The sequence below is a fragment of the Eubalaena glacialis genome, chromosome 4, assembly GCF_028564815.1.
Source record: "Eubalaena glacialis isolate mEubGla1 chromosome 4, mEubGla1.1.hap2.+ XY, whole genome shotgun sequence".
NCBI lineage: Eukaryota > Metazoa > Chordata > Mammalia > Artiodactyla > Balaenidae > Eubalaena > Eubalaena glacialis.
The window spans coordinates 5,362,269-5,431,894 of NC_083719.1; the positions used below are offsets into that span (position 1 = coordinate 5,362,269).

At 53.1% G+C, this 69,626-nt stretch overlaps 1 protein-coding gene across 2 annotated transcripts; it reads left to right on the forward strand.

Annotated features, from left to right (window-relative positions):
• The first annotated feature begins 10,398 nt into the window (after positions 1 to 10,398).
• On the forward strand, positions 10,399 to 54,348 carry TENT4A (terminal nucleotidyltransferase 4A). Of its 2 annotated transcripts, none has more exons than XM_061189115.1 (13): positions 10,399 to 11,151; positions 36,032 to 36,155; positions 36,968 to 37,014; positions 37,906 to 38,026; positions 40,237 to 40,344; positions 41,377 to 41,505; positions 44,193 to 44,406; positions 46,288 to 46,414; positions 47,083 to 47,183; positions 47,764 to 47,936; positions 48,358 to 48,516; positions 50,460 to 50,624; positions 52,109 to 54,348. In XM_061189115.1, exons 1-13 carry the CDS (start codon positions 10,439 to 10,441, stop codon positions 52,301 to 52,303), a joined length of 2,376 nt encoding a protein of 791 aa, XP_061045098.1. In that variant the 5' UTR covers positions 10,399 to 10,438; the 3' UTR covers positions 52,304 to 54,348. The 2 variants fall into 2 exon arrangements, with proteins under 2 accessions (XP_061045098.1, XP_061045099.1); XM_061189116.1 differs by having other exon boundaries at positions 52,112 to 54,348.
• The last annotated feature ends 15,278 nt before the right edge of the window (positions 54,349 to 69,626 follow it).

Below are 69,626 nucleotides of genomic sequence, written 5' to 3' on the forward strand. Positions count from 1 at the left end.
TCCGGCTCCTCCCCCTTCCCTTCCTCCAGGTGGAATCAATTACAGGGCCGAGGGTTTTACCTCCGAAACATATTCTATGGCAGAGTCAGTGCCCTGTGTTTACCAGACCCGTTTCCTTTCTGTTTGGGGTTCTCGGCTCCACTACACTTTCTAGACTCCCTCCGATTAGGTGGGTCCATGAGCCTGAGTTCTGGCCACCGGGATGTGGGCCGAAGATGTGTCGGCCACCCCAGGCCTGGCCCCAAACCTCCTGCAGGACCCGCCATCCTGCTCCTTCCCTCTCCTGCCGGCCCTCTGCCAAGAACCAGCGGAGCCTGCCAGGCGCCAGGGAACCGCTGGACTCCTGAATTAGAGAGCCTGCATCCTTGAGGGACCCCGTGAAGTCCCTTTCCTCCCGACACCCAGGCCCCATCGGGCCCAGCTGGATGGGGATGTGAATGAGAGAGAAGCTCACTACGTCCTGCCGCTGCGATCTGAGGGTGTTTCTTACACCATCTACAGCTACTGACCCGAACTAGTTTACCTTCTCCTAAATATTCCTTTGCAAACCTAATACTGTGCCCATTACTGACTTTCTAGTTCTCTCCCCAGGCCATGTTCTCCTCACCTCTGTCCCTCGTGCATCACAATTCCATCTCCTAAGGCAGAGTGAGCCTCTTAAAACAGCTCAGACCCTGTCACTCCTCAGTGCAAATCTTTTCATGGGGACTCCGATAGCCTCCAAAGTGCTGCAGCGTGGAATATGGTCTTCCCAGGCCTGGCCTTGGTCTACAGCGCCAGCCTCGTGTTAGATTTCTGTGGCCATCCCCTGGGCCCGGATGCAGGGAGGGCAGGCGTTTCTGTCCTCAGGGCTGTTTCTCTCCCCAGGCCTGGACCATCCTTCATCTGCCCGCCTCTACCTCCCTCTGCTGGCTTACTTCTCTGCATCCCGCAGGATCATCTAGCAACACCCACTCCAGGCTCCCTTTTTCTGTACCCCTCTCAAAAACCAGCACGCCATGCACATCACTGTGTTTTCTCCACCCAGAGCGTGTGGTTCAGAGACTGTGTTGGTCATCTTTGTGCCTGACACACAGCAGAGGCTCAGCAGCTACCCCTGAGACCTGACAATCACAAGTGTCTGCAGACGTTGCCAGATGTCTCCTGGGAGGCAAAATCCACCCCACTTGAGAAGCCCTGCCTTTGAGTCAGGCGGGAGAAGGGACCATCTGCTGATCCTGACAAGAAACCAGAGGGCACGTTATCTCGGTGGGGTCACCCTGGTCAATGTTGACCTGAACCTGGATTTTATCAAAACAAGCTCTCAAGGGACCAAATTCAGAAGAGACTGGCATGGCAGACACTGGGCTTACACAGTACCCACTGCCTGCTTCTTCTGAGCTAACAGACCCCGGTCTTTGTCAACATGGCCATACGCCCAGCACCAGCAATGTCTCACGATTCGTCTAGGCCTTTCTTGATCATTCTGTGTCTCAATATAATTTCCCAGCCTTTCTTGCAGTTAGGGGTGGCCTTATAACTGGTTCTAGTCAACGAGATATAAGGCGAAATCTAGGTTCTTTTTAGAAATTTCTGCTTTTCTGATAAAAAAAGGGCCGCAAGCAGGAGACACCTCCCTGCCTCACCTCCCTCCATCCTTGACCGTGGACATGACGAGTGGGCCTGGGGCAGCCCTGGAGCAAAGGCCAGGGGAGCCACGGGCGGGTCAGCTCGGACATCCTCGGATGGTGGACCAACCTGCCGGGGGTGCTTTTTCTCCTGACTCTTAGTTATGGGAGAAAAGAACTCTTTGCTTTTGTGTAAGCCCCTGCAGTGGGTTGAATAGTATCTTTCCCCCGACCTCCAAATTAATGTCCACCTAGATTCTCAGAATATGACCTCATTTGGAAATAGGGTCTTTGCAGATATAATTAGTTAAGGATCTTGAGATGAAATGATGCTGAATTTAGGGTGGGCCCTAAATCCAGTGACTGGTGTCCTTATAAGAAGAGGAGAGAGCACAGGGAGACTCACAGGAAGAGGGCTACATGGAAAGACAGAGGCAGAGAAGGAACCAATGCATCCACAAGCCACGGGACACCAGGAGCCACAGGAGCTAGAGGAAGCAGGGAGCGCGGCCCTGCCAACACCTTGATTTTGGGCCTCTGGCCTCCTCAACTATGAGGGAGTGGATTACACTTGTTTTAAACCTCCATGTTTGTGGTGATTTGTTACAGGAAGACCCAGGAAACAAATACAGCCACTGTTAGTGAAGTTTTCTGCTGCTTTAAATGAAACTATTCTTTAAAAATTTTTTTTTAATTTTATTTTATTGAAGTATAGTTGATGTACAATGTTGTGTTAATTTCTGCTGTACAGCAAAGTGACTCAGTTTTATATATATATACATACACACACATTCTTTTTCATATTTTTTTCCATTATGGTTTATCACAGGATATTGAATATAGTTCCCTGTGCTATACAGTAACACCTTGTTGTCCATCCATTCTATACATAATAGTTTGCATCTGCTGACCCCAAACTCCCACTCCATCCCTCCCCACACCATTGGCAACCACAAGTCTGTTCCCTATGCCTGTGAGTTTGTTTCTGTTTCATAGATAAGTTCATTTGTGTCATATTTTAGTTTCCACATATAAGTGATATCCCATGATATTTGTCTTTCTTTGTCTGGCTTATTTCACTTAGTATGATAATCTCTAGGTCCATCCATGTTGCTGCAAATGGCATTATTTTGTTCTTTTTTTATGGCTAAGTAGTATTCCATTGTCTATATGTACCACATTGTCTTTATCCATTTAGATGAAACTATTCTCAATGAATACACTAAGACATGGATGGAGGAACCAACTTAAAAATCACATTGGGAGATTTTATTTCCAGGGCCCTTGTTTGAAGACAAGGGAAGGAGAGGAGCAGGTCAGCTATTGTTCTAGGGAAAATGAAGCTGGTTTCTTTCATGTCTAGGTGGAGCCTTTAAAAAAAATTGGCTCCAAATATTTACCACTGATCTATTTTCTATTATTTATCATAGAGACATTAAATGGTGGAGAACAACATTCATGGAATACACTTCATTTATCTTACATTGTGAGGAAGTTAGATTTTCCACATAAAATGATTTTGCAGAAAACTGAGGCTTACCATTTTTTATGCTCACACACTTCTAATATTGTCAATTATACATTTATTTAGTGTTAATTTTGAAGCATTTTGAAGCATATATTTTCTGTTTTCTCAAAACCAAAATTTTTTCAATATGCTTGAACGTACGTATAAAGTTTAAAAAATTCAACCTCATTTCTTTCTTTATTTTACTTTTAAGGAAAAATTGTGCATATTTAAGGTGTACAGCGTGGTGACTGGATACACCTGTACATAGTAAAATAATTGCTACAGCCAAGCTGACATATCCATCTCGTCACATGGTTACCTTAGGTTTTTTAGGTGGAGCCTTTTGAAAATCTCCCTGCCCCCCTCAAAGCTCATGGTGAAGGACCATGTGTGTCCACCAGGGTCAGGGTGTCCATCCTGGGACAAGAGAGAGTCAAAGCATGATTATGGGGCTCCCTGTTTATAGATTCCCTACAGACCATTTCCCAAATTCTGTTACATATGCCTTCCACAGGAATACTCCTTCCGTATTCCATTATGTCATATTTGCGTGACATATTGAAGTTAATTCTTATGGGGTCTAACTGACGGGACTTGCTTAGCTGAGCCCCCCACTCCAGTCGACCCGACTGGGCCAGAATATTAGAAGTCTGGGTTTCAGGAAAGCCTCAGAGTCCTCATCCGGGGTTGTGAGGAGTTAGACCGGATGATCTGCACGGCATCTTCTGCGTCTCAGGTGGGAAGGGGCGTCTTGGGACGGCTGTGCTGTTGAAATGTGGTGACCCCGCCCTGGTGGAATAATGGACAGAGGGTCTTAGGCGATGCTCATCAAAGGCGCTTGAGGGACACAGATCCACCTCCGCCGTTGTCACACTTGCCAAAAAAGACCGAAGCCGAATGTGATCAAGACTCTAGATCCAACAGACCAATTTACAGAAAAGAGAGATGACAGGGAACACGTTAGATGTTACCACAGGGAGATATAACTGCAAGATCCAGATCGTGGGACAAAGGAACCAAATTCTTCAACAACAGACTGTAACCCCCTCAACCCTTGCAGGAGAAAGAGAAAAAGATGAGGGAGAAATCATAAATTAAAAACCTGGGAAGATACAAATCAACCATTGCAATATATAGAACTTTGGGGAAAAAACAACCTATTACAATTTTTGTAAGATAATCAAAGATATTCATTATATTATGGATCAGACGTTTGATGATATCAAGACATTATTATTACTACCTTGATGGGATAATATCATAGTTTTGTTCTAAAGCAAGTGTGCTTATAACTTAGAAATACCTACTGAAATATTATGGATGAAATGATATATTAGCTGGGATTTGCTTCAACGTATTTGGAAGGGAAGAAAGTGGGTGAGGATATGAATGAACACAGTTGACCACAAGTTGATAATTACTGGATCTGGGTAATGGGTATACAGGGGTTCATTATACAGATTCTCTCCTACTGTTGTATAAATTTGAAAATTTCCATAATTGATGATAAGAGGAAGGTCATTCATTATACCAAAATACTCACTTCCAGATTTCCTTTTTTAGAAAAAAATTATTGAAGTATAGTTGACTTCCAATGTTGTGTTTGTTAGTTTCTGCTGTACAGCAAAGTGATTCCATTATACATATATATATTCTAGATTTCCTTCAAGGAGTGGCCCCAGTGCTTGCAACTTTCAAAAAGTCCAGCACCCACCTTTGCAGGAATATAGCTCTTTATAGGGAAACCTCTGCTCATGAACACAGAATCGCTAGGGCACAGCACAGGTGGATCGCTCTCTCGCTTTTTCTCATCTCTTTTTTCTCCATCATATTATATGCCTCCCAGGGACCAGAGATTACCCATAAGCTACATGTAACCCACTGACTATTCTAGTCTGGCTCTCACTGTATGGTAGCATTTTCTGAATTAAATTGCTGTATCAAGGTGATTTCTGCAGCAAAGTGTGACCCGTCCAGAAAATGCCTCTACTAGTGAGGGTGGTCGTCACCTCAGATGCCAAGGGGTCTGCAGAGGGAGGCTGTGCTGTGGCTGATTCTGTTGCTCAGTGAGGCAACCAAGGGCATCTTCTTTCCATCATTCTGCTCGGCCCCCAGAGCGTTGGTCCCCTCTCTTTTCTGGCCTCAGCGAGGCTGCAGCAGTGCCAGGCATCCTATATAACTGTGTCCAGCGGTGAAGAGGGGAGTTTCCTCTTGGATGTCTCTTTTATGTTCACCTTGAAGACTTTCCCAGGAGTGTCCGGCAGCCTTTCCTGCAGGTCCTGTCCTCTACGACAGAGTCGTGTGCCGTGCTTATATTGGTGCTGGCAGGGAGAATGAGACCCCCAGGAGGGATGTAGACGCGGCATGATTCAGCCTCTGATCCAAGGAAGGTGGGCCCTTCCTGTGTACCTGGCCATGCTGACACCTGGGCAGAAAGGGGGCTCTGCCTGCTACAACAGAGGGCGGCAGCAGGGCCAAACGACTTGAGTGGGCAACCAGCAGCACCTGCCTACAGGTTGACATTTCAAAACAGGACATTTCAGGCTCATTTCTGCATTTCCAGTTTCCTGTGAGAAAGGCCATCTCTGGTACCTTGGGTGAGTCCTGCATTCCTGCCAGCTGGAGAGCAGCATCTGTGGTCCTTTACGGCAGGCAGGTGCTCTCCAGGGTCCCTCGTTCCCACCATTCCTCATTCATGTCACACTGTGGCCCTAATTATTCCCTTCATAGCATCCCATGACCCCTGAAATGTGACTTCAGCTCTTCTATCAAGGGGTGAAGGCTACTTCCCCACTCCTTAAATCTTGCCAAGGCCTGGTCACCTGCTTGGGCTCATAGATTGGGAGGAAGTGGAGGCATGCCAGTCTGGCCTCATGCATGCCTGCTTGCTTTCTTGAAATCCTATTCAGCCACCCTGAGAATGAGCTGGGGTCAACCTGAGGGGTAATGAGAGACACATGGGCTAGTCAACCCTGGTGTGCCAGTTGCTAGCCAGCCAACTGCCAGCCCTGTGAGTGTGGCTACTCTAGATCAGCCAGCCTTCGGTGTACCCTCTAGCTGACTGAAGCATCTAAGTAAACTTAAGCCAGTTTCAGCTGTGTCTGACCCAGATCAGCAGAACCACTCAGTTGATCCACAGACTTGTGAGCAATACCAAACACTTATTTTAAGATACTGAGTTTGGGGGTGGTTTGTTACTCAGCAGTAGCTGACTAATACACACACGCACACGTGCGTGTGCACACACACACTGATTTTTTGTCAATTACTTATATTACCTAGTCAGTTCCTGTGAGCAATTGAGTTTGGAAATCTTCGATTAGGCAGAGGTTTTCAAACTTTACTGTGCTTAAGAATTGTCCAGGGAATTTACTTAAAATACTGATTCCTGGGTCTCACTTCTAGAAAGTTTCAGTAGATTGGATGAGCCTCAGATCCCTGCATTTTAACCAGCATGTCTGATTCTGGTACAGAAAGCCCATGAAACACACTTTGGAAACCATTTGTTCGTGAGAACACTAAAACCATAATGTAATCTCAAATATCACCTCTCCTTTAATATCAGGAGAGAGAGAGAAGAGTGGGTTTTGGTCAAAAAGGGTAAATGTTGGGCTTACTGTGAAAATTGATAAGCAAAGAGAAAGACCTCCCCTGCCCAGAGTCTGAGAGACTGCATTTTGCCCTCAGTGTTGTTTCTTGATTTACATAAAGAAATATACTGCTTCTAATTTACATAAAAGATTTCTGATCAAATGCATAAATATCAAAATCTGGATATAATTACAAGAAGTTGACTGGTGGCTGATGAATCAAACTAAGGGGGATTAGCTAGAGGCAAACGGCAAAGACAGAGTGGGAGGTCATGGGGGGAGCTTGAAATGTTGAAAACAAGAAAACAACGACAACCCGTGTAATAGATCCTGGAAGCTCGGCAAGGCAACTTCCTGCTTTCATTCCCATTGGGTCGGTTAGGCGACCATTGGTCACCCCACCAGTGTTCACTGAGGACCTGTCATGTGCCAGACACCGTCCTTGAGTTGGCACCCAGCAGGGAAAAGAACAGATAAAAATTCTTCTCCTTGTGGAGCTTATATTCCAACGGGGTGAGGGGACACAGATGACAAACAAGGTAAACAATGTTTATATTAGATGGTATAGTGGGTTGAATTGTGTCCGCCCCCCCCCCCAAAAAAGAGATACGTTCAAGCTCTAACCCTGGGTACCAGTAGAATGTAATCATATTTGGAAATAGGGTCTTTGCAGATGTAGTCAAGTTACGATGAGGTCAACAGCATGAGTCCCAACCCAATGTAAATGGTATCTTTATAAGAAGAGAAGAGACACACACACAGGGAAAACTCCATGCACCAATGGAGGCAGAGATTGGAGTGATGTACCTACAAGCCGAGGAACACCAAGAATTGCTGGCAACACCAGAAGTTAAGAGTAAGGTTCTCCCACAGAGCCCTCAGAGAAAGCACGGCCCTGGCAACACCTTGATTTCAGACTTTTAGGTTCCAGGATTGTGAGAGAATAAATTTCTGTTGTTTTAAGCCATCTGGTTTGTGGTATTTTGTTATGTGGCCCTAGGAAACTAACGGAGATAAATGCTAAGAAAAATAAAGCAGGGTAGGGTCGTAGGGAGTGTTGAAGGCTAGCTTTGTAGTTTAAACAGAGCCACTTGGAAGCCCTCACTAAGACCTGAGAGTGGGGAGGGACGTCTCGGGGAAGAGCATCCCAGGCAGATGTAACAGCAAGTGCAAAGGCCCTGAGGTAGGAGTGTGCCCACTGGCTTGTGACTTGATCAGGCTAGTATAGGGCACCAGACAATGCAGGGACTGGTAGATCATAGTAAGGTTGAGTGAGAAAGAAAGCCACCAGAGGGTTTTGAGCAGAAAAGTGGCATGATCTTTTTTTTTTTTTTTTTAAGTCCACATTCTTTTTTAAAAGGATCACTCAAGTGGCTGTAGGGAGACAATGCCAAAGGGGTAAGAATGGAATGGGGGAAACCAGCTAGAAGGCACTGTTTAAAATAGGCTAAAAATATTGGTGGCTTGAAGGGGGTGTAGGTAGTGGGTAGGGTGGACTGAGGGTAGCTGTAGGGCTTTGGCTGTTTCCGAAGGTGAAGCCAAGAGGGTGTATTGGTTATGGAGAGAGAGGAGGCTGGGATGACTCCAATGATTTTGGCCTGAGTCACTGGAAGCAAGGAGTTCCAGAATAGTGACTGACTTGCTTGTGTACGATTTTCTGTAGTTTATTTAACTGGACATGTTCTAATCCTTGATCATAATTTCCACATGTACAATACACAGGTACTGGAAAAGTCTGAACCGAAATAGCCACTTTTATCAAGTAACATCATCTGGCAAAAAACCTTAGTATGCAATACACGGACTTTTCATGTCGGTACAAGGTTTGAGGCGTCAAGCACTTAGTAACGTCTACTCATCTCTTGACACAGACGAGGAACAGACCATTTGAAATACGCCTTGTTCCCACACATTTAACAGGAATGGCGCCCAGGCGCTGTGGGAGTGAGGCACACAGCCTCAGGGTCCTGGCTCGGTGCCGTGAAGTCGCCTGGCCCGGGAACGCATTCCCCGGACTCAGGCCAGGACGCGGGGACCGGGCGGGGGGGGGGGGCCGCGGGGTCCGGCAGGCAGTCCGGGCTCCCATGGCACCGGCAGGCTTGCTTTGGATCTCACAGACTGCGTGGTTAGCTTTGCATTCCAAACAATACTATTGTCAGACCCGGCTCAGAGCATCCTCTGGACACGGGGAACTCAAAAGAGCAGACAGCTGGGCAATTCTCCAATGCATCCTGCGAACCCTGTGCCAGCTCGAACAGCCAAGGCCACGCGCCCGACACCCACGTACACGGGCTGTTTCTCTGATGGGCAGCACTGCCAAGCTTGCCTCGGGAAATCGCTCCAGTGAGCTAAGCTGAACGTTTTAACACCCGTTTCTGCATAGAAGATCATTTTTAAAACAAACTAAAATAGCCTGTGAGGAAACCGGCAGATTAGGGTTCTGCCAGGGCGCCCCTGGGCCCCGCTCCTGGCAGCCGCTCAGGGGCCGCTGCCGGCCGGGCCGCAGGGTGTGAGACCTGCTCCTCCGGGAGGACGCCGGCGAGCACTTGTGAGGGCGCCGACACAGGGACCGCAGCGTGACCGGCGGCACGCAGGACCCTGATGGACGGGAGTGGGCTTGGGGCATCTTTGTCCTTTCCCTGGAGCAGCGACGGGACCGCAGTGGAACCTGTCAGTTCCCTACGCAGGTCTGGAGGGTCGGCCGGCTGAGGGAGAGCACCCCACACAGGGTCGCGGAGACGTCCACCGGCAGCACCGGCCTTGCGTCCCTGCGCACGCGCGGCGCGGCTAGGCGGCTGCCGGTACTCCAGGGCCAGCGCGCATGTCTCCACGCCTCAGCCTGCGCGCGGCGGAGGGAAGTGGGGCTGTCGGCCGCGCCGAGGGCGGCGCGCCGCCTCGCGGCTTCTCCGTGCCCCACCGCAGCCCAGTTTGGTCTAGAAAGGCCCACGAAACCGCCGCCGTCGCCGCCCCCCTCCAGCCCCTCCCTGTCGCGTATCCTTCCGACGCGGTGCCCCCCTGCCCCCCCCCCCCCCCCAGGGCCTCGCCGAGGAGAACCCCAGTACGCAGGCGCGGTAACCAAGGCGGCGGTGTCTAGTGAGGATTTGAAATCGGTCGCGCGTGCGCACTGGCGTCCCGGCCCCGGCAAGGGAGGCCGCGCTTCCTCCCCACCAGCCCCCGCCCGGCTCCCTCCCCGCCCCTCATTGGAGCGGAGGCGGCGGCGCCCCCTCCTTCCCCCGCGCTCTGTCGCCGCCGAGAGTGTCTTTTCGCCGCCGCCGCCGCCGCTGCAGGAGCGCGGAGCGAGCGGCGCGAGCGTGACCGAGGGCCCGGCGCACGGCGGCGGCCCTCCCGCGGGTCCCGGGCTGCGCGGCGCCTGGGCCCGCCCCCTCGGCCCTGCCGCTCGCCCCCTCCGATGGCCTCTCCCGCCGGCCTGAGTGGAACGCCGCCGCCGCCGCGGCCCCCGCGCCCGCCCCGCGCCGCGTGAAGGGAGCCCGACAGGCCTGAGCAGCCCGCCGCGGCCTGCCCGGGCCCCGCCAGGCGGCCGCAAGCCGGGACCCCGACGGGAGCCGCCGCCGCGAGCCGGCCTGAGCCGCGGCGCAGGCCCGCCCGCCCGTCCGTCCGCCCGGCCGCGCGCGGCCCGTCCGTCCGTCCGTGCGCGGCGCGGCCGGGGCTCGGGGCGCGGCGGGGGCGGGGCCGGGGCGGACGGGCGCGCGGGCCCGCGGGGCGGCGCGTGGATGGATCCGCGCGTGGCCTGGATCCAGCCCGAGCAGAAGGGGCCGGCCAATGCCCTGTGGATGCAGATCTGGGAGACCTCGCAGGGCGTGGGCCGCGGCGGCTCGGGCTTCGCGTCCTACTTCTGCCTCAACTCGCCCGCACTGGACACGGCAGCCGCGGCGGGGACGGCCGGGCTGGGCGGCGGCGGCCTGGCGGGGCCTGCGTTGCCAGCCGCGTCGCCCCCGCCGCCCGCGCCCGGCCCCGCCGCGCTGCCCCCCGCGCTGCTGACGGCGCTCGGGCCCGCGGCTGAGGGCGCCCGGCGCCTGCACAAGTCGCCGTCTCTGTCGTCGTCGTCGTCGTCCTCGTCCAACGCCGAGTCGGGCACGGAGAGCCCCGGCTGCTCCTCGTCGTCCTCCAGCAGCGCCTCGCTCGGCCGGGCGGGAGGAGGCCGCGGCGGCGCCTTCTTCCACTTCGCCGACGGTCCTTCGAGCGGCCCCGGCGCGGCCAACGGGCACCCCGGGCCGCGCGGCCCCGCGCCCGCCGGCTCCCCGCTGCAGCACCAGTTCCACCCGGGCCGCCGGAAACGCGAGAACAAGGCCAGCACGTACGGCCTCAACTACCTGCTGTCCGGCAGCCGCGCGGCCGCGCTGAGCGGAGGGGGCGGCCCCGGGCCCCAGGCGCCGCGGCCCGGCACGCCGTGGAAGAGCCGCGCGTACAGCCCGGGTATCCAAGGGTGAGTGCGCATGGCGCGGCGCGGGGACCGGGGAGGGGGGCGGGGGGCGGGGGAGTGGCGCCCTACCGTGGGGATCCCGGCCTGGCCGGGCGCGCCACCCCGCCGCGGGGCTCCCCGGGCAGCGTCGCGGGAGCTCGGAGGTCCCCATCCAGGCTCCCGTCTTATTTGGAGGGTGGATGTTGGAGGCCATCGTCCGACTCCCTGGGAGGTGGTTGTTATTTCCATTTTAAACTCCTTTTAACAAACGAGTGAAATGTCCGGATTCTTGCACTAACAGTGCAGGAGAGGGACCGTTGAGTCCGATTTGTGCGGATGTTTTCAGTCTCCCTGGCGAAACTGGAGAGGAGGTCGCCTAACTTTCTCTCCATCTCCTCCCACCCCACCCCGACAGGTTAGGGACCTTTTGTCAAAGTCGGGTGCAGATAGGTGTGGAGTTTTATGTTACCTTGCAGAGGATTATAGTATTGCCAGGAATTTGAATTAAGTGGCAGGTAAATATTGGTTAAATGTAACTTTGTTCCTCAGCGGAAATCCATTTGAAAGAGGATTAGATTTTTGGTAGCGATACAATTTAACCAACAGCGAATTTAGAAATGACATTTTCGGGAGGGGGTTTCAATGTTACGGTTTAATTTTGTGCCGAAAGTGACAAATAGCATTATCTGCAGTTTTGTGTTTTTTTTTTAAACAAGTTAGTTGCATTCAAAGAAAGTAACGTTTGTAGCAAATACTTATTCTCTGGAAAGCGTCACTTCTGTTTTATATATTTCCACACCAGCCTAGGGGATTAGAAGTTCCTTTTAGGGCTAGTGCAATTACAGATGCAAAGACTGGTAAAAAAAGGTGGGTGTGTGTTGTGTTGGAGCAGTCCCAGGTGACGCTGCTCAGGTGTGAGTGCTACTTACCCAGCCCTCGTACCTTCCTGTGCTTTTCTGAGCACCTGGAAACAAGATATCTGTATGTAGGTTTTATGTTGGTATTTCAGGATTTAAATCATAAACTCTCCTTGTACAATCTCATGCTGACTTACAGGGCACCTAATGATTTTCCTGGGTGTTAGGGTTGGAAAACATTAGAAGCTTAGAAATCCCTCAATTGCTAGGTATTGAAATTATCTCTTCAAGTAAGTTTTTCTCTTCATAGGTCTATTTATTCTGGTTTGAAGTGTGTTGTAAAACACTTAAGTTGATACTACTTTCGAGAGTGTATGATACACAGTAACAGCTGCGTTTTGCAACTCGTTTCACCTGGTGTGGGTTGGAAGCATTACTTTCTTAAGTTCCTTGAAGCCTTGAGCATGCACTCAGCCCCAAGGAGGAGCCCAGACTCCTCTTCCCTCTCTTTCTCCAGTTCTTACTTGTAAAACTTTCTAAGAAGAGGTGGTGGGGACAGTTTCTTCCTTTCTTCCTTTCATTTATTTATTTTTTGGGCTGCGTTGGGTCTTCGTTGCTGCACACAGGCTTTCTCTAGTTGCGGCGAGCGGGGGCTACCCTTCATTGCGGTGCACGGGCTTCTCATTGCCGTGGCTTCTCTTGTTGCGGAGCATGGGCTCTAGACGCATGGGCTTCAGTAGTTGCAGTGTGCGGGCGCAGTAGTTGTGACTCGCGGGCTCTAGAGCGCAGGCTCAGTAGTTGGCGCACGGGCTTAGTTGCTCCGCGGCATGTGGGATCTTCCTGGACCAGGGCTTGAACCCATGTCCTCTGCATTGGCAGGTGGATTCTTAACCACTGCGCCACCAGGGAAGTCCCGGACACAGTTTCTTGATGTATGGCGTTAAACGTAAAAGTTCTTCGGGGGACCTGTAGGTTTCCAGCCTGTCTTGTAACTGGAATTGACGCTGTGTTTTAGCACTTGGAAAACAGAAGGCACGTGGTCTTTGCTTGTAGAGCATTTTTGGGCCCAGACTGTCTGGAGTCCCGCTTCTTCCTCTCGTGAGGTGGTAGCAGTGCCAGTCTGATGCCCTTGTTCAAACTGCTCAGCCTCTGGAAGCTGTTTCCTCATCCATAGTTTCTAGTAAGCCTCAGTACATAGGTTGCTATCGCTTTCCTTAATAAGTGAGCCTACCACCTGCCAGGTGCTGCCCTGGGATCTGGGGGAGGGGTCGGCATGGGGGAGACAGACTCAGGATCCTGACTTGGAAACCTGAGTCCGGGGTGCCCGCACCTAGGGCCCATGAGCCCTGCCTGTTCAGTCTCTCTCTGCCTGTCCTCCTCACCGTCACGTGGCCGGTTGTCGTCTCTAGTGAGGTTGCTCACGAACCCCGAGGTGGTCATCACGCATTCTTGCCCCCCTTGGACTGTTCCCGGCGTGGCCAGTGAGCTGCTCTCCTCTGGCAGCAGCTTGGGTCAGGTCCCACCCCCGGGCACCTCCCTCGCTCCTGTTAGGTTAGAGGCAAAGCCTGATACCCGGCCTGCTTCCCGGGTGCTGTCCCTCTGGGCCCTGCCTGGGGTCTCCACTCCCTCTCTGTCAGGGTCCCCCGCTTCCACCCCTACCAGCCTGTTAGAAGTCGGTTCCAAGTCGTGTAGGGCTGAAGAGTGGGCTCCGAAGCGGCCAGAAGTTCTGTGTTTCGGCCCCCCTAAATAGGCAGGCTTTGTTGGCCGCCCTTCCTTGCCCGCCTCTATGGGTGGCCCTGGGCCTGTCCACTCCCTGCCGTCCCTGCCTCGAGGAGCAGCCTGCCGGGACTGCCTGTCACGTGCCTGGAAGGGTGAGTACCCTGCCCTTGGTCCGCTGCTCTGAATCCTAGCGGACTGCCCACCTAGAAGGGCGGAGCGGAGGAAGAGTGCACCGGAGGGGCGGCCTGAGGTGGGAGGAGGGAGGCGTCCTTCGTGAGCAGACATTTCCACGGGGCCCGCTGGGCTGCTCCAACTAACTTTTTGGTATCGAGAAATAGCTGTGTCTGGAACTTGCTCCAGGCTACCAGCTTACCCAGAGTGATGAGGAAGGCCACCAGAAGGTCTCTCACTTGTGGCTTAGAAAGGGAAAGAACTGAAATAAGCGATCCTAGGCCAGCCAGCAGAAAAGAATCTTGTTGATGAGAAGTTGCTCAGCCCATCTAGGCTCAGGACAGCATTTCTGGAAAGACAGTGTCTGCAGTCCTCAAGAAAGGGTAAGCGGTTGCTGGCGGGTGGGAGTGTGAGTAGCGTCAGCTGAGCCCCATTGGGCCTTTGCCTGGTAGCCCATGTGGCAGCTGGCACCATCCCTTCTTTCTTGGGGAGGTTTCTGCCCTTGGGAACTTTGCCTGGCGGCCGCCTTGTAAGGTGACCAACCTGTTTTCATCCTTGAGTAAGACAAAGAGAAGGCAGGTGACAGTGGGCAGGAGTTAGTGCGAGAACCTTCGGAGCGGAGAAGGCCAGATTCTTGTTGTGGAGCTGCCGCTGGTTCTGGTTCTTAGCCTGTTTCCTTGGTTGAGCTCTCAGTCTCGAGGCTGACCCTGAGCATGTGTCCTGGCCTCTGGCTGCCGCCACTTTCTCCGGCCCTTGTCTCCTGACCCAGCAGTACTTTGTGACTTTGCCTGGGTCAGTCTCAACAGCTTCAGAAACCTTCCCAGTTCAAAGGTAAGGAGAAGTCCTGCATAAGTGAGAGTGGGCGCGTGGACCTCACATACTCTGCCGCATCCTTCCTGGTGCCCTGTAGACCCCCAGGAGGGAGATCCTGGAATGGGAGAGAACCCAGCGCCCTGGCGGACGCCTGCAGTCCGGGCCCTGCCCTGGCTTGTGTTCAGCGTTTGTCCTCTCAGGCCTGCCCGCAGTGTGCAGAGTCACACGCAGCACCCTCCCTGCGGGTCCCTTGACAGTATTTCATTTCTTTAACATCTTCTGTTCCCTCAAAGAAAATTCACTTAGCCTGAAGTTTGTGAGAAGCAGACAGATGTCGTTTCAGAGGAGTGGCCAGCGTGCCCCGCCGGGCCCCGGCCTGGGTTCTTTCTGACTCCACGCATGTTCTCTTTTCTCCTTTCTCCTGAGTCAGTGCCTGGAGAAGATTCAGGATCCCTTCTCTCCCTCTGTGCCTCCAGCCTGACGTGGCACTACCTACAGTCCAACGAATGGCCTCCCACGGCTCGTCCTTAGGGGACCAGGGGGAGGGCACAGGTGAAGGTCCAGCGGGACCCGCCATGGACCATGGCTGTCACCACTCTTGTTGCCTTTGTCTCATTCTCATCTCTTCCTGTAAACATCCGGGGATGCACAGGAATGGTTATTGTGAGATGGTGGCACACGTGGGCCTTGTTTTCTGAGTGTTCATCCTTGGAGGCCCCGAGGGTGACGCGCTGGGCACGAGTTTGCTGCTGCACTGACCGTTCATGAAATTAGCTCCCACTCGGACACTCCTCCCTGCGTGAAAGTTGTGTCCTTATCCCTGCCCCTCGCGCCACGGCCAGTCTCTGCAAAGTGAAATTGAAAATCCAGCACAAGATGCTGGCTGTGACAGTTGGGGAAAGTCATGCCTGGGTGCTGGTAAACGAGGATGGGCAAAGCTAGCATGGGGCTGCCGAGGAGGAGGAGGAGGAAGAGGAGGAGGAGGAAGAGGAGGAGGAGGAAGAGGAGGAGGAGGAAGAGGAGGAGGAGGAGGAGGAGGAGGAGGAGGGGCGGGACGGAGCTCTGGAAGTGGAGGGTCAGGATATTAGGAGTCCTCTGAAAAGTGGGCCCTCGAATGGTCTTGTAGAAAATGGCCTCCTGACTGCTCCTGCTGTGGAGGTCAGGGTGGGATAAAGCGGACGTCCTGCTGCTGTGAGCTCTGGATGGAAGAGCAGTGCCAAGGCAATGCCACTGCTGCCGCTTAGACGTGACACGTGGTTGTGACTTAATTGCTCCTGAAAGTAGTTTTAAGTGTTTTAAAGTAAACAGGATTTTCAGAATTTAAGATCTGTTTTTCAAAGTAAAGTCTCAGACCTTCTTTTGTTCTCTGTTTAATATGAAATTTTGGCCCCCATTTTAAATGGATTCGTGTAAATAGAAGGAAGGATAACAGTCATCCTTGGAAAATAAGGCTTTGTGTGCCGTGGTTAGGTCATTATGGTTTAAGATTTGAGTTTTTGGCTGTGAAGTAGAAGAGGGTTGTAGTCAACAAACAAAAGCCTGTGATGTTCAGATTCAGAAACTTGACTTTGATGGTACAGCCAGAAGGCAGGCTCACCGGGGAGGTGTGACTGAGTCTCACTCACTGGAGTCATAGGAGGTTGTCATAAGCCGCAGCGTCACCTGGAAATTGCCACTGGCCAGCACAGCTGTGCAGAGGCCTGCCTAGAAGACTCTGGTCAGCTTGTCAGGGATTTCTTCTCTCAGAAGGCTGCTGAGTGGGTGTGGCACCCGAGGAAGGGCAGGTGGGTGGTCTCGGTAATTGAGACAGGTGCCCCAGACATCTGCGTCCAGTATGAACGAGCCTCCCAGTGAGGTGCTCACAGGTGCCTCTCCCCGACGGCTTGGGATTTGCACTAAAAATGAAATGTCTTATGCTAGGATTTCCATGCTGCACTGGTTTGCTGCTGCTGTGTAACAAATGTCCACGGGCTCAGTGGCTTTACAGCAGCACTCATTGATGTCTCACAGGTTCTGGGGGTCAGAGGTTGGCGCTGGGGGCTGGGTTCTCTGCGCAGGCCCCCCGCTGGCTGAAGTCTCGGGGCTGCCCGCTGTGTTCTCTGCCGGGGCTCAGGGTCCTCCTGTGAGCTCACTCCTGTTGTTGGCATGATTCCATTCCTTGCAGTTATAGGACTGAGGTCCCTGATTTCTTGCTGGCTGCCCGCTGGGGCCTCTCTCAGCTCCTTTAAGCCACCTGCATCCTTTGGCTCGAGGCCCTTCCATCTTCAAACCCACCACAGGGCTTTGAATCTCTAGATGGCTCTGCCAGCTGAAGGAAGCCTTCTGCGTTAAGGGCTCATGGAGTTGGGTCAGGTCCACCCACGTGACTGTCTGTGTTTAGGGCACGTAGTCATACAGCATAATCACAGGAGCAGTGACAATTTCATCACGGCCGCAGATGCCGGGGGTCAGGGTACGGAATCTTCTGGGGGCTGCCTGCTGCACGTGCAGGTGTTCTCTCGTACGTAGACTTCTGTGCTGTGGGAACACAGGTTGTGTTTTTCTTTTCCAACACTTCTCTCCTTTGACTGGACTCCAGCCCATCACGATGACTCTTGCAGATTGTCTGTCCTCTGGCTTGGTTGTCACCCCTGAACTCAGGGACAGCCAGAGTGATCATAGCTGTGAGTGCCTTTCTGTGCCTTTCTCACGTGGACTGTTCTTAAAATATGTCATCTGAGAAGAGGTTATGTGAAAGCCATGTGGATGAACATACGGAAATTACAGTGATTGAAAAGTCCCGTTTGTGAGGTATCCTGCACTGGTCAGCTTAGGAAAGGTGCCGTTCCTGTGCTGGGGGAGGGAGGTCGGTGACTCACCCAAGTCGCCTCCAGAGTCCGAGTACAGTGGATCTCCGCAGTCCGTCCTTGCTTTGCAGAAGACCCTGCACCACTCGTCCTGCAGCGCAGGTTAATGGGAGTGGTGTCTTGCCCAGAAGCCCCGCCTCAGAGCTCTGTCTCTTCCTGCGGAGTCACTACTACGCTTTAAAAACTGACCCCTGCTCTCCTGGGTCTCTTCGGGGGAAGATGGGCTGCGTCCTAGCCTGCATTCCCAGTGCCAAGCATGCACCAAGCCACTGCTGAGTAAGTGTCTGGTGAGTGAGTGAATGAAAGGAAGGAAGGAAGAGAGAAGGACTCGGGCAGCTTAGAGGAGCAAGTGAGGTGTGGCCGGTCTGCAGAGTTTAAATAAACCCAATGCTAAAAATAACTTTTGCTGTTTGTCTTAGAATTTCTGCAGACTTGATTGCCCACTCTGAAGTTATTTAAATGCAGAATGAAGTAAAATCTCTTGCAGTGTATCTGCCTGCCTTCCTGAAGAGAGTGGTTAAATCAGTTTTATGCCTTGTGACAGAATGTAAAAACAAAACATTCAACAAAAATTCTATTCTCCGTTAGAAAGGCATCTCCATTTAGTTCCACCTGGTCTTTTTCTTGCTATAAAATTAATACCTGACATGAAAAGTTAGAAAACTTGGTACCTGGCGAGCGTCCTGTCACCTGTTCTCACGTGGCCTGGGCTTCGGAAGCCTGTGTTCCCTTTGCTGGTGGGAGGGGACGGAGGCTGGGCCCCGCCCTGGCCTGCGAGGCTCGGCGCAGAAGTTTGTCCTTCTCTGCACTGACAGGGTGGACTTGACTGAGGGCTCTGAGGTTCCCCATGGTGGGGAGCGGCTTTGATTATCAGTACCGTGCCTTTTTATTGTGGGCTTGTGCTCTTTTTTAATTCCCAAATCAGCTGCTCCGCACAATCATTTAAGCTCTCTGTGGTTTGAGATCAGAGTTAATTTCCTAAGTGATAACATGTGGATGTAGGTAGTTTATATCTGTTCATGTTTGAAAGAGATTTCAGGTGATCTTAACGTTTCTGGAATCCTGGGAACCTGAAGGAATGGCTAGAATGCTAGTAGTTAAAGGGAAATGAAAAATCGAACTATTTGTGTGTTTTCTTTTCTTCCATCCCATTAGCATCGGGAAGTATATGCGAGGCCTTGAGCTTGCTGGTAGCCTGCATCTCAGGTACCCTGGCTCCCGGGTCTGGGCATGGCTGGCTTCATCGAGGGTTCTGACTTCTGAGCCTCAGCGTCCCACCCGTGGAGCAGGGCCTGCCCCATTGCCCTCGCAGGGCTTATTAGAGAAAGGAGACATGGGCTCGCTGTGTGAGTGGTCAGGTGGGGGAATTAGGAGGGCTGCTCCTTTCCTTTTCTCCTCTCTTCTCGAAAGAAATGGAAACCAAACTTCTTGTTGCCAACCAGATACAGACAACTTTCCCTCTCAGGCCAAAACTTTTCTCTTGGAGAGACTGCTGAAGACTTGGAGTTGGTGTCTTCAGGGCAGGCAGCGGGCACAGCTGGAGACAGACCCACCTGATGCGTGGAAATGCTTTCTCCTTTTGAGCCAAGACAAACTTTTCTATTTTTAAAAATTTAAACAATGCCTGAGTCATGTGTCCTCTAGGTATTTAAGTAAGAATCTTGTCTTCCCAGAGCTTTCAGGTTTTTGCTGATGTATTTATCCGGTATGTGTGTGCTGCCCTGTGTAACTTGCTTAGAGTTGTTTGGGATTTTGGTCTTGTTCTGTGCGGAGTGGAAGGAGTGGATGTTATGCCATTTCTCTGAGCTCTTTGCAGCTTTTGGCACGTGTTCTGTGTATATTGCAGGAAGCAAAAGTGAGGGCCTGGGAAGGTCAGAGCTAGAGCAGCACTGTCTGTGGAACGTTCTGTGAGGACGGGGGGCTCCAGTTCTGTGCGGCCCAGTGTAGTAGTCACCGGCCACGTGTGGCCACTGAGCACTTGAAATGTGACTGAGGGGACTGAGGAACTGGATTTTAAGTGTTTTTAATTTTAGTTGAAATTTAAATGGTCTTATGTTTGGACAGCACCGAACTGCAGTAACTTTAGATTCCTTACTTGGAACACAGATTCCTTACGTGATTCGGTAACTTCTGCCTCAATAAATCCAAACTCAAACAGCAGCAAAGGCTGTGCTACTCAGCAAGTTGCCACTGGAAAGCTCCAGAAACTGTGTTCCTGCGTTTCTAGTGTAAATCCTTTTCAGAGGGCTGCTGTTTCAGTAGCACGTGAAGCATAAAATGGGTTCCTACGGCTCGGGGTGTCTGGCCCAGCAGGCGGGTGGTGGTTTTCTGCACCTCTGCACACGGGCTAATGACATGATCCGGCCTCTCCCCGCCGGGCAGTGTCCCTGGGCACGGGGACCCCAGCATGGGGTCGGCTCTCTGCACGAGGCTCCTCCCTGAGTCCTCAGAGCAGGCCCATGAAACGGGTCGTTTTTCTCTTGTTTTGGAGACAGAAAAGCAAAGCCTAGACAGGCTGATGTGATCTGGCCAAAGGTGCTGCATGTGGAAATGTCAGTCTAGCTCTGACATTGGGGAGCTGCAAACAGTTCTTAAACGAAGAACTTAAACGGAGTTCCTTAAATGAAGGAGCCGTCCCCAAGACGCGGGGATGGAAACTAGCAGCTTGCTCTGCAGACCTGGCTTTCGTGTGTCTGCTGAGGGCCATTTGCTTTTCTGCCTTCCTAGAGAGAGCAGACTTGGGGAGGGGGCCCAGGTCCTCCCGTAAGGACTTTGCCGGTCAGACGACCAATGACAGAGATGCGGGAGGTGGGTGGGGGAGCACTGGGGGAGGCCCCGGGGACCAGAAGCCCATCCTGCTGCTGTAGTACAAGGAGTTCCTGCTTCCCCCAGACGTCCGAAGCTGCTTGGGGGCAGTCGTGGTGGAGGCAGCAGGGCTCCTGCCATCTGGGTTATTCTTAGAAGTTACACTTTATGAAAAATGAAGCATCTGATGAATCGTTGGCTTGTGTTTTTCTGGAAGACAGTGGAAAGGCCGAGAAGCAGGACTGGCGAGCGTTTGCCGACTGCCTCCTTGGTGTCAGGCACTGCCTTTGCTGCAGATCCTGCTTTCTCCCAGTTCCCCCGGGACAGTAACTCGTTTTAAGTCTTGGTAGATGAGGAAGCGTCTCGCCCAGGGTGCAACCAGAAGATAAAAGAACGGGCGCCTCAGCGCAGGCCTGCTGGACAGAAAAGCCCCTGTGTTCATTGCTGCCTCCCAGGAAGGGGTTGGTGCCCCCAGAGAAAGAGCCAGAAGCAGGAACTTGGTGAACTGGTGGGGTTGGGGGGGGGGTGCCTTAGCGCCACACAGTAAGGAGGATTTTGGTTACTGGCGTCTTTTCTAAACGTAAGCAAACAGATCAAAAAATTGAAGTATAACTCTGAAATGACTGAAATAGGAAAGAGGGTACCTTGCATGGCTTGTGAAATGCAAAGAAATTCTGAAGTATTGTTACAAGTTATCTCCTGTAAAAACGTGGGTGAGGAATCTGTCTAAAGAGTCAGTGTCTCTCGAAGACTGCCTCACAAGAGACAGATGAACTAAACCTAAGTACAAGATGATGGATAGAAATAAGAGTATAGAACTGAGATCAAATGCCAAAGAATGGGGACCTGTGAGAATTGTCACAGGCTAAGGCCTGGAATGAAAGGAAGCTTGCAAGATTGGTAAGAGTAAAAAGGGCCTCTTAGGATCAGAGTAAGCCCGTAGGAAGTAAGTAAAAAGCTGGGCTGGGAAGACGGCTCAGTGTTCTGGAGCCTTCCGTAGCAGCTGGATGCTTCAGCTTTTCCTTTGCTCCCATCAGGTGAGTGGTCCTCAGTACTTGTCATGGTATTAATCGTCAGTGGCCCTACTGAGCCCTCGCCCCTCCCAGGAGAGGGAGAGGTTCTTGCCTCCTTACTGTGTAGGAGAGGGTGGTATAGGAGAGGGCGTGAGGCTCACACTGCCCATAGGTGCAGAGCTGGCGTGGGAGCCCAGGCAGTCTGATGCCACAGCCCGTCTTCTTAACTGCTGGACCCTCGGAGCAAAGAGGGGATTGTCCAAAGAGGAATAACAATAGGAAGTAAACACTTGTTTACGTTGAGTTCCAGTCTCTAGGTCAAGAGAAATGACTACTGGCTTCTCAGGAGGGGTAGCAGACGACATCATGAAGCTCCGCCCCATCCCTGTACGTCTCTCGGGCACCCCGCAGATGGACCCAAGAGGAATCTGAGTAGCTTCCTGCAGAGCCAGCAGCAGGCCCTGGTCTGTCACCCTGCGGCTCTCCAGTGGCTCCTTTACGAACCGGTGACAGCACGGCTGTGTGTGACACCGTGCCTCTGTGGTTCTGTTTGCTCGTTGCTTTAAAATGAGAGACTGATTTGGACTGTGCTTTATGCTGATTTTTTAAATAATGGTATTGTTTTTATAAAACAGATTTGTGTGTATTTTTTGGTAAAGAGCAGAAAGCTTTAAAAATCACTCAACCCCACCACCCAGTAATAACCACGGACCCATTAGGTGACTGCCATTGTAGACATCTCTCTAAGCCCTGTATGGACGGACACATGCATTGATCAACAGAAATACTTCTATTACAATTTTTATGTTCTCCTTAAATACAATTTGCTAAATTATTAATTTTGCTTGAAAGCGAAAGTAATGTTCAACTTCAAAAAGAAATAATAGTTTCTAAGAGATGTTGCTGAGACTAAGAATATAAAGAAGATTAAAAACCTTATGTGGCTAAGTGCAAAGAAAAGTTAAAATTTTAATGAAATCACTTCAGTTTGTCTGCTGCCATGTAGGGTAGCGATGTTAGCCCTTGCTATGGACTGAGTTGTCTCCACTCAGATCATAGGTTGAAGCCGCAATGTGGTGGCATTAGGAGGTGTGGCCTTTGGGAGGTGATGGGTTTAGATGAGGTCATGGGTGGGGCCTCATCATGGGATTAGTGCCCTTATGAGAAAGATCAGAGGGTTCACTCGTTCTCTCTCCACCATGTGAGGGCACATTGAGAAATCGGCAGTCTGCGAGCCAGGAAGAGGGACCTCCCCATAACCCGGCCTTGCTGGTGCCTGGATCTTGAACTTCCAGCTTCCAGAACTGTGAGACATAAATGTCTGTTGTTTAAGGCACCCAGTCTGTGGTATCCCTTTACAGCAGCCCAAGCAGACTAAGACAGCCCTTTATGTAGCCTCCCAGCTCCTGATTTGCATTATGTTGTTTGTCTGCCACCATGAGTTAGGCATTTGTATTTTGTTCTGCAATTATGATCACTACCATTTGTTGAGCTCTTACTGAGTGCTAGACCCCATTCTAAATACTTTGTCTGTATTCATTAAATCCTCCTGACAATGCCACGTGAGGGGGCGCCATCAGCATCCTCATGTTTCACATGAGGAGACTGGAGCCCAGAGCAGCTGAGGGTCCCGCAGGGTTTTGTAGCGGATTCTGCCATCCTACCTTGGCCCTGAACACCACAGTTTGCAGTCGATTAGTCTGGGTTCTGTCTTTGCATAGACTTCATGCTGTGCGCCAGGCTCTCACCGGGACTCCGGCAGCTTTCCACGTTCTGATGGACGTCTTCAGCAGGGCTCCGGGGGCCGTACTGCCTGGCCCCACTGTGGGATGGGCTCTGTGCACGGCCCTTCACTACACTCTGACCGGCCCGGCCTGGTAGCCCTCAGCCCGCTCCACGGGTCCATGCGGCCCTGCTGCATTCCGTCTGTGCTGCGTGTCGGGAGTCGAGTTTGTACGGGAGAGCTCGTGGGCTGCGTGTTCCCCGAAGCCTGCCGGGTGCCTAGAGCATGGGGTCCCCGCTTCATGACCTTGGCATGCTCCCCAACGTCTCTGGCTGCGAATGTTGTCAGAGATCTGGGGCAACACTGATCCCGCTTCAGGGAGGTGGTTTCTCCTGGATGCCCGCCTGGCCGCGCCTTCCTCTCGTCCTTATCTGGTCCTTTCTGCAGCGTTGGCCCTGCATCAGCCCTTGCTGGACCGCAGCTGCCCTTCCACCCACAGGCCGGGCTCTGCCTTGACTTTAGGGGCTGGTCCCCTGTTGGGCCTTTGGCGCGGCCCGGGTTTCATCTTCCACCTTTTCCACGTGGACGGCTTGACTCGCTTTCTTTTCCTCTCTGTCCGTCTTCCTTAAACGGGCCCTTCTCAGGTGTCGGCACAGCGGCTTCCCTGTCCTCTCCTGCAGCTCCTTGCCTTCATTTCACCCTGTGTTTACGGCCACGTTCTCACCGAGGTTTTCTGTAGCACGAGGCGTGGGAGTGGGTTTTCCTGATCCCGGCTGGCCTCTCCTCCCACACTGGGGTCCTTGTCCTCATGATGTTCTGGGCCCCTTTCTCTTCCTCTTTGTTTGCTGTGCCACGTTCATGGGTTGCCATCTCTGCTGATGCGACCTGAGGGTGTTCTGAGCCGTCCGACCTCCCCTAGAACTTTCCCTCTCAGGCCAGGCTGCAGGTTTGAGAGGCTGCTGTGTCTTTGGCCGACCCTCTGGGACCCGTCGGCCCCCAGGTGGAGAGTCGAGTCTTGGGGCGAGTCCGTGGGCCACCTTGTTGGGGGCCTGAAGTCTGTTCCCTGAATTAGTTCAACCTCTTAGGGCCCAGCTCATCTGGCCCAGTCCTTTCATGGCCTCGGGGTCCTCAGAAGCCTGGTGTCGTCTGCTCTGAAGTCAGCCCAGGGAACAGAAGACCCTCACTGCTGGTGTGTCAGACTCAGGCTCCCCCTGTCCTCTAGGCCCTGCTGACTTCCTCTCAGGGCCTCCAGGTTCGTCCCCTGATCTTTGCACATCTGGCTGCTTCTTGCCCTTCTGTCTTGGCTCCAGTATCAGCTCTTTGGGAGGCCGTCCCTGACCACATGATATAAAGTAGCCATAAAGGCAGCCGTGGTCACCAATTGGAATCTCTGCATAGCGTGCTTATGCTTGGGGTTGATTTTGGTTATTTACTTTGCTCCCTTCTCCGTGCCCCTGACCCAGCTCAGCGAGCATGAGGGACTTGCCGACGTTGTCTTGGTCACGCTGTAGCCTGTGTCAGAGCAGCACCTGCTCCGTCGTGGGCTGGCAGTGAGTAACTGCACGCTGATGACTTGCATCTGCTTTCTGTGCTTCAGTATTGACTTAAACCTTCGGCTCCGTTAAGTTCTGTGCTTTGCCCTCCCTTCCTCCCTGCCTTTCTATTTTTGCTAGTTTTCCAGCGCTGTTGTGTTGTCCTTTTTCTTAACATTTTTTTCTGGTCATCATGGTGGGGTCTTGGGAGGTTGATGTGTGCTCTTCCTGCCATCTTGAGCCAGAACCCTGAAGCCTGTCTCCTGAGACTTGAAGAGGTAGACATGCCTAGTTCATGCTGAGCAGAATTGGTACAAATGATTTACTTCCTGCTTTACACTGGATGGAGACATTCTTGCTGATTGAATGAAAAGTAAACATTTGATAATTAAAAGTTATGTTTTTATTTTTCTGATACTGTAAATCAAACTTTGATACATATGCAAATATTGGATACAGGGAAGTTAAGTAGCTTTAATTACAGCAGACGCTCAGCTATGCTGACACTCGGGCGTGTGGGGAGACCTGGCTTTTGTGTGGCCATGCGCAGTGGCGCCTGGCGGTGACGAGCGCCCACTCTGGTCACATCTGCAGGCCGCACGGAACTGGACACAGGCTTAACGAGTGCTTTGCCACTCTTGGTGACGTGGAAGGTGATCGGCATGTCCTCCGTCAGGTGCGTTACACACATGGGCTTTCCTGCCCTGAGGGTCATTGGGATGACTTGTCCCGCCAGGACAGTGTCTCGGGGAGAGGCTGCGCACGTCTCGCATCCCCTAGCATCACCGCTGAGGGGTCAGGGCCAGGGAGGGCGCAGCTAGCGCCGTGGAAGTGGAGCTGAGGCCCCGGCCGTCTGCAGGAGGCAGATGGGAGGGGCAGTCGATGGGGTGTGGAGGCTCCTGGGGGTGCTTGGAGCAGTGTGAGCCGAGACACACTGTAGAGCTGCGTGCCAGGAAGCTTCACGGCAGGCGTGAGGCCCAGGCTGGTTGTCCAGCCTCTGAGCATCTGTGAAACGGGAGGTGGTGGTGGTTCTCAGGATCGTCCTCGTGAAGTGTGTCCTACGCTGACTGGACAGAGCAGGCAGGTGGTACGTGTCAGTTACTTATCATCATCATAAGAATACTGGTAGGATAGTATCACTAATGAATTTTAAGTTTCTAAGTCTGAATATAGCCTCAGAATCCTACTCAACACAGCTCTCTGACAGCAGTGCCGTCGATGGGCGCTGGGACGGTGGGGAAGCCTGTTAGCTGCCCCTGGTGTGATGTGGCCAGAGAGGGTTGGGGTACTTGAGAGAACACCCCCTTCCTCACAGGTCTCTGGGTTCAGTCATCTACATCTGCAGAGGTTTTTCTGGGGTTGTAGGGTAGCTTTTTCAGGAGCCCCGTCTTTTGGGGGGGTATGCTAAACCAGTGACTTGGGGTGGCACTAGAACCAGAACTTTAGGGGTGAAGGGACCTTTAGCCTTGCTGGACCTTGGAGCTGAGCAGAGTCACACGAGTAGTTCCCTTGGTCCCCAGGATGCCGGGCATGGGCCGAGCCAGAAGGGAAAGCCCACGTGGGTTTGGCCTTAATGTAAAGGCCAAAGGCAGCCAGTCTCAAAGAAGACTTAAGCACAGCGATGTCTGCCCTTTGATCTTTGGAATAAAGTCAGTGTCAGTATAGCTGACATGATGACACTTTTTCTTGTCTATGATTATAAAAGCAATAAAGTACTTACTGAAGAAACTTGGAAAATACAGAAAGGAAACTACCCATAATTTTCCTGTTGTTAACACTTTCCTGTTCTTAACAGAGCATATGTCTCTCTGTTATTTTTAATGTTACTTTAAATGTGTCACAAATGTGTCATTTTTGTATGTTTGTTTAAATCTAACTCTAGATAAGTGATTCTTCCTGTCTTAAAAAGCTCTTTTAAACAATTTTTAAAGATGGAATTGATGTATATTATTTCCTAAATAACTAGGGAGAGATGTTTACAACTTTTCACTTTTTGTAAACAGCCCATAGTGCATATTTCTGCATGTTTCTGTATGTTGGGCCACTTCCTGAGCGTGGCTTCACAGCCCTGCGGCTGGACGTCAAGATCGAGAGCTGCACAGCTCTGGGTTTGAGTCCTGGTCGTGGAATCTTGGGCCATTTACCATCTGTCTAATGAATAGTTTTCTTAAAATCTGTAAAATCTTAAAATCTGTAAAATGGAGAAAATATTGAATAATACTTGCCTCAAGGACTATTTGGGAGACTAACGAAAATGCTGGTAATACGGATGGTATTGTGTAATATCTCGGGGTAGTCATCTTTTCAGGCTCTTACACGTACTGCTTCCCAAAAGATTATCCAGCTCACCTTCACGAGGGTAAGCATCTCTGGAAATTACGACAGAGGATATAGCTGTTTTCATCTCAAAAATGATCCAGCTACTTGAGCTAGCGAGCAAGGCCGGGCCCTCCTGCTTTCAGACTTGGCGGTTCCCTCCGAGCACCGTGGCCTGCAGGGGTCTGTGCTGTGGCTGCCCGGTGAGGCTGCGTGGCCGGTGGCCTGAAGCAGTGCACGGGGCCCAGCCAAGCGCCTTCTTGGCACCCCCCTGCCCCAGCGGCCCTCCCGGCCGTGAGCTCCTCCAGATTGGGGGTCCCGGAGTGCACTGTGGGTTCCGTAGGACACCAGTGTTGGGAGGCTGAGGCCCACTGGTCGTTCTTGCCCATGATGGGTTGAGGACGTGCCACGTGAGTGGGCTGCTTCCCTCTAGGTTGCTCCAGCTGTCCTGGCTCTTTTGTGGGTCTGAGCCCTTTCTTTCCTGGGCTGGCCGTGGCCTGGGCCCGGAGCAGCAGGGCTGGGGCCCCAGCCCTCCTCCTGTCTGTCACTCAGCTCTCAGGTCCTTCCCTGTGCAGCAGCTTCTCTGAGGGCCTCCCTCTCCCGTTAACATTTTAGAGGCTCTTCAGAGGCTCTCTCCCTCTAGAGAAGGAGCTGTGCACAGGTGGGGCGCTGCGGGAGTGGAGAGAGGCTGAGGTGCAGACCCCGCGGGCGGGCTGATGGCAGCGCTGGCTCAGCAACAGGAAGGAATGCTCTGGAAACACACAGGCTTTCTGCTTTGCAGTTTCAGTCAGCTTCCTCACACTTTTGAGCTTAGATTATAAACAACCTTTGAAGGTCTGATTCAAGACTTTCTAAATAGTGGTACAGACATTAATTGGCCTGTAACATAATTAAAAATAAATAAAATGATTTATAATTAGCTCATTAACTGTGTCAGGAAATGGGAGTTTTAAAAAGAATCGTCCATCCCCAAAATAGAAGTGATTCAGTCACTCGCTGCAGGTCTCACTGGTCGCTGCCCAGCGGCCCTTCTTTGCAGCGGGTGGAGAGGCAGCTGCTAACTTGGGACGTCTGGGCCGCCGGGGCGCTCAGACTCTACCGTCTTAGTGTAAGTGCATCCACGCGGGCTTGAAAATCTACTGTAAAACTCCAGTAGTTAACTCCAAATACTTTCCCCAAGCCATTGTTTTTGGCAAAAATGCAGACAGTGAACATTGTGGAGCTGAGAGGAGGGAGCTCCAATTTCTGAGAAACCACTGGCTTTTTAAGGCTTTTGAGGGTTTTAAGAAGACTTGGAAGGAGTGGGAGAGGGAGAGAATAAATTAACAGTTGAAGTGAGTTTCTAGTGTTTTCTGTGGCATTTTACATTGTAATCAAAAAGCCTGGTTTTCCACAAGCACTTGGAGTTGAGCAGGTTCCTGGAGGGTGTGGAAGGGAAGAGTGACTCAGGGTCAGCAGTAGGGCGGGGCCCTGGGGACAGTGGGCTGGGAAAGTTGGATGAGTTAATACTTGAGAGCACAGCTCTGACTGACAAGATTGGGTGCTGACAGGTCTCGTGACCACGTTGGAGGAGGCTGCGTTCATTCATCTGGCTTTTCTGTTCCCTTAAAGCAGTGAATGAAATCTGACCTCAGACCGTGGCTTTCCTTAGAAAAAGCTGCGGGGATTTCAGATCTAGGGGAACAGGCAACCCTCTGTGCTTCCCCCTTGCAGACCCGCATCAGTAACTGCTTGGCCTGTTAGCTTTGCCCCTTTTCTGTCCACGCTGTTTTATTTTAAATGTACTTCATTGTCCTCGCTTCTGGCCCCTCGTGCCATTGTGTCTCTCACCTGCTGTAGTGCGTCTGCCTGTCCTCCTGTTTGCGTACAGAGATGTCACCGTGGAACAACTTGCAGGTTGCGCTGGGCTGGGAATGGGAGGAGGAGCAGCTTTGCCTGGGGCTGGGCACCGAGGCTCCCAGGTGAGAAGGCAGGGAAAAACTGGGGGTGGGCGCCACTTCCCCGGGGCCCCCCCTTCAGCACCAGCCAGCCTTCCCTGGCTTCGGTTCAGATTTAGACAGAGTCGGGAACCCTGCAACCCTGCCAGCCCAGCTTCTAAAATCGAAAATCATCCTCCTGAAATGGGTCATCTCTTTTCATGAATATCTCTATTAGCTATGAAATTAGATAGTTTGGTTCTAACTTAATAATCCATCTTTCGCTCTTTAAAAAAAGCTCATTGAGTTGGATTTCATAAATGTTTACAGCAACTGTATACCAGCTGCTGAGATAGATACGGAAGCATTGCTGATCTTGATAATTTGGGACCAAAAGCAAAAATTAATTTAGGACATGTACTAAAAATTGAAAAGTCAGTCATTACCTTTTGAGTGGGTTTGGCCTCTTACAGGAGAGCGATTGTAAATGAGAAATGTCTTTTTTCATTTTTCAGTGAGCTTTATTTTCTAATATCTAGATTAAAAGCATGCTTGTTAATAGTGTTCAGAAGTTTGTTTTCCAGTAGTTTCATGATGAAAACTAAAATGCACCGAAAACTCTGGTCTCACCATTTTCATCTTTCTTAAAATAGCCAGGAAGGGCATCAGTTCAGGGCATCAGTTCAGGGCTTGCTCCGCTGCGTTGTATCAATTTGAGATTCTTCCAGATTGACTCTCAGAGTTGCGTGTGGTCTGTATGGGCCAGTAGCCAAGGCTAGCGTGTCTCAGAATCCACTGCTCAGAGACAAGGCGTCAGGCGTGCTGCGCTTTCCTGCCTCCGCTGCCGGCAGGGTTCCTTTTGCACACAGACAGCAGACCTTTCCCACCGTGCCCCACCTGATGAGACCACTTAAGAGGCTCAAGCCGCCGCCACACAAAGCCGTCCAGAGCGCCGCTCCTTGCGGGCCTTATCCCTTTAGGGCCCACAGTGGCGCGGGCACTCGGGTCCTCAGCTTAGGATGAGGGCTGCGTTTTGCGGAGGTTTCCAGAGTTTGTTCTCGGCCTCGTGGCTGCAAAGTGGGTCCTCTCTGTCGCTCTTGCTGCCCTCTCCCCACAAGATGCCTTGCGGTCAGCTTCTGACTCCCGTATTTCTTTGGATTTGAGGTGCTATTACTTGCAAAAACCCAACCCGTTCGAAGTTGGCTTTTTCTGCAGGGCAGAAATATTGGGTTGGCCAAAAAGTTCGTTCGGTTTTAAGTAAAAATAAGAGACACCTTTTTCATTTTCACCAAGAACTTGATTGAACAACATATTCATTAACCGAACGAACTTTTTGGCCAGCCCAATATAAACTTCATCTAGACAACTTCCTACAGATCAGCCAATCTAAAGAGATGCACCGTTATGAAATGTACCATGAAAAAAGAAAAATATTTAATTTTGCGTTGATTTGATGCTCAGCCATTGATGGAAAGATGCACCCCAATTTTAGACATGTTGAAATGTTAAGGAAAAAAGAGTACATTTTCGTGATGATGAAAGAATCGTCTTGCTCAATTCCACAGTTACATCAGTTACTTTGGAAAATGCTCTAATCAGGCACCATTGTTACTAACATCTTGTCGGGCTCTTAAATCCTAGTTTCGTAAATGGAGCAGTGAGTATGTGTTTAAATTATATCAAGAACTCTAATGCTTAGTTTTGACAGACATGGCTCTTATTTGTCCACATTTAGCCCTAAGATTCTAAAACGTTTACTTAGAGAACCTTTGAGAGACCCCGGACCAGGGCGTGTTTTTATCCCTTGTCTCCCGTCGGAAGGCGTGTGGGCAGGGTGCACTCTCCCCAGGCCCCCAGGCGAGGCCTGTGCCCCCTGGGGGAGCCGCCTCTCATTCCTGGACGTGGCGTCTCGCAGGATGGAAGGAGTGAGGGTCCCAGAGAGGACGTGTAGTCCTGGGGCCGCCTGCTCTGCCTGTGTTGAGCGTCGCGTCGCCCAGCCGTCGGGGTGGAGCCCAGGGAGCTGCAGCCGCCAGCCCCACGTGGCTGTTGGCACTGAATGAAGTAAAGCTACAACCTGAGGCCCTCCGTCGTAGCAGCCACGCCTCAGGTGCCCGGTAGCCACTTGCAGAATGGTGTGTGCTCACAGGAGTCCTGTCTGCAGCCTGTGCTGAGGGACGGCTGGGCCCCTCCCACCTTCCCCTCGGCGGGCAGCATCGCTAGCCTGTGCCGCCCCACTCCGCATGGATTTTAGGGCCTGGCAGAGGTGCCGGCACCAGTAAACAGAGGGACTTGGAAACCTCGCTGCTGGTTAGGGGCGGGATGGGAAGAGTGGCTTCAGGGCTTAGAAGCCTGACCGACTTGATGTTCTTTTTTCTTTAAATTAAGCGATCAATATTCACTGTTAAAATTAGGAAATGAATACAAGCAAAAAGAATAAAAACATTACAAGTAATCTTGTCATCTAGAAGTACAGTTGACTTTTTTTGTGTTGTATTTAATGTTTTGTTGTTTCCAAGTGTTAAATATAATCAGTGGTGTAATGAGCATCCTCTTGGGCAGTTGTTTTCCCTCTAAAATGTATCATCTTTTCTCCTTTTCACTTTTAAATTTATACATATGATGAGTACATTCTAGTAAAAACCCAAAATCCCAGCAGCGCCCGAGTGTAGAGTAGGAGGTGGCCACTCTCTCACCAGCTCATCTGTCACCCGCCGCCCTGGCACGCGGGCCTCTTAGACCTTCTCCTGAGTTACGTGCACGCGGGGCGTGTCTGTCACCTCTCTGTCACGGAGCCTCCCCTTGCTCTTCTCAGTGGGCGGACGGCACCCCGTCCTGACCCACGGCCCTGCTGCGAGCGTGTATGTGTGGGTCTGGAGCCCAGGTGTCCAGGCGTGGGGTTCCGGGCTCAGCGAGGGATGCCTTTCTTTAGCCTTGAGGTACGTTGTCAGCTGATCCCAGAGCGTGAGGTCCAGTCCGAGAGAGGCCTGGTCTTTCTGAACAAGTCCTTCCTGCTTCTGACATGTGCACTTGACATTTGCTTTTTAATTTGTTTACACTCCGCATGATTTTTGTTAGAATTTCTTGGTAATTATTTGACTCTCTCAGTCTTTGCGTTGTGATTGTCATTTTTGTGTTGGAGTCTGGAAAGGCCTCCTTCAAGTTCGAGATAGCTGATGGTTCCCCTTGCTTTTTTCCCCTGACTTCTTCTATTTGATGTTTTCATTTAGTAATTTAACTCTGCGTCTGTTATGTTTTCAAATGTAGAACAAGGCAGGAATCTAACTTCATTGTTTTTCCGCTACTGTGTCAGAATTAGGTTTGGCTACAAAGAGTGAAAGTAACAGAGTGATGGTGGCCTGATCCCAGGGGACCAGCCCACCTTCTCCCTCTGCTGCCTTTCTCAGCCTTGCGGGGATCACGGTTCTGGAGGCCGGCCACAGGCCAGCACGCTGGGACTAGGGAAGGGGAAGGGGAAAGGGCTGTGGGAGCTCTCCCCTTAGGAAACCCTCCGAGAAGGTCTCCCCAGGGCCTTCCGCTGGGGCCTGCAGTCACCTGCATCTGCAGGAGCAGATGGTCCCTGGCCTCTTAAGTGGCCTGGGCCCTCCAGGTGATCGTCGTTCCTGCTGGTTTTGAGATACCACCTCTCTGACCCATGATAGAGGAATTTTTCCGTGATGGTCACAGCATAGAAATTTCCTTGGAAGATTTGGAGACTGAAAGCTAGTGGGGTGACGTGAGTTCTAGGAGATGCGGTGACTAAATTGTGAGCCATGGAGGAGACTTGGGTGTGGTTTTATGTAGACGTCTTGTCAGCTATGAGATTCCTCTGAGGTTCTGATATGTGAGAAGAGTAACTGTCCTCGTTCTCAAGTAGAAAAGATCAAAACTTTTGTGACATAATTCAGCAAAGCACTTTGGAGAACCGAATGCGTGTGTATGTTCAGTGTCGGAAGCAGTGGCTGCACACGTGGTCGCTGGCACTTAGTGTGAAACTGTGTTGTCCTAACCATCGTAGGTCATTTCTTAAAGTGATGAAACTACTTGTAATGTGGTACTGAATAAATAATCCCAGCTGTTTTATTTAGCACTGTTTACATTTTTTTAAAAGGACAGTTGGCCATTTAAGTCATTTCTGCTAACAAATCAAGTTATCCGGTACAGGGGTAAACTATTTCTTGGATGTTGATTTTTGATGACATTGTACAGGGAAGGTAGATCTTAAGTGACAAAGTCATAAGCAAAATATGCATTTTATCAAAACTTGATTCGTCCCACACATATTGGTTGAATGCTCACCACGAGCGAGCGCTGTTGGGGCGCTGAGATCAGGCCTTTGCTCCCAGAGGTCACCTTCCCCGGACAGAGCCGGGCTGCGGGCCGTCACCACGCCGGGTGGAGGCGGGGCGCTGCTTCTCCCGCCTGCAGGCTCTGTTGGGCTGCCCTGACCCACAGCTGCACTGCCTGCCCCACCCCTCCCAGCCCTCGTGCTTCCCCTCTCCTCTCAGCGTTCCTTCCACCAAGAGCCTGAGCCGGAGGAGGCAGCTGCAGGGCTCTTTGAATCTGCCCGGGCCTCACGATGGTTGTTAGACCTTCTCGTGCCTTTCTGCTGCACCGATGGTGCACCACCCTCCAGAGCCACGCGGTCCTCAGGCGACCCCAGCGGTCACGCAGTGCCTCGCCGGTCCCTGCTTGCCTCGAGGAAGAGCCTGCAGGGGCTGGGCCAGAGCCGCGCTGTCCAGCCAGGCCGCCAGCAGGATCCCTTCCGTTCCCAGAAGGCAAAGCAAAAATCCTCTTCCTAATATTTGTTACAGCCGTTGCCAATTTTTAGATGCAGTTTAATACAAATTTCAGGTAGGCGTTTCGTTAGTGTCTCTTGCCGGTGGAACCCAGCGCTGAAACCAGGAGGCGTGTGCTCTGCCGGCGCTCCGCTCTGGGACGTGGGCACGCCTCGACCTCGTTCCTCATCTCTCCTGGATCGGGAGGGGAGGCGTGCTTGCAGGTCACGGAGAAGGGGCGCCCTGCTCTGTGACAACAGGCACGTCAGCAGACACCTGACGACTGGCACTGTCACACTGGGCAGTGTCTGTGCCTCCCGGGCCTGGGGAAGGGCCTCCTGGGAAGCTGACGGGCGACTTTGCGTGTTGCTCCTTCACATGTGACAGTTCTCGCCACCCTGCAGGCGCAGCCTGGCAGTGACATTTTGGCAAATCGGAATGGCCTGTTTCCTAGATGCTTTAATGTGTTGCATTTGTGGGGTGTGGATAGGATTTTGCCACGTCAGGTTTGCTGTTCTTCTTCCGTGTCTCTGGGCCAGTTGCTTAGGTGCTCTAGGCCCATGTCCTTATTTGACGTCTCTGTACTTCTCTACTCCTGGTGTGATCAGACCAGTGCTGAGCTGCAGGAGAGCGTGTGCTCTCAGTGCTTTGATGGACTGACTGCTCAGCGAGGTGACGGCTGGTCCAGTGGCACATGCTGTTGTCCCGAGGAGCCCTGTGCTGTCTCCTGACAGCGTTACTGTCACTTGTTAACAGGGGGAGGTCCCCGGTGTGGTCACTAACCTGACACGTCTGGTCCTGCTGACGACATTGCCGAGCGCTGGGAACCGTGGGCCACCCCGCCGACGTGACGTGCCTGCTGAGCTGCTGGAAGAGATGTGGTTAAAGGCTTAGGATGTAGTTGGCGCTGGGTAGTTGTTGAGATGTTAGAAGCTCTACCTGATAAATCGTGGAGTTGGGTAGATATTTTGGAAAAATTACTGCATTTTAATGTTGCATGACTTCCTCCCTTTTTGGGTTTACTAAAATCGGGACTCGTGGCTGAATCAGCAGCACGCTTGGGGTGAAGTTTTGTGTGATTTTTTTAAAAAAAATTAAACGTGATAACGTCAGGGCTCCAATCAGTGATGGCCTCACTGACCTTGCAGGTGCACCGTGAACAAGCGTGTCGAGCGTTTATTTCCTGTGTGTGTCCCGTGTGTGCTGTCAGTGGCTTCGAGTGGCTTTTAAACTGAGTGTTAGGATGGTCACTTCACTGAGTAGTGGGGTTGCAGTCCTGAGGGTGAGAGAGTGAGGCTGGCCTTAAGCAAGAGCCGAGGGAAGGTGAGATGTTAGACGTCCTGTCCTGACCTTTGTCACTTGGCACTGGAAGGTCGTGTTAAGTGTTGTCTGCTGTCGGTGGACTGTCTTGCTAGCTGTTGAGCTAACGTGATAGTATTGTTGAACAAATTTCATTTTGTCTTCTCTTTTCCTTGCTAATAATCAAACTTAGAATGGAAGCAGCTAGATTTGACTTGATGTAATTCCTAGGATCGGGTTATTTGTTTGCCGGTCTTTAAATCCCTAAAAGTACCTGAGGGTGACCTGTCCTTCCTTCCTGGGTCTGCGGCCCAGATCCTTGGCTGAGACTTGGCTCCCCGTTGCCACCGCCGGGGACTGGCGGAGACGTGAGTTTTGGGGCAGGGGTGTGTGGCGGCTTTCGGCGCCCGCTCCTTTCTCCTGAAACCACTGCTTTCTAGACCTTTGTTAGGAAAGACCGAGAGGGAGAGAGGGCCGAACTGACTCGTGTCCCGCACACCTTGGTGCTGGCCTCCTTGCGGGAATTTTGAGGGGGGATGCTCCAGTGCTGAGTTGAGTGGGGCTTTCTGCCCAAGAGACGTGGTCGTGGGCCCTGGGTGCTGGGTCTAGGGTGTTGTCCGCTGGTGGGCCGGGCAGACCTGGCTGTTGAGACTTGGGGCCGCCAGGCTCCCGAGGACACGTGTCTTCCTGGCCTGTCTCAGACCCTTTAGTGAGGGTGCCCATGGGCGCAGAGCACAGCCCGGACAGGGTGAGAAACCCACTGGGTTTCCCTGCGCTGCCTCAGTTGGGATCACCCTCCATCTTTCACGGATGGAGTTCTCTCAGTTCATTCATGTGAAGTCCCTGAAATGTTTCTTTTGAATAAGCCTTTAAATGCCAATTGAAAGTTTTGATATTTATATCAACAAAATTCGCTCATGTTACTCTGTGGTGCTAAACCGTACCGTGGAATTTCATCCACCACAGAGTGTTCATTTCATTATATACTTTCAGAGGAAACAAGAAACTGGATTTTAAGTGGCCAGAAATATATTTTAGTGTCATGCTGATCTAATAGCAGAATGAGAAGTGTGGTTAAGTTTAATTGTAACTCTAGTGTGTTTCTCTTTTGTCCGCTAGACTTCATGAGGAAATAATTGACTTTTATAACTTCATGTCCCCTTGTCCTGAAGAAGCAGCCATGAGAAGAGAGGTGGTGAAAAGGATCGAAACTGTGGTTAAAGATCTTTGGCCGACGGCTGATGTGGGTATACCCTTTGCACTTCTGTGTCGCTACAAGTTCATGTCAGCACCCTGTGGCCGCCTGTGTCTGTGGGTCTGTGCAGACGTGGCCGAGGCCATGCTTCCAGGTTCCAGGGGGTCCTGAGATGGGTGGCCGCCCTTACCGAGGAGCTGGTTAGAGACGCACACGCCCTGCCCCTGCCCAGTCAGAAACCCTGGGCCTGCCCGGGTGGGATCTCTGCCGAACTTGGGTGGCTCTGACACCTTCAAGTGTGAGGACCATCGGCCCGAGGGAATTCCTTTTTGGAACAGTGTGGTTATTTTTCGTGGTTTAAATTTACCTTAAGATTAGAAGCTTTACCTCTTCCCTGCATCACGCATCGCAGCGTGTGTTCCGTTCTGTGAAACTACACACCACTTTTCCAGAGAGCAAACGCGTGTGCGTTGAGATGCGGTCCGTGGGCACTTGGAGCGCGGGGGCAGCGGGAGACGGCCCTCTGGCCGGCCCCGGGCTTCCCCCCCTGGGCACAGTGACACACGGCACTTTCGGCTCTGCACTTTGGTGCCCTGGGACAGAGCCCTGCCCTGCGCCTTCCGCGGGCGGGCTTGAGACTGGCTCTCAACAGGCCCTGGCTTTGCGGGCTGTGGGCGAGGCCAAGAACTGTTACGCCCTTTAGTGCTGAGTTGTTAAAGACTCCTTTCGGGGCTGGCGTTTACCTTACAGACCGAGAGGAGTTTGTCTGACCGCTGGGCCCTGGCCGCAGCGCGGCGGGAGAAGGGGCGGGGGAGTGCCGTCCGCATGGCCGTGTCTCAGGCGCTCGCTCTCTGTTGCAGGTGCAGATATTTGGCAGCTTCAGCACGGGCCTCTATCTTCCCACCAGGTGAGGCCCAGCTGCGCCACCGCACGCGCAGAGGACCAGGGTTGGGTCTGCATAGCGGGGGTGGGGGTTGTCTGCACGAGTGTTAAGGCTAAAGTAGGTTCCTTGCATTCAAAGCTAAGGCTAGAGACGCGAGCGAAAGGAAGAGACGGGTGGAGCCCGGAGGGGAGATTGCAGGAAATAAAAATTTAATGACCGTTATGATAATTGACTGCTTTGCATTTTTCCTCTTGCACTTAATGTGGTGGGATACAGAGCGCTGGCTCCTAGGAGCCGGAGGAAGCGAGAGCCGTGGGAGCAAGTGCAATAGAAGACGGTCTGAGACTTTTGGATTTGTTTTTGAAAAATTCATCTTATGTTTTAATGAAGATTCAAGCAAACTTCTACTTGAACAGTATTTTGTAAGGATTTTTATCGGATAGAAAAACGTCAGAGAAGTTTGCATTCTAAAGCCGTTCTCCAGTGTACCCTTGTCAAGGACTCTTCAGTATCTTAGTTTTATGTGCATCATTTTATTAAAAGCGTATATTCTCCCAAGCCACTGTTAACGCTTGGAGACTAAAGAGGCCACAGTCTCAGGATTTGGGTTGGCGTTGGCAGGGCCAGCGGGGAACTGGATAGATTTGAGGTGTCCAGGAGCCCGGGCCAGCGCAGCCGTGAGGGCCTCGGTTGCCTCGGGGTGCGGGAGACTCGGTCAGCTTTCCACCTCTGTTACGAGCGGCTCGTAAGCTGCCCTCTCTCACCGAGCGGAGGGGGGCTTCACGGCACTCCGTCTGCCTCTCGGAGGACCTGCGGGCCTGTGCTGGGGTGGGGGGTGGGGAGCGGTCGGCCTGGCCTCGTGCGCTGCCGTGTGGGGAGGCGAGCAGGGCTCACACTCGCTTTTCTCCTACCCAGCGACATCGACTTAGTGGTCTTTGGAAAATGGGAGCGCCCTCCGCTGCAGCTGTTGGAGCAGGCCCTGCGGAAACACAGCGTGGCCGAGCCGGGCTCCATCAAGGTCCTCGACAAGGCGACGGTAAGCGCGGGTTCTGGGCCCCGGCCCCGGGCCCATGCAGGGGCTCTGCACGCCCGCAGGCAGCCTGCGTCCCATGGGGTCAGCTGATGTGGACAGCGGTTTCTGGCTGCGTGTTTGAAGGCTCCCCTGCTTGTAGTGTAAACGCGCTTGTATTTTTCTGTGGCTAGGACTTCAAGCTGAGAATGTTTAGACACCATCTGAAGTACAAGCTGTGAGAGCGCCAAACTCTTCCTGCTCTAAAGTGTACGATGGGGTCGTCTCTCGTGAGGCCGCGTAGGGAAAGGATGTTAATACCCGAAACGAGACACATCCAGAGGCTGCCTTTTGTGGAGAATGTAGCAGAATGATTAGACTGTGGCATTTATTACGTAGAAAAAGATTACCATTTGCCAAGTTACACTTTAGAGAGAGAAACTTGCCTGTCCTTTCATCATTCCAAAACTGTACCTGTGTGCAAACTGTGCTTCTCTCGGGAGAAGATGGAAGATGAGGCGGCTTCGGATGCGTGGGCCCAGGTTCACCCTAGTCCAGGGCTGCCGGCGGCTCAGGAGCCCGGGGTTACCTGCCTGTGGGTGCTGGGTATCGGAGTCTCAGCTCTGCCCTTTTGCGGCTCTGCCGTTTGTCCGTCGCGTTGGCCCCTCGAGAGTGCACGGTGGGTGGCCGGTGGTTTCCGGCCGGGTATCCTTGTTGAGGTGTAGAGCAGCTCAGGAGGCTCAGCCTGATTGTCCTGGCTTCCAGAACTTTCTGGAGGACAGACCATGTACTGAGTAGATGCTGCAGGAGCCGTGTGGTCAGGTGGCCCCATTGCTGTCACACGCCTCCTCAGCTGCTGGAGGCCCGTCGTAGGCCGAGGGGCCCATCGTAGGCCTGCTCTCCTCCACGAGTGTCAGCTGTTGCCAGGCAGCCCTCTCTGCTGGGCAGCCTCGCCGGCATCTCATCACGGGCTCTGAGCCCAGCGCGAGAGCTGTGTTTAAGGTGAAAACTGGTCTGTGTTGAACAACCACCAGAACATAAGTATTGCAGTGTTACTACCAATCTCCAGAATCTGGGGCTTCAACACATGAGCAAGGGAGAGAGAGAGTGTGTGTGTGTGTAAGGCAGGAGGGTGCCGGGAGTGATTTGGGGAGAAAAGTCAGTGCATACAGAAGAGACTTCATAGCTGTGTCCAGAGGTGCTGGGGAAGATGCTCGCCCCTGAGGAGTTTACCACGTCCGGGAGGCGTGGGCCCTTAACCATGGGCTCCTAAGGCTGAAGCAGTTTTGATCGGTTCCTTGGGAAAGTGTTTTGTTTCCTCTGCCTTCTTGGACCTCGCCCTGCCTGGTGGTGGAGGTGATCTCCAGGAGAGACTGTCACCACCTGCTGGCCTGTCCCTCTCACACGTGTCCTGGGCACTTGGCCCCCAGGTGTGTATGTTTTAGCGCCCAGAGCAGGTGTGGACTTCCAGACATTTTAAACCTTTCGTGAGACCCCGATTGTTTTGGCGGAGGGAATGTCCTTTTTTATGCCTTAGAGGCTGCCTTTTTTTCTGGAAGAACACAGTTTTGTGTGGGGCAGGTGTGGTCTGAATGGTTGCTTGGGCAGCTTTTATGAGGCCGGTTTTGAGTGCCTTTTGGTGATGATTCTTGTTACTGAGAGTATTTCCAGAATAGCCTTTTATTTGATTTTCAGGGAAAAAATTTTTTTTTAAGTTAAATTGTCTTAAAGAGTGAAAACCCACAGTAGAGTTGTTTGGAAAAACAATATCAGTACAAAATATAATTTAAAAAACGGCATTGAAGTTACTTTGAATGCTTTCAGAAATTCCAGCAAATGTGATTTGGGGACCAAAAGCTCCTGCCATCCCCAGGCCCTCATGGTGGGACAGGGCCTCAGCTGGCTTCCCCTCGTGGTAGGCAGGCTTGTGGAGCACAGGCCCTGCAGAGAGCAGGTGGTTGGTGCTCGGTCACCAGCGAGGCGCTGGGTCAGGCCGGCAGGGCCGGGTGGAGAAGAGCACTAGCTGTCGTCGGAGAGGGGGTGGCCTCAGGGGCTCCTGGGGTAGTCCCTTTTCTTCTCGTCTTTACAATCTGGGGTTCATGATCTCTCAGCCCCTTTTGTGTATAAGGAGAAGACCCCTCCGTACAACTTGGGAAACATCTGATGCCTGACCGTGGAAAACGTTGCCTATTAAAGCACAATTTTCTGTTTTCTAAAGCACAATTAAATCTTTGCAGGTACCGATAATAAAACTCACAGACCAGGAGACGGAAGTTAAAGTCGACATCAGCTTTAACATGGAGACTGGGGTCCGGGCAGCAGAGTTCATCAAGAATTACATGAAGGTGCTGTCTCAGCAAGTTAGCACAGTGAAAACAAGGGGGTGATAATCTTTAATGAGAAAGACTGTAGCAGTTGAATTTATCCTACAGTACTATTTCTAGAGACACTTTGAAACTACAGAGCTGTTTTGCAGATTTGCCTTCCTTGGCTAACCGTTTCATACACTCGAGCATTATTTTAGAGCACTTTGTTGAAATATTCTTTCTAGTTATTACAAAATGACCATCCCTGTAGCTCAGCGTGCCTCATTGGAAGTTGAGTACATCATAGTGGAGTGTATGTAGATGTGCTTACTTTGGGTGGTCTCAGTGCCTAAGGATGGGACGCCTTCACTGGACTCTGACCAGGTGTGTGGTCCAGTTAAATGGAGAGTCCTTCCCTCCTGTTGCCGCGGAGGTGGGGAGGCGACCCCAGCACCATCATCTGGACCCTGCCTCTGCCCACGGTTTCGGGACCGTGCGCCTCCAGTGCTCCCCTTCCCTCTGCACCATCAGGCTTGTCTGAAGGGTCATTTCTACCCCAGCAGAGCAGGAAAAGCAGCAGAAGCTTCCACATCCCTCCACCCCCTTCTCAGCCCTTCTGCCCTCCACCCTTCGCCCTGCGTTTGGCGATGTTGCCTTCTGCTGGCCCGCTGCCCCCCTTGCTCCTCTCACGGGTGCTTCTGAGTGCTGGCGTTTGCACACTGCTGCACAGCCGCCCGCAGAGCCCTGCGCTGGGCACCGGCGAGCGGGGAGACACTGGGAGGAAATGCTCATTCACTCCCCAGCCCCCCTGGGCTTGGGGTCTCCATGCAGGCTCCCCACCTCATCCCTGCTGAACCGTAACCTGGGGAGGGGGCCCCCCAGCGGGGCCCTGACGAGCCCCTCACATGATTCATTCTCAGGCCCCTACGGTGTGAGGATGATTGGCCTTGAGCCTTCCGAGGGGCAAGAGGATGAAGTGAGCTTCCTGTCTGCCATGTGGAATTTGCTGTGTGAGAAGTCTTCCAGGCCCTAGACTCTAACCAGATGATGTTTTTCTTTTGGAATTTACAGAAATATTCATTGCTGCCTTACTTGATTTTAGTACTGAAACAGTTCCTCCTGCAGAGGGACCTGAATGAAGTTTTTACAGGTGGAATTAGCTCGTACAGCCTAATTTTAATGGCCATCAGCTTTCTACAGGTGAGTGTGCTTTCTCTCGAGAACCCTTGACCCTGAGGCTTCCGTGGGAGTATCCTTCCTTGACGTTCTTACCGGTTGCTTCACGGGTTCCAGCTCCTCGCTGTCCCTTCAGTATTCTGTTTTGGTGTGGTAGAAACTGACTTCTAATCTTCATGATAAAACTCTGTTTTGATCAGTACTTTTTCCTTTGCTCCTTCATAGCTTATTTTTGTATCCGATTTAACTGTTGGAGGGAGGGCTTATCTCGTTCTGTCAATCGGGTGTATATTGATCTATCCTTGAAGAAACACTCTTTATATTTAGAAAAATTTCATGCCTTGAGGGACAGTGAAAAACTGTTTTTCTCGGTTCTTGACTGTGCTTTATACTGCAAAATTTGTCTCAGAAAAAAAGTTGGCTACCACAGAAAGTAAAAAAATACTGAAGAGGGCTTTTTTTTCTGAGTGATGAAAAATCAGTATTTTGTCTTTAATTATCTGTTGCCCTTATTTTGTTGAGTACCATGGAAAAATCAATCAAGAGAGAACCTCCCTAAGTATTAAATGCTGTGATGCAGTGATAAACTATACTTATACTACTTTTTAGACATATATTCTCTACGTTAACGGAGACATGAATTGCCCCATTTACATTTACTGGAATGAAGGACTGCGCCTGTGTTCTAGCTGCACGGCACCGTCCTCCATGTTTACCAGCAGGTTTGCATTTGTGGTTTTATGTCCAGAATTTGGTCATTTTTCTCAGTGTCATTAGTACAGCTGACAGTAGGATTGCTGGTCACAGCACATGTTGATTTTTTTCACCATGTTGATTTCACCATGTTGATTTCCTTGGCGTGTTTTTGCAGAGGTGCTGTAAGAATGGTGAAAATGGAGTTCCCCGCCTGTTTTCTTACCGTTCTAATGACACTGCCTTGGCCTCCCCTTTTCACCTCGGAGATGCTGCCCTTGTAGCCGTTCTTCCCGAGTTTTCGGACATTATTTTGAACAGAGCACAACCTTGTGTGCTTAATTTATCTCCTCCCTTTTTCCTGATTGGAACTATTCCAGTAGCCTTGTAACGGACCACTGCCCACTTTCGTGGTGCTGGGCTCCCCGTCTGAAGTGACCACGGAGGCCGCACCTGGCCGGGGCGGGGTTGCCGCTGTCCCCTGCCCATCCCTCGGTGCCTTGCCCGCCCTGCCTCAAAGCCGTGACTGCTGTAGCGTCTGTGTTCATTTCACGGCTCATTGAGGTCAGGAGGCCCAGCCTTGCCCCGGGTGGGCTCTCAGCTGGATGATTTTTGACTAGGGCCAGGAAAATAAGGAAGGGAGAAGGTAAGGCAAAAGTAAGAATGCAGCAATGTGCGTTTGTAAGGTCTTCCGAACCCTGAAAACACCTGCAGGCTTTAGAAACCATATTTCCTTGCAGAGCCCTGTGTTATAAACATTTTCAGCCCTCGTGCTGCCAGGACCTGGACTTTTACGTCCTTTTGGACTTGACCGTCCTTTTCTTGATTGCCGCTGTCCAGTGTGACTTGCTGTGTGAGGGCAGTGCTGTCTGCTCGGTCCAGCAGCATGGCTGTGTGTGCTTTCAGGGCGCTGGCAGTGTGACTATAGCAGACCAGCAAACTGAATGTTTAATTTATTTGTTTTAATTAGTTTAAATATAAATACATATGGCTCGTGGCCGTCACAGTGGGCAGAGCAGGTCCCTGTTGCTCACATTCGTGAGCCTCTTAAATTAGTGACACTTGGGTGGGGTCAGTAGACAGGGGCTTGGAGCTTCAGAATAAATCCATTACCTGCTTCAAGAAAGCGTGGTGTGGAGCTGAGGCTGACGCGCACCCGTATGCCCGGGCAGGGATGTGAGTTTGCTGTAAATATCAGGATGCGGTGCTGACTACCATACACGGTTAACATTAACCCTTTCACGTTGCGCTGTGGTACTGTTCAGTCTCACACTGCCCCCTGTTGGCTGTATTTCAGAATAATGGAATTGAGATTAGAATCTGTGAAAGTACCTCCACCATCTAGGTGACTCTAAATTGTGCAGAATATGGTCCACTTATTTATCAGTGTTTGGGAATTTGCGGTTCATCAGACGTCTGTGTAGGAGGTAGCTATATGGGTTACAGATTTCAAAGAATTAAAGTATAATTTAAAAATTCAGATGAGAAGCTTTTATTTCTTTTGAGCATTCTTTTTTTTTTTTAATTAATTAATTAATTTATTTATTTTTGGCTGTGTTGGGTCTTCGTTTCTGTGCAAGGGCTTTCTCCAGTTGCGGCAAGCGGGGGCCACTCTTCATCGCGGTGCGCGGGCCTCTCACTATCGCGGCCTCTCTTGTTGCAGAGCACAGGCTCCAGACGCGCAGGCTCAGTAGTTGTGGCTCACGGGCCCAGTTGCTCCGCGGCATGTGGGATCTTCCCAGACCAGGGCTCGAACCCGTGTCCCCTGCATTGGCAGGCAGATTCTCAACCACTGCGCCACCAGGGAAGCCCTCTTTTGAGCATTCTTGATTGGCAAAAGATATCCAGGTTCAGTTGGTGCCTCCTGGCTGCCTCTGCAAGTGTCCTCACGGTGCTGGTGAGCAAGCGAGGGCCACCGACTGTGTGCATCCTTGGCTAGCTAGCCGACGCCACCGCGCGCTGCTGTCCGTAGAGAGTGACCAGAATCCCTACAAACCGTGGATGCCTTGCTTTTACAGTTGCATCCAAGAATTGATGCCCGGAGAGCTGATGAAAACCTTGGAATGCTTCTTGTAGAATTTTTTGAACTCTACGGAAGAAATTTTAATTACTTGAAAACTGGTATTAGAATAAAAGAAGGAGGTGCCTATATCGCCAAAGAGGAGATCATGAAAGCCATGACCAGCGGGTACAGGCCATCGATGCTGTGCATTGAGGACCCCCTGCTGCCTGGTAAGGACCCTCGCTTTGTACTCGCCCCAGCATGGAGGCATCGCATGCCAGCCAGGTGTGGAGGGGCATCCACAGGCCCCGCCCCCCCACCCCAGCCGAGGGCACGTGATCTGATGCAGGTTCCTGCTGTACTAACAGAGTTAATGGTGGCACGTTCAGAATTTGTTCTTAATGCTTCTAATTAACGTACTGTAAAGTTGCAACTTTGTTTACTTTCTATAATCAGAAAAATGTAGAAAGTGAGAATTAAGAAAAAAAATTTACTTTTTCTGAATAGGAAAGTGTTACGTATCCATCATAAACCATCTGCTTCCCAGAAGTTTGTCACATAGAAAAGTGAAGTATGCCATAATCCCCTCCCTTTTGATGTGTTTTTCTCCAGTTTTCCATACGTGGATATTAACATTGATTGTTGCCTCCTTATTAATTGAATGGCGTCACATAATACCAACAGACTGTAGCTTGTCTTTTTATTTAAACAATACACCCGAGACCCCTTTCCTGTGTGCACAGGGAGTGTTGGTTGTAAGGGCTTCCTCCCCGAAGACCCCGAGGCAGGTTAGGGCGCTTTACATTGGCACCTTTGGCGGCCGTCTTCTAAATCTTTGCCGATCTGATGAACCCGTGCAGGGCACACTGTCACGCGCCTTATGGCTCTTTAATGATGCGTGAGGTTAGACACAGGGTTACTGTCAACCGCACAAATGTTTGTCGAGCATTTATTAGGTGACACACTGTTCTTACTGTTGGTGATAAAGTCAGTGACAGGGAAGGTGGTGGAGATTGTTAGCTCCAGGTACACTGCCCTTGGTGTTACTTTTTGTGTGAGCTCGTGTGCTTTGTCCATCTGTCTGCTGGACTGTCCTCACTGACTTTGTAAGGTCCTCTGTGGGTCAGGGAAGCCTTTCTTTGTTGACATTCTGTACTTTTGTCTCTTGTGTCTGTATTTGGTATTTTTTATTGTTTTGCTCCTGTATATGTTTTCCAACATCCTCAAATTTATGATTTTTCTTTTGTTTTGTGGCTTCTGGGGTATGAAGTTTATTTCTCAACAGTCTTTTGGAAGGTTCTCCTCTGTGGTCTGTAAACGCTGTGGCCCACACAGTGCTTATCCCTCAGCCCAGTAGGACAGGTTTCTCTCACCGGTTTGTCTGTTTGGATCAGTTAAATGGCAGCCAATTCCTTGGTCTTCAGTGTTTGCTGAAATGTAACTGAAAAATGAAAACCCACACAGTTACTGGGTTACATTATTATTAAACCTGGAAAGGAGAGGATTCCAGTACTTAAGGATATGTCTCCTAAGAAACACCCTCACCTGAATTGTGAAGAACGAGTTACGTGTAAAAATTAAAATTGGAAACTCTGCCATTCTTAACAAAAGTCAGCTCCTTGCCTGTAGCTCACTTGCCGACTTCAGTGGCGGCTTCGTTTTTATTTGCCGTCCACCCGAGAGTTCGGCCTGGCACCTTCTGTCCTCGAGGGTTTGCTCCCGCAGGTCCCCTCGGTGCTGACAGGTGCGGGACTCAGGCCGACCTGTCCTCTCGGTCAGGCCCTGGCAGTCTGGTTAAGGTTGTGCTTTGGCTCCATTGAGCTTTCTGCCATCCGGGGGGCGACCCTACTGTTTGAGGAACTGTCACTCCGTCTCCATGAATGACAGCTCTTTTAACGGAGATGGATCCTGATCTGATGGTGAGATGGGCCCTCGGGCCGGAACACCCCCAGCTGCCCACGGCGATGGGCGCTGTGCACTTCCTGGCACCCGATCCGGCTGTGCTGGGGGGTCTGGAGGGCGTTTCAGGGCTGGGGGCCCGTGTGGGAAAGGCTCACGTGAGAGGACTATGCGGCTGGGTAGCGGGTCCCACGGCAGCCTTTCTGTTTCAGGGAACGACGTGGGCCGGAGCTCCTACGGGGCCATGCAAGTGAAGCAGGTGTTCGACTACGCCTACATCGTTCTCAGCCACGCCGTGTCGCCGCTCGCCAGGTCCTATCCCAACAGAGATTCCGAAAGGTAGCCCCGTCCTGGGTGCCGCAGCCTCTGCAGCACCGGCGCCCTGGCCTCTGTCGTTTGTTGATGGGTGTGCCACCCTATCTTGGGAGAACTGGGAAATACTGGTAAAGGAAGGCCTTTCAGGAGTTGAGGATGGTCATCGTGGTCAAGAGTGGAAAATTTTTTATTTAGGGAGTTAACATTTTCTCAGGGTGTTAGTTTTGGGGAGGTCACTTCTGGCTTTTAAAGCTGTGGCACGTGGTGCTTTTTCTCAGGCCGTCTTCAAGATGTGGGTGCTCAGCTCCGAGGGACACGTCCACCCCCCGCCCCGGCCCCTTCTTGCACACCTGTCCCCCATTCCCCGTTTTGAGTGCGCACTCTCGTGGTGTATGCGCTGGGAAATGGGACCCCCGTGGTCACTGGGGCTGGGGAGGGCGGGCTTCCCTACTCGGCCCTGGGCTTCAGCAGTCTTTTGTAGATAGACGTAGGTCCAAGGACTTCTGCCTAAGAGCACCCACTTTTTCTGTACTGTGATCGCAAAATATGTTTGGGCTCAAACACCAGAAGTCATACAGATTTTGTAAAATTATTTCGGCTCTTTACCCACCTTTCACTTAGCGAGGTTCTGTGTTAAAATGTAAAGTAGCTGCTGGGAAGGATTGTTGACTCCCCGTGTCCTCTTGCTGCAGCACCTTAGGGAGGATCATCAAGGTGACCCAGGAGGTGATCGACTACCGGGCGTGGATCAAGGAGAAGTGGGGCAGCCGGGCCCACGCGGCGCCAGACCCCGGTGAGAGGCCAGCCCAGGGCCGTTGCTGACCCGTCGGTGCAGTAGTGTCTCTTTGTCCCTTGGTGGTAAACTGTTCACTCTAAGGACACCTCGCCTTCTGTAAGAGTTTCATTTAAAACTGTTAGGGTTAGGCCAGTGCTATCCAGTAGAAATAACGTGTGTGCCATACGTGCAGTTCTAAAGCTCCTAGTGACTGCATTGCCAGCGCGGAAAGAAGCAGGTGAAATTAATTTTGATAATATATTTTATTCAACTTTTAGTATTCAAAATATTAACATTTGAACAGGTAGTCAATATACAGAGTTACTGAGATTTCTTTTTGGTACTGCGTCCTTGAAATCCAGTGTGTTTTTATACCTAGAGCACATTGTGATCAGGGTTTGTGCAATTTCCAGTTGAAACTGTACATCCACCGTGTTCCAGGCATATTTAAATGTTTTCCAGTAACTGAAGTGTAATTTAAAAAATTAATCGAAACTAAGTAAATTAGAAATGCAGTTTGTCAGGCCCCTGAGCAGCATTTAAGGCGCGGCGGGGCCCTCGAGCTGAGGTGCGTGACAGCTCTGTCTTCCCTCCGCAGACGACAGGATTAAGACCACCGAGCGGGTGGGCGCGTGCGAGGGGGAGCAGCCTCCGCGCCGGGACCCCGAGTCGCCCTGCGGCCCGCACCTGGCCCTGTCCCTGCCCAGCCCCCAGCTGCTGTCCTCCGGCTCGTCCGCCTCCTCCGTGTCCTCGCTCTCCGGAAGCGACATCGTGAGTGTGTCTGCTGGGGGCGTGTATGTGTGGAAAATGCCCGCAGCTGTGAGTTTAAACTCTGCCCCCCTCGTTTTATCGCTTGCTCTGTGTGCCTGAGGCCACCCCGCGCGCACGCCCAGCGGTCCCCGCTGTGCCGATAGCCTCAGGTGGCGGGCACGTGGCCCCTCGGGAGGGTGGGCCCGCGCAGCGCGGCTGCCGTGGGTCATGTCTTACCCACTTACTGGGAGATGAGACCTTGCAGTCTGGGCGTCTCTTCTGCATTTCCTTTACGTTCTTCTTCAGTTTTGACATGACTCAGGGGAGACCTGGGCAGACCGGGGCTGCCTGCATCCCAGGACCCTGGGGGCACACCCTCGGCCGCTCCCGTCGATGTGAGGGGCACGAGCCTCGGGTGTAGCTGTCCTCTTGTCCCCCCCAGGATTCGGACACGCCCCCCTGCCCGACGCCCAGCGTGCGCCAGTTCAGCCTCCAGGCACCTGCCCCTCTGCCGGCCAGCCTGCCCGCCGCCCTGCCCGTGCCGAGTGGCAGACCTCAGCCCGCCACACCCAGGACGCTGGTCATGGCAACTAATACCCAGGTAAGCGGCTGGTGACGGCCCCGGGACCAGCTCCCAGCTGCTGCCTGCGCTGTAGGACTGGCTGATGCGGTAGAACTAGAGAAACAACTTTAACAATCTTTGGAAGGTCCATTTCTGTCTTGTAGGAAATTCTCTTCTCTGGGTGGATAGGATGTAATTCTTATTCTATAGACATCCGTGCAGCTGAGGCCCACCATGTCCTGTGTTTGCAGTGAGGGGACTCTTGGTTCCCGGGCACTGAGGTGGCTTTTGACAAGGTCCACATTGTTTTTCTGCAAATTACGTTGGCACCCAGCGTGAGACCACCGTCCTGGGGCCGTGTTGAGAGAGGAACTCTGCTGCTGTCCCTGGGCGGAGACGGACACTGTCCTTGCTTTCCCCTCAGATTCTCAGTGTTTACACTCTCACTAAGTTTTGATATAAACTTTGACTTCTCCACATTATTCATTAGGCAGTATTTATAGGGTTTTTTTCTATTTGAATATGTCCTCTTTTAAAAAATTTAGACAAAATTAGAGCGTAAAAGTTAATTTTAAATATTTTGAATTTGTACCTACTTCCCAAATATACATAATTACACGTATATAAAACCCGTCATGTTAATTTACTTCTCAAGTAGAGCCAGTTTCTACAGTGTGAGTTATAATCTGAGTGTAAAGCAACGCGGATGCGTGCGAATGTATTGCCGAGTTCCTCTGCGTTGCTTGGCTCTCCGTCCAGGCAGGGCGTTCTCAGGACACGCCCCAGGCCGCGGGGACTGAGGGCAGCGGGTCCAGGATGCGTGGCGGCGGCCATCAGCATAGCACCCCCAGAAACCTTCAGTTGCTGCGTAAGCGTGAAATGAAGAGGCAGGTGCCTGCACTTGAAAGTAAACTCTGCCACAAGTGATGAACTTGGCTCTAACCTCTCCTTGGGCTCAGCTCCCTCGAGAGCTGCGTGCTGATCGATGCTGCCCGTGCTCTTCCTCCAGGATGCTGGGAATGTCGGGGGGATGGTCAGGACCACATGCTGTGCCCGGTCCCATCTGTCACCCGCACGGACAGTGAGGCAGAAGCTAAGATCATTCAAGTTTTAAGACGAGGCTCAAAGCCCACTTTCTCATTTTATTCCCAAACTTCAAACATTACTTGCAGTGGAGTAACTAAGGGAAATCCCACTCGAAAACCTCACGTGTACAGTCTCCCCTGCCCGCTCGGCATGCAATGGGGACTTAGAGCTGGGGCCGCGAAGCCGTCAGAGGTCCCGGGAGTGGGCTCTTCCTGGGGCCTCGTGCCCCTGGGGGCGCAGAGCCCCCATGGAGGAGAGGCCGCAGGTGTGCTCAGGCCCCGGGGGCGGGGAGGAGGTGTGAGGAAGGGGCACTGTGTGTGCCCTGCAGCCCCCGAGGGCACCCCTGAGGCCGCTGCAGCCGCTGCCCTGGTGGCCACGGTCACTCTCCAGAGGTCTTTGGGGCAAATGCATACAATTCTAAGACGAGAGCAGTGAGGTTGGTGAAAGTGAGTGGAGGGGCTCCCGCCAGCACCTCTGCACCGTGACGGGCCGGTGATGCAAAGACGGAAGTGTTGGGAACTGGCGAGAGCGGGGAGGGTGGCCACCCTGTCTGCGGGCCTTCGCTCGGGCCAGCCTCACGCCTTTCATCTGCCTTGCTGAGGGCTCTTTCCGGAGGCCAGGGGGGACAGGTATTTTGATGACTGTAATTTTTTTGAATTGTTTGGTCTTCAGTGAATATTAAAACCTCACGACTTGGGTGACTGGACATACTTCACATCGTCGTTGCTGTTTCAGAGTATAGAATGTGTCCAATTCAAAACAAAATATTGTAGTCGGACACAAACTAAGGAGCCTGTTTGCAAATGGCACCCTCGTCGGCACCCATGGTAAGAACGGGATGGTTTAGCCTGTGTTGCGTTGGTGCCTCATGGATGTCTCCGGTCGTTCTCTCCCAGACCAGGTTTACTATACCTCCACCAACGCTCGGGGTGGCCCCCGTGCCCTGTAGACCAGCTGGCATCGAAGGAGCTCCGGCGCTGAAAGCTGTCCACCACGTGTCTTCCCCGGCCGTCCCGTCTGCGCCCCCCAACGCGCTCTCCAGCCCTCACCTGTATCACAAGGTACGGGTCCTGTCCGCCCGGGTCTTGGGTTCCCACCAAGCAGGTTTGTGATAGCCTGGTGCTTAACACTTTCTCCACCAGAGAGGGAATTCCACAGAGATTCTTTTTTTTTTTCCTTCTCTGATCATTCAGCTTCATGTTTGCTTTCCCTGGTAACAAACAAAACTTTACAAGCGTTAAGAAAATATTTTAAAATTTCGTATAGTTCAATTCATCATGCATCTCTTTTTTCTATTGAATTTGTTAGCATAAAAATTATGTTTGAAGCGAAGAATATTTTGATTTCCCATTTTTCTGTTAATTTACACGCTAAAAGAACTTTGGTTTGCAAGAAGCAGATGATGAAACCAGGAACGATCACGCCCGTTTGCAGTGTTGTCTTCCCACCGTTTCACTCCCTCCCTGTTCTTTGCCGTGGGTGCCCTGGGCAGAGGGCCCGGCAGGGCCTGCGTGCGGTTGGCTTTCTAGTGACCGGGGGGTCCCTGTGAATGCGTTTGTCCATTGCCCTGTGGCTGCTCTAAGTCCAGATCCCACACGTTAGAAACTTGGTATCAGGAAGACAGGTCGTTGTTCAGGCGCCAGGATGTTGGAAAGAACCGTGGCCGCGTCCAGGCCTGGGGGTCGGGGCGCGAGGTCCGCCTCCGCTCTGGTCAGCGTGCTCTGTTGCTTGTCTGATCACGTTTGCCAGTAAGTTTTGATGCCTGAGGGTTGGCTCTTTGGACCTATGTCACTGAGTCCTGCTTATCTTTTTTATTTAGAGTTAAGTAATAGAACGTTCCTTCCTGGATTTATCCATCCTGTCGCTACCTGGCTTGCTACGCTGATCTGTTAGAAATACTCAGGATGAAATTATAACTTTGCAGAGGGCAAAAGCACTCTTCCTTAATAGCATTTTGACTTTCCTTCTTAACCCCCTTCTGCTGGTTTTGCTCTGAAACCTTCCTGAGACCAGCCGTGTCTTCCCTGGTCTGCTGTGCGTGGGGCTTGGTGGCCTGGGAGCGGCCTGCACACACCCCGCTGACGTGGAACCCGCTCGTGTGTTTCCAGAATGTCATGGTCGAAGTCTGGGGGTGAAAGTGAGAGGGACCCTCTTAGCTCTGTGGACACGTAGAAGCAGCTAGAAGTGAGATTCTGGACGTATTTGGATACGAACGCGTGTGGTTTGAAACAGGCCCACAGTTCTCGTGTTGCCGAAGCTCTGGGGTAGGGGTAGTTCTCCGTGTCTGGAGGTAGCGACAGGCGTCCCTGCGAGGTGTGAGCGGTGGCTCGCTGTCGGTCCCGGCGCGTCTGGGGTCACGTGCACACGCACAGCGGGCCACCGTGCGCAGCGCTGCAGCCCTCCCCGCGGGCCCGCCGCCCTTCAGACCCCCCAGCGGGGTCGTGGCTCCTGCTTGCTCAGGCTCCCAGCCCACGGAGGCGGCGGGTCTCCACGTGGGCCCTGTCCAGGCTGGCCTCCAACCCTGTGTCCCTCTCGGTCCCCTCAGCAGCACAGCGGCATGAAACTGTCCATGAAGGGCTCCCACAGCCACGGCCAAGGTGGCAGCTACAGCGCGGTGGGCAGCGGAGGAGTGCGGCCCCCCGTGGGCAACCGGGGGCACCACCAGTACAACCGCGCCGGCTGGAGGAGGAGAAAACACACACACACGAGGGACAGCCTGCCCGTCAGTCTCAGCAGATAATAGTCCCGGTGGCGCCGCCCGGCCCACGCCTCCCAGACTGGAGCCGGGCGGCCTCGGCGCCCCCGGGGCCTGAGACCAGCGCCCGGCACGTCTGCCGGCCCCCGGCGCCCTCGGCTGCTCGCCCTGCATGTTCCACGTGCGGTGGCCACGTCCGTCGTGAAGAGTGGCTCCCGTGCTCGTCTGTGGAGCCTCACTGGACGCGGACGCTGCCTTCTGCCTCCCCAGGAGTCTCCCTTCACTGCTGGAGCAGGTCTGGACCGGGAACTGCGGGGACGGACGGGGCCTCGGCCTTTCTCGGTACCGTGTCTGTCCTTTGCGTTGGTACTTCATTCCATGTTGTCAGAGCAACGGAGATCGAACCCCGTTATTTGTTGGGTGGTCATCCTTGTTTTACTGCCCTCACATTTTGTTTCAAATTTCAGAACTGTTTTTCTATGTAAATATTGGAAATTTATGATTTGTGCAATAACTCAGATATTTTTTATTTAATTTCATATTTTCACATAAGTTATATTTAAGGGAGGAGGGAATTTTTTTAAACAAGCTTAGATCCTTTCCCGAGTTGCATTTTCTAAGTTGGGTTCATCCTGTCGGCTGGTTGTCTGATGAGCATTGTTACGAACACCGCGAATGAGGGGCTTGGGGTTTACTTTTATGTTCCTTCTTTTGGTCAGACGTGAGGCCTCTCAGTTCGTGGTGAAGGAGCTGAGTCCCCGCGCCCCCCAGCGGGTTTCTGAAGGGGTTTGGCTCCGAAGCCTTCTGACCAGCTGCCCGCCGGCTCTGCCGTCCGGCCTGTCTGTTGTCGTGCTCTGACCGTGGAGTTTTAATGTTTTGGGTTTGGTTCTTTTAAACTAGACAACAGACCCAGCATTTAGAGTGCCAGAGTGTATAACTTTCTATGGGGAGAAAAGGTTGTCACATTATAAAATCTTAAGCAAATGTGGACTTTGGAACGCCTCAGTGTTAGTAACACAGCCTGTAAATGATGGGTCTGGTGAACATCGTCACGGACAATGGTACCCAGTTTTAGGAATGTGGAGAAAGGAATTATGTTGATTCCATTGTGGAATCTGTCGCAGTATGCATTCGTTCTGTTAAGAGCAAATATAGGAGAAGTACTTGAGCTGCTCAGTGCGCTGTGGAGGGGTTTTTAACACATCACAGGAGAGCACAGCCCAGTGTCGGGCCCCGGAGCGGCTGGCGCCCGACTCGAGAAGCATACAGGTATACTATGCAAGTGTATTCTGCCATGACAGCCACTGTCTTTGTTACCCATTTTTGAACACTAATATACCCATCCTGCCTCACCCTGAGTTTTTGGAGCACCACAGGTGTCCTGGGAGTTAGGTGCCTCTCCTAGGTCATCCGACTCCCATTTTTAAAATGGGAGTTCTGGCCCTGCTGACGCTACAGGTGGGATGGTCTTTGAAGTCCACTAGCAGAGAAGGTTGGGACGAGAAGCTTACTGCCGTGACCCCGGTGACATGCAGAAGCGGGGCGTCCTCAAGTGGGGTCTGAGTGTGGAGAGCTTCACCGCGTCTGCGGGCCCCTTGGAAGCAGGACTGGCCCCCGTGCGTTGAGAGCGGCCGGCCGCGCCTGCAGGCTCCCTGGGAGGCGCCCAGAGCCGAGTAGCACACTTTGTCTGCAGTTCTTGATGATGGGAGGTTATCAAAAATATTTAAAGATATTTAAATCGTGAACCTATCGATAAAGAAATATTTATAAAAACTGATCCGTAGGCCTGTACTAATCTCTATGCGTTAGCAATATTGACTGTAACCCTCCTCCAAGGAAACGCTGCGGGGGACCGTGGGAGCGCCCTCGGGTGTGCCTCGGGACCCTCAGTCCCTGACCCGGGCGCCAGGCTCCAGCCCCGTCACGGTGAACCAATGAATTGGCCCGGCCTCCTGTGGCCACGCGCCGCAGGCCTGACAACAGGATATCATGTTTCGATTTTTTGTGTGTGTGGACAACAATGTGGAAGCTAAAATTGACATATTTTTATGTAAAGTTTTTCTATTCTTTGATTTTTAATAAACTTTGGAAACGAGGAGGTGGTTGTGTGTGAGAGTGTCTTTCCTTGCAGGGTGGGCGGTGGCTCCTGCAGTTTATGTTCTTGACTTCTCTAAGTTCGGAGGGCGAGCCATCGTGTTACCACTGGTTCGGTGAACTCAGAACCTGGTGAGGTTGCAGGCCGAGCGCAGGAGAACCAGACCTGCCACAGGCGAGGCAGGCAGGATGCGCCAAAGCCATGTAAATGACGCTCTTCGTGCGCGGCTTCTGACAAGCTGGTGTGACACTGTACTTAGACTTCCCGACGACTCATCTGTTTCTTCCACGTCTCTCTTAGGTCAACGTTACAGTACTTCAAAAGAACGCATTTTAAACCACCGAACATCATGGTGCGGCTTAATGTAGCTGATGATTAGGAATTATAAGGAAATGTATAACACTTCTTACACCAGCGAGTGACTGAGCTGCTTGTCCCGGGCTGCGCGGCCCCCGCGGCGCCCGCGAGTGGGATGCTCCAGGACCTCGTCAGTAGGGCCTGGCGCGCTGTAAGGCCGGTGCCGTGGGTCCAGTGCTCCTTCGGGTCCCTCCACAAAAGGCTTCCGAAGGTGCTCTGGGCAGGTGCTGTCTGCAGCTGCCAGGCTTGCTCCTCAGGCACCCACGTTCCAGTGAGGTCGCAGGAAACCTCTGAGAGCTGCTGATGCCACGTGGCCTCGGCAGGGCAGGATGCCGTGGCTGGAGGTGAAGAGTGACGGGTGTGTTTTTCTGAACAGGACCGCCTGGGGCGGCCTTGAGCCCGGGACCTGAGTGGCGCCAGGGAGCTGGGTGCATCGGGGGCACAGCAGGAGGCCTGACGGCCGAGGCGGGGTGCAGGAGCAGGCTAGAGGGCGGTGGGCTGGGCGAGCCCCTGGAGGCCGCGAGGGGAGGTGGGAGGCTCTCCATGCCACTGTGGCCACCTCTGGAGGATGGGCTGGAGGAGGGTGCTGGGATGGTCCAGGCGAGAGAGGACGGCTGCTCAGGGCACTGGACGGGCTGCAGTGCGGGTTTAGGATCTGAGGTCGGTCTGGAGGTGGAGCTGGTAAGGCCGCCTGGTGGACAGGGTGATGGGGGGTGTCGGGCGGGTGGGGGGTCACCCTTGGCCGCCTCTGGGTTTCTGCTCACAGCTTTCCGCAGGAGCTCGGATGGCGTGACTCCAGATGCTCGAGGCCTCCCCGAGGAGCAGGGGCTGAACAGGCCAGTTGCACCGGGAACCTGGAACCTGGAGGCGTGGAGACTGCGGTTACCTGAAGTGTAAGCAGGGCCTTGGGGAGCTCAGAGGGGAGGCGGTGCCTGTGCTGTCCTGGCGGGGCCCTGCATCCTCCCGGGCCTTGGCGAGCCAGCATCGGCTGTCGTGAGGGTCCCACCGCAGCTGGGCCTCAGTGTGACCCTCTGCCCGTCCACCACGTTGTCTCAGGGCTCATCAGCGCTGACTCCGAGGCTTCCAGATAAACCCCTCGCGGCCACGTCTCCAGGACTTCCCTTTTCATTTGTTTGTTTGTTTGTTGAGACTCGTGGCTTGTGGGATCTTAGTTCCCTGAGCAGGGATTGAACCTGGGCCCTCGGCAGTGAAAGCGTGGACCCCTAACCCCTGGACCGCCAGGGAATTCCCTCCAGGATTTCCTCTTTGAGTTGCTGCTCTCGTGCCCTGTCTTATCCCCGTTCGAGGCCCCAGACAGCCTGTGTGCATGGTGGCAGTGACATTGGTAATCCAGACACACGTACACATTTTTGTTTCAGTCACCTTGTGATGATTTTTTACAACTTACTCTTTATTTTTCTAGTGAAGTATAGTTGACTTACAATATTAGTTTCAGGTGTACAGCACAGTATTTCAGTATTTTTGTAGCTTATCCTCCATTTAAAGTTATTATGAAATATTGGCTGCATTCACCCCCTGTGATGATTGGATGAAACTTTGAGGATGGTGTGATGTTTATCGTTACACTTCAGAACTTGCAAAGCTCTTGCCAATCTTTAGGCGACTTAGATGACCAGAGCAAGCCGGTTACAGTGGATAGTGGCTACCATGAAGCACAGAGCCCCAAACGCCCCACCCTTGGGGCTAATTCCCATTGGTTAAGAGCGACTCAAGAATAGGTGTCATTACTGTGTTTCCTTGGCTGCGTGAGGGCGGGGCAGTTCCCCAGCAATTGAGGAGGAGGGCACCTTGGCCACACCGGCTGGTGTCACTCACTGTCAGTCTCCCAGCATCACAGGGTCCTGGAGAAGGACCAATTCATGATTCACAGGCCCCAGAGTGAATTCTGGGCAAGATGGATAAACCCGGTGTTCGTTAGTGGGGTTTTCAGAAGGTAGGGCGAGTTCTGCCTTCAGTGGAGCCGCGTACCAGCCCGGAGCGCCTCAAGGTCGCCCGCGATCCCCAGAGAGACCGCTGACTTTAGGCTGAACCCCTTCGCCTCACACTGGTGTTGAGGGCCAGCCGGAAGCCCCCTGGGTTGATGTGTTCAAATGGTTATGAGAAAACCACCTGGACTTGGTTTTCATGGCCAGTGTTTATGTCGTAAGATAGTGGCCCTCATAAAGACGGATTCCGGAAAGTGCGCTCTCCTCCCACCCTCTGGTCCTTCCGGCTCCTTCCTGACGGAGCCCGTCTTCCTCTGCCCGTGGCGCCTCCTTTCTCATCCAGCTTCAAGCACACTCAGGCCCTCGTGGTCAAATCCCTCACCGTTGTCTCTCAATTGCATTCTCCCGGCAAGACCTGTACCCGAGATCCATGCCCCTGCCGGCCCCTCGGCCCTGCGCGCAGGGGAAGGAACACCGGGGGCAGGGGGGGGGGTCAGCTAAGGCCGGGGCAGAGGGCCCGCAGAGACCAGGCTGACGTTCTAAGTACTTAGTGGGCCCGGATCACCCTGTGACGCCACCAGCGCTGTGGCTTTGCACGCCTCCACGCCGGGCACAGGTGACGTCCCATCAGCAGGTGAGTAAGGGGAGGCTCAGAGGTTAAGGAACTCGGCCAGGGTCATCTAACAGGTGTGGGGTGAGATGGGACACAACTCCCCGTACCCTCAGGGCTCAGGTGCTCCTTCCCCCTTCCTCAGCGAGGAGGGTCTCAACCCCTACTTGGTTCAAATTCACACCCCACCTCCCTGCTCCCCTCCCTCCCCTTTCAGACATGGCCTTGCCTCCTGGGTCAGAAAGCAAGCCCGGGCCCCAGGGTGCCTGCAGCACCGGCCCTGCTCCTTCCCCGACCTTGTAAATAAACACAGGAAGTGCAGCCCGGCCCTTGCTGGGGCCCACTTGTCCTGTCCTCCGCCTCAGACCCCTGCCCACCAGCCTCCAAACCCTTCAGGTCTCCCCCGTCTCCTCCCTCTCCGGAGGCTCCTCGCCTCTTCCGGAACCAGCTGCCTGCATGGCTCTCTCCACCCTCTGCCTCCCCTCTGGGCTCGCGTCCCTGCCACTCCGTGAGACCTCGGGGCAGCCTCCGCTCTGCTTCTGTTGGGCTGGGCTCCCAGGACGCCCTCACCTTCTTGGCCTCCTCGACATCGTTTTCTCCGCATTTTCCCGTCTCCCAGCTCTGCTTGTGCCCTGGCTGGATTCCCCTGGAGCAACTCCCAAGGCCCGGCCACACTGGTCTCCTCCCCTCCACCTGTGTCCTTACCTGCTTCCAGGGGGGCTGCCCTCAGCCTTCCTCGATCATCCTACCTCATCCACTGGGCATCTGTCGGCCTCTAAATCTGCTACCTACAACTCTTCAGGACCTAGACCCATCCCTTCCTCCTCATCCTGACTGCCTGGGACCGCCCTACCCGCCTGGTCCTCCCCGCTCTCCCTGTTGCCCGGCCCCGGGCCCGCCCTCATCCCCGCCCCTCTCCCTGTCGCCCTGCCCCGGGCCCGCCCTCATCCCGGCCCCTCTCCTAGATGCCCCGCCCTGGGCCCGCCCTCATCCCCGCCCCTCTCTGGATGCCCCGCCCTGGGGCCGCCCTCCCCCTCCCCCTCCCCCCCTCTCCCGGACGCTACTCCAGGGGTCAGCCTTCAGCCCATTCTCCAACTTTCCTCCACGGAGCACCGTTGACGATCTTTCAAAAACACAACCTCAACCCTGTCTCTGCTTCTCAAATCCTGGCATGTCTCTCCAGGGTCCTCAGGACAGCCTTCCCCAACATCAGGCTTTATAGTACTGAATAGTTCCTTCCCAGTTTTGTCTCTCTGCGTGTACTGCCTGAATTGTTACTTACCTCCTTCTTTTTAACGCAGGTCCACTTACGTAGGAAGGAAAAGATATCCCTTCTTAAGTGGTTTGGGGCTGAGACTTGCAGGTCGTACAAATGCTGTGGGGCTGGCCAGAGCACTGTATCCTGTGACCGGAATTGGGAGCTTCCTGGGGTTCTGCACCCCCAAACGCGCCTGGTCCAGAGAGGAACAGGGAGGAAGCCGGTCACCTCTCATTTCCTGTTTGCCTCCTCATTCTCAGGGGACACTGGCCAGCCCAGGCGCTGGGGCGCTGGCTTCACCACAGCCCCGCGTAAGTTTCCCTTAGAGCGTGGCCTGAGCCTTCAAGAGCCCTGGACAGTCGTGGCTGGCTGGTAGGACCACCCTGGCTCCCCTGTAGGGGGCCGGGCAGCCCTTCTGAAGTGAAGGCCGCCCTTTCCAATGCCCTCTGAACACTTGTCTCTCAAATGGTCTGTATTGAAGGACTTGTGAGTTGTTTCTTTTTTAATATCCGATCAGCCATTTACCAATAGTCATGTAAAATACAATAAAAAATGAATTAGTAGAAAAAGAAAAGTGGAAAAGCAAAACCCTGCTTATAAATATACAGATTCAAAGCTCATGTGGTTCGTTACTGGATCCGTCAGACCTAAGCTGTGCTGTCAGGTGTTCGGGTGTCTAAATGTTCCCACCCATGTTCATACCTCCCTATGTGGCCGTGGCTGGGCTTTGGGGACCCAACTGGTCCCTCACCTCGCTCTGAACGGCGGCTTCCACCCGTTCTCAGGTCTCTCCACGGCCCTCCCGGGGAGCATTTATCCTTTGGGAAGGCCCATGACACTTAACACACGATTTGCGGTGTTTCCTTCTTGTGGGTGGCCATCGCGTGCCCACGTTACACCACTGCTCTTGACAAAAGTGATTGGAAGACCTGTGTGGGCGTCTACACGGAGGCTGGCTGCCTGAGCCCCACCTGTAGGGATCTGAATTAACTGTGTAGACGGAGCCTGTGCCCACCAGCTTTAAGCCTCAGGGGATTCTCCTGTAGGGTCAGGGTGAGACCCATTGCCCAGAGCATCGTGTTTCCTATTTCTACGACCACCTCACCAAAAGGAATACATGTTACTTTGCCGCCACGTACATATGACTCTACAAGTTAAATGAACCACTGCCCATGCTTACATGTGGGATCGATTCTGTTCTACTCTATCCTGCTCTAGCTCATTACAAACAAACAAACAAAAGGGGAAGGGGAGGGATAAATTGGGAGATTGGAATTGACATATACACACTACTATATATAAAATCGATAGCTAATAAGGACCTACTGTATAGCACAGGGAACTCTACTCAATACTCTGTAATGACCTATATGGGAAAATAATCTAAAAAAGAGTGGATATATGTATATAAATAACTGGTTCACTTTCCTGTATAGCAGAAACTAACACAACACTGTAAATCAACTATACTCCAATAAAAAATTAAAAAATAAAACAGGGTGCTGGTGGCCTCACCCACGGCATCTCTCTCGCCAGCCCTGATGGTCTGGACCCATCATTTGAAGCACAAGACCCCGGAGCCCAGAGAGGACACGAGCTGCCCCGGTCGAGGAGGATGGGAAGCCAGCAGAGTGCAGCTCCTTCCTGGGGTCCCTGAGCCAGACCAGCATCCTCTGTGCTGCTTTCAAGAGAAACTGGCTGGGTGGGGTCCGAGGGGCTTGGCCCTTTGAGAAGCATCTCACTGGCTGGAGGTGACACTGTGGTCGCAGTCTAAATGCTGCTGAATTCTGTTTGGGGTGCAAAACAAAGAGCGGTTGGGAGTTTTTTTGGCTTCCCTCCCTCCTCATGTCCTGAATTTCCAGCTTGCTGTGAAGGTGTAGGAGCCCAGGTAGGTCTGGTGCAGGGCAGGGGGTCCTTCCTGAGTGTGGGAGGCCCTGACACCCCTGGCCTCCACCTGTGTGTCCCAGGTCCCTCTTGGGCATAGGGAAATGTTGGCTGTGGTTGGAGGTGACTGGGTCCTCCTTTACTCTGTCCACTTATTCCAGGGCCGGCTCCTCCGTCCACACCCAGCGGCTCCCTCCTCTGCTTGGAGCCTCCTGGAGGGTCAGAAGGGCTGTCCGTCTGCACCGTGCTGGGTCCCGTAACCGTCATTGGTCAGTCAGTCAACTTGCTTTCTGATATTTACTATACCGTGGTAAGAAGGTAGTATTTCTTTTGTGCTGTTACTTTTTCAAATTAATCTTCTTTACTCAGTAGATCGTGAGCTTTCTGAGGTGTGTGTGTGTGCGTGTTTGTGTGTGTGAGTTCGCGTGCCTGTGTGTGTCCCTCACAGCCTCAGTGCCAGGCGGGACATCGCGAAACTGCTTGCTGAGATCTCACTGGTTTATGGGGAGGTGCACATGCTTCTTCCCTGCTTCTGTTGTTACACAGGGAAGAAAGAAGCAAATAGACAGCAAAGCTTCAGTGAGTTAAAAAGAAAAAAAAAGCTTTTATGTGGAAAAATGCAGCAGGAAATCAATAGTAAGACTCCAGGTTCATTTTAGGAAAATTGGAGTCTAGATACACACTAGAATTTAAAAGAATGTCAAGTCCTCCCTTTAGCTGTTAACACATCTCACTGCGGTGTTGCCTGTCCTGGAGAGTTTTGTTTGGTTCTTTGATACCCTGCCTGCCAGCTAGTCGGCACGGGAGGAAGAAAAGCTGGAGCCACAGTGAAGCCGGACAATTGTCAACGTTTTGTTTGGCTGCTTTGTTCCATCTCACCCCACCCCATCTCCAAGTTCCGGGGTGGGGTGTCTCCTGGCGGCGAATCTGCCTCCCTCACAGGTGCTCCAGGCCTTCCTGCCGCCGCCGCCTGCCCGGCGAGGGGACCTCTGCGCGACGACCCGGGGTCCGGGCGGGCCTCGCTGTCGCCCCCCGCCCCGGGACTGTCCCCTGGGGGCTGCTTTGCCGGCCCTTCGCAAGGCCTGGCTGCGGGAGCCTCGCCCCGCGGAGGAGGGAGGGGCGCTGGCGGCTCACAGCCGACGCCCCGGCCCAGTGCCCCTGCCTCCCTCCCTCCCTCCCTCCCTGCGCCCGGCGGGAGGGTCCCTTTACCGACGGAGGGCGGCCCCCTGCGGCGGGCTGTGAGCTCAGTTAATATTTGGAAAGAAACCACGTGCCCAGGTCTTACAAAAGCACAGGGAAACGGGGCAGCAGCTCTTTACTTCTACCGCGACCAAGAGAGGTCTGGGACCTCCCAGCAGTGACAGTGCGGGTGGGGCCGCGGCCGCTCCTGCCTCTCCGGGGGTGCCCGTCGGGTCCGACAGGGGGCGCCCCGAATTGCCGAAATCAGGCGTCCACCCTCCGTGCAGACCCGACGGCGTGTCTGGCCCGGGCAGGGGGTTGGTGGCCCTGATGTCCTCAGGTCCCCGCCGGCGACGATGTGCTGCGAGGGAGGCCGGGAGGGGGCAGCTGCCGCAGAACAGCGGCTGGACCTCGCCGAGGGGTCCGTGGTGGAGACGGCGCTCAGCCCCGCAGGAGCAGAGCGGGGAGCATCTCCTGGGGGGAGAAGAGTTTCCCACGCAGAGAGGGGGCACTAGCCCTGGGGGTGGCGTGGCCCTGGGGAGCCCGTGGGCAGTGCGGGTGGACAGAGGTCTCTGGAGCTGCGGCCGCCACCGCGGGGAGGGGAGGGTCACTCGGCCCCATTGGAGGGGCTGCTTGTGGCCCCGACCTGCAGCCGAGGACGCTGGGGGCTGGTAACTCGGGGGGTCGTTAGGTTGACGGCCGCGTTCTGAGAACAGCCCCCTCGGCAAACACTCTGCAAATAGATGCTGAGAGCCTGAGCTGGTGGAAGAAATATTTCTTATTCTCTCTCTGCTTTTCCTTCAGAGATCTCGGCCTCCCTCTGCCTATTTAAGTCCTGGGGGCGCACTGGAGGCCCTGTTCCCACAGGCCTGGTGCCTCCATGGGGCCGGGGCCTCCCAGCCCCCTCCCCTCCCCAGCAGACACAGCCCCCCAGGTCCACCAGAGGGATTGCAGGAAGTCCTGCTTTCTTCTCAGAAACCCAGCCCGTCCCAGAATCCAGTTTTTTGTGTATCTGACAGTTTGAAGCAAACAACTATGAAAGCTAGTTTTTAATATACAGTGTTTATGTTTTTATTTTTCAAATATTTATTTATTTATTTATTTAGGCCACACCGCGTGGCATGTGGGATCTCGGTTCCCCGACCAGGGCTGCAACCCGGGCCCCCGGCGGCAGAAGCTTAGAGTCTTAACCGCTGGACCACCAGGGAAGTCCCTATGAAAACTATCTTACTTCACAAATGTCCAACTTCTTTTTGCTCTTGGTGACGTTATCGAAGTCACAGACCAGGCGGGGCTCCCGGCCTCCCTCTGCCGGCCTCATTCCTCCCTCCCCCACTTCAGGACGAAGGTGGGCGCAGCACCCAAGCCCCCGGGGGTGCATGGCAGTTGGGAGGTGACCCAGGAGAGAGTGAGGGGGTGAGGGGGAATTGACCCTGTAAGTGGCGGGAGTGAGTGTGGCCTGACCCTTTGTCTGAACCAAGCTTCTTTTAAGGCTTCCCACCTGTGGCCGAAGTGCCACCCTGTGTGGACCAGCACGCTGGGGACACCGGTTCCCTTGGTCTGGGGGCTCCTTGGATGACAAAGGGCAGGGTGGGGTCTGTGTGGCCAGCGCACCCCACAGGCAGTGAGCTCAGGTGACGCTGGAATCCACAGGGTGAGCTCCAGACGTCCAAGATGCTGGTGCCCAGCCCGAGGGCCTCTGGTTGGGAGGGGCTGGGAGGGGCTCCTGGGTGTCCCGGATCCACACGGCTCCCACTCCACTTCTGTCACTGGCTGGAAGGAAATGTGTCTTCATGGTGGCTCAAAACCAGCTTCAGGGAGACTGTCCTAACCAGGCAGAGCCTAGGTGGACCAAAGCATCATTGTCACTCAAATCCCTACTTGGGACAAGTCCGCTGGACTCAGCGATCACCGTCATCATCACACGAGAAATCCATGTTACATTTTTCAGCGAAGGGACAGAAGGATTGTCAGGTGCTTCACCCTCATTCCAAGGGTGGTCACCGTTTGAAGGGTGGTGGGGAATGCCCTCCTGAACTCTGTTCCCCAATCACGTTAACAGAGTGTCTCACCCATGGGGTCAAAAAGAATTTGAAGACATCGTCACTAAAAAGTCCTGAACAGGGATCACACAACCATTTCAAACACATAGCTTGATATAAAAAAGTCAGGCTCAGAGAAATCCACTCAAACTTTCTATTACAAACATAGTAAAAGCTTTGATTTGGAAATTTTACACAAATTCAACATTTATTATCTCCATATACTGTATTTCATTGTAAAATTATAATGATATACAAAAGGGAATAAATAACTTTTTTGCCACACTTCATGTCGATGCCCCCAATTTTTTCCAGTTTACCCAAATGTACTATAAAAATACAGTAAAATAATAGTTTCTGTGGACTCAGAATTTGCTCTAATTATCACTAGTATTGGGAATCCCTGTCTTAGAGGGCAGTGAGTTTTGTGGTCACAGCTTCATAAGAGTTCTTATGTTACCCTTATATTTATACTGCTTTTATTATAAAAATCTACAACTGATGTGGGATAAAAACTAATGAAGCTATGAAGCACGTTTGCTTTTCACTACCTGTGAGATTGCTGTTCAAGGCTCTAATCACAGGACCCGGGTGGGTAAGAGCTTCTTTTCCACCCAAAGAAGAAACCTTCTGAGGTTCCATAATGTTAAAAGCCCAGTCGGCACCTCACATCCACAGAAACACAGGGGGTTAAATTGGGCAGGTCCGGACATGTGGTTCAGCTGGGGGGCTGGATCCTGGCGGCCGTGGCTTTGGCAATAAAAGCTCTGGAGCTGGGCTCTGCGGAGAGAATCTCCCAGCGGGATCGGCTGTGACAGGGCTTTTAGCTGCACAGGCTCAGTATACAGGGAAAGGCTCACTCAGCAGGGTGATAAATCCTGCACATCCTTCCAAAAGTTGTGGTCCTTGACCATCTAGGGGGTCTCCTCTAAGCCCCTACGTCCTGCCTGATGAGGGGGGGTCTTCGATTATCTGGGGCTTTGGGCCCTGGTAGATTGTCAGGCTGGCAGTGTGATTCCTGGGGTCCTTGGGTCACGCTGTAATCAGTTTGACCTCTAGAGGGTCCAGAGACTGAGGATCCAAGGTCAACCCCCAGGGAAACCTGGGACACAAGGCTCAGGTAAGCTTCCCTGGTTGGCGATACTTCACACTGTGGTCCCATGTCACTGCTGGGAGGGTTCAGCGCTGTCCATACAGCTCCGTGGACACGAGCTGGACAGCTGGAGGCTTATGCGTTGTCTCCCCTGGACTCTCTCAGGAGCCTTTGCCTTCGCCGATTTTAGTCTGTATCCTTTTGCTGTCGTCAACTGGAGTAATTCAGCTTTTCCAGGTTCCATGTGTCCTTCCAGCAAATCATTGAACCTCAAGGTGGTTTTGAGGACCACAGCAACACGTGGGGACCCTTCTTCTGCTTGTTGCCATTTTCAGATATGAAGAGGAGGGTGAGGGAGGAGATTCCACACAAACACACTGACATCCATGTTGCTGGGACCCAGGGATTTCCTGGGGGTCCAGCGATCTCCTCCAGAGATGCAACCACTAATTGTCTTGGTGAGGGAGGCCCAGCTCCAGGGACGGCGGCTCTGGAGGTGAAGTGCAGGGGTCTCACTGTCATCAGGGGCTATCCTTGGGCCTCCTCTTCAGTGACAGGCACAGGTGCAAGCCCACCATGCTCAGTGCTTGTAAGGAGCTTCCTGGGTGGGGACCTCTGCGTGCTGATGCAGTTCGAGCTCTGTATCTGGTGCCGACGCTGGCCCAGGTGAGGTGGCAGTTAGAGTGCGGACTGTGGGTCGAGATGCTGGAGAAGCACAGCCCCCGCTCCTCAGCTTGTGGAGGATAAAATCTGGGGGGAAGGTGGTCCTGTGCCCCAGATCACGCTGGGCTGGCTGCACGGGTCACCCACACAGTGCTGGGCTGAGGAATGGCCCCAAGATGCTGTGTCCGTTTCCTGAGGCAGCTGTGACAAAGCACCACAGACGGGGCAGCTAGACAACAGAGCTTTATTGTCTCTCAGTTCTGGAGGCCGGAAGTCCGGGATCCCGGTGTGGGCAGGGTGCGTTCCTCTCTGGTCCAGGCCTCTCTCCAGCTTCTGGTGGTCTGCTGGCAACCCTTGGCTCAGAAGCGTCACCTGGATGTCTGCCTTCATGTTCAAGTGGTGTCTCTTTTCATGCACGTCCCTGTGTCCGAACTTCTTTTTTTTGATAAGAACACCTGTCAGATTAGGGGCCTGCCCTGCTCCAGTCTGACCTCATTTTACTAGTTTCATCTGCAGCGACTTTATTTCCAAATAAGTTCACATTCTGAGGTTCTGGAGGTCAGGGTTCAACATATGATTTTGAGGAGGGAATATTATTCAGCCCATAACAGCTGCCCATGTCCTAATTCCCAGACCCTGAGCATGTTACCATGCACGGTGAAGGGCACTTTGCAGATGTGATTAAATTAAGGATCTTAAAATGGGGAGATTATTCTGGATTGTTTGGGTAGGTCCTACATATAATTGCAAGTGTTCTCCTAAGAGGAAGGCCGAGGGAGATTTGACTACAGAAGAGGAGAAGGCAATGCAGTGATAGGAGCAAGGGTTGGAGTGATATAGCCACAAGCGGAGAGGTGCTAGTGGTACCTGAAGCTGGAAGAGGCAAGGAATCTCTCTCCCCAGAACCTCCAGAAGGAGCCAGCCCTACTGACCCTCAACGTTAGCCCCTGACACTGATTTTGGACTTCAAAACTGTAAAAGAAGAAATTTGTGTTGTTTTCAGGCACGAAGTTTGTGGTCATTTGTTACAGCAGCTGTAGGAACTGATATGGCACCACTTCCTCTTCCTGATGCAGAAGGAAGGGCCCTGGAGCTGCGTACCTGTTCCTTTAAATTGGTTTTTCCATTCGGTTGGTTCAGAGGAGGACATGAGAGACTGATAGAGTCAGTGAAAGAAGGTTCTAGAATGAGCTTGGTTCACTTAGGTGAAAAGTGCTCCATGTCCTGAGGGATAATAAAGCTCTAGCCTTGGGGATGCTTCTATCGCCTCACAGAAATCCCTACAACTTGTCAACATCCACAGGTTAGCATGCGGCTTGCCTGGTCTTCACCAGCGGTCACGAGGGGGTCACAGCCGTGTGTGTCCTGTGTCCTCCGGAGGGCCGGCCTCGGGCTGCTCTGATCTGACTCTGCAAGGACACAGGCCCTGCCTCTGCCTCGCTTCCCAGCCTCGCGGGGTTGTCTCCTCTCTCGCTCAGACATGGCGTCACCACGTGGATGGAGCGATCACGGCGTGTCCTGGGCACGGAGGCAGGTCCCAGGGGAGCAGAGAGGAGCTGCCATCTGGCCGCCCCTCAGCGTCTAGGAGACGGTACCGAGAACAAGGGAATCACCCCTGTGTCTAGACTGGCTCTTCCCAGGGTCTTAGAAGTGCTTTTAGGTACAAGGCAGCGAGTCTGCTGCTGGTTTATGTTGTGGCATCAGCACTTCCCTGCACGCGCACACCTGTGAACGGACCCGCACCCTCTGCCCTCTAACCGGCCGCCTTCACTGCCGGGGCAGAGACCGGCTTGCTTTCCCCGAGCCTCTGGGCGGATGCTAGGGGCGGGGCCGGGGGCTTTGGCAGAGCTGGCTCGTGTGCGCTTCATCTCTGACCGCTTGTCACCCAGCACTGCTGCGGTGGCCGAGCTGGAGGTGAGCTAAGCTGGGTAGTGTGTGGGGCTTCACCCCGACGGGGACGCTCTGAGAGCCAGATGCTCAGCCGCTGTGAGCCCCTAACACTTACTGTCTGCCTGGGGTTTTGGGGGCTTGTGTGGGATCTCCACAGGGCCACCCCAGCTCAGGGATTTGCTTGGAGGACTCACAGGACTCAGCATGCGATCGTACTTGTGGCTCAGATTTATTCCAGCAAAAGGATACAAAGCGAAACCAGCAAAGGGAAGAGGTGCACGGGGTGCAGTCCAGAAGGGACCAGGTGTGAGCTGCCAGGAGCCCCTCCCAGGGAAGTGCTGTCCTCCAGGGAAGCTCAGCCGTCCCGGTGCCCAGGGCTTTTCCTGGGGGCTGGTCACGTGGGCACCCACTGCCCAGCAGGGCCGGAAATTCCAGACCCCGGAAGGAAGCGGCTCTTGCCGGCACGGTCTGGACACAGTGAGCCCCTCTGGTCAGTGAGGGGTGCTGGGACCCTGCAGCCTGGGACGCGGGGAGAGGCAGACGCCGTGCCTCGTCCCCGCCCTAAGGAGAGTTGTTTGTGTGGGCACTTAGCTGCAGGAGCCGAGTGGGCAGGGGACATGCCTTTGGGCTCTTTCTGGCCCTTCCGAGCTCAGCAGGCATCACCGGCACTTAATCCTGAATCTCTGACCTCCCCCCGGCACGGGGGGTGTTCAGCAGATGTTCGTCAGGAAGGGAGGGAATGACGGAAGGTGTGGGGTGCTTCCAGAACACTCCTGGGGGCTGCTCCTCCACCCCGTGCACCTTGCCAGGAATCCCTCAGCCCCACGAAGCCCGGCTCTGGCCCGGCCTCAACTGGATGGGGAGTTTCAGACCACGCTCAACTCACCGGCCCCCTCTGCCTGGTGTGGGAGCCCTGAAGCAGGGCTTTAAAAGCCTTTTACTTTGCTTTCTCCACGGCTGAGTCCTCAACGCTGCCCAGCACACAGATGCTCAGAAGAGCCAGTCCCTAAAGCAGCCTCTGTGGTTAGAGGCAGGTGTGTCCCCATTGGCTCAGCTCGGACCCCAGCTTCCCTGGAGCCTGGGGGAGAAGGGAGCATCCCTTCAGGAACCAGAGATCCCGTGGGGTGGGGCTGTCTGGGGGAGAATTGTGCTCTGTGGGTATAACATCTGACTGTCGTCTGCGGTCAGTGTGCCTGGGCTGATTTCTGCCTTGAGCTTTCGCCTCTTTGTTCCGGGAGGAGGGAGCAAGCAGCCCTGGGCACGGGAGTCGGGGGAGGGGAGGTGGCGGATGAGTGGGCTGGTGGGGGAGGTCGGCAGCTGCAGGAGGGCAGGGCAGTCATCATCTCTGCCAGCAGGAGACCTGCAATCCCATCTTCCCTGTTCCTCAGCCAGAGGCTGAAGCCACGGCCGGCCAGCGCTGGGCTCTGTCCTCGCTGGAGTGGGTGCTGCCGTCTGTTGCGTGAGCTCACAGGCCCGGGCCTCTCTCTGCCTCGCCATCTGCCCTCCAGCTTCTCCGTGGTCCCATTCCATGGGCTTCGGTGCCACGGGCTCCTCTGGCCGCTTTGGACTCTCCCGCCCTGCAAGGGTGAACCCCCACTGGGGCAGACCCCCCTGCTCCTTGGGACCAACTCTGGCCCTCCCAGCACGTGTGTCTGCCGGGGAGCCCGGGAGTTTGATGGGCTCCTCGAGGCGCTTCGGGCTACACAGAATCTTCTCTGCACGAGGGGCCTGGCTGAGGGCAACCTGCGGCGGGCTGTGTCTGCCCAGAGGAAGGGGCATCTCCTCCTAGTTGTCACAGAAGCGTGTGTGGCCTAGCGGGGCAGGGGGACCCAGGCACAGCCGGGTGGCATTTGGATGGTGGTCTGTGGCCCGGATCCCGGGCTGCTCCTGCCGGCTCTGGTGCAGCCACAGCACTAAGGGTGCAAGAGGTAGGGGCCTTGGCGCTGCCGGGGGCTCTCAGAACTTTCCCTCAGCACTTGCCAGCCCCAGGGAGGCATGCCTTCAGTCCCGATGTTGCTGAGGGTGGTGACTGGGGGGACCCACCAAGAGACGGGCAGGTCAAGCCTGGGCTGGTGACCACGGCCGTGAGGACTGGTGAGTCTGACCAGTGTACCTGCGGGTCCAGGGCACTGGGTGGGCGCTCATGCTGGCTTCACCACGAGGCCCAAGTTCTTTCCCTGTGCTGGGAGCTCTTCTCCTTGTCCATCTGCAAAGCTCTACTGAGTCTCCAAGAGCCACCCGATGTCACCTCTGCTGTGAAGGGACTTGCCCGGCCTGACTCTCACAGACAGAGCTAGTGACTTTGAGAAGAAATGCACACTCGTCCCCACCTTCCTGGGACAGCATTGTGC

Coding starts and splice junctions, on each gene's coding strand:
- TENT4A (XM_061189115.1), top strand. CDS start 10,439: ATGGATCCGCGCGTGGCCTGGATCCAGCCCGAGCAGAAGGGGCCGGCC. Junction 46,415..47,082: donor CCCAACAGAGATTCCGAAAG/GTAGCCCCGTCC, acceptor CTCTTGCTGCAG/CACCTTAGGGAGGATCATCA. Junction 47,937..48,357: donor CGCTCTCCGGAAGCGACATC/GTGAGTGTGTCT, acceptor TGTCCCCCCCAG/GATTCGGACACGCCCCCCTG.